The sequence below is a fragment of the Cydia fagiglandana genome, chromosome 4 (assembly GCF_963556715.1).
Source record: "Cydia fagiglandana chromosome 4, ilCydFagi1.1, whole genome shotgun sequence".
Taxonomy (NCBI): Eukaryota; Metazoa; Arthropoda; class Insecta; order Lepidoptera; family Tortricidae; genus Cydia; species Cydia fagiglandana.
In genome coordinates, this window is record NC_085935.1 from 431,424 (window position 1) to 503,512 (window position 72,089).

Genomic DNA, 72,089 nt, shown 5'->3' on the forward strand with positions numbered 1-72,089 from the left:
CAAAATGTACAATGTACATACACTGCAATAGATTAAAAATGTCCGAGATTGACCCGGGGCGCAGGTCTTAATGCAATCTCTTTTATTTACTGCACGAAATTACATTCACTGCACTCTGGCAGTGGCTGACTGCGTTGTGTAGGGCAGAGAACAGAAGAGTAACTTTTTATACCATAGCCCAGTATTTAGTATGAGCTATAGAGAGGAGCAATGGTGCTTTCACTAGGTACACACTACAGCCTAAGTAGTAGATAGTGTCTACATTTAAGAATTAATTGACTCAATACGAACGAAAAAAACGCGGACGCAAGTCGAAAATCGTGGGCGTAATAATGTTAGAGAGAACCCATTATATCCTTCTATCGTGGTTGATAAAGATTCTACGAAAGACGATATCCAACTTTACTGTCCACAGTCTTTACTGGACAAGACTTGTCAAATCATAGCACACGTCTCATTCTTGAAGCTGACCATATCGGGTTTCTTCTCACCTTATTATTTGTTCTCGATGTAATTCTTCTTCTGTCTTGGCAGCGCATCTCTATGACGTCATGGCGGCACTGCTTACGAACGCAACTCAGGTGTCGGTGTCACGGACTAGGTAACACCATTTGCTCTATTTGTCAAAGATAGCAAGATCAACGAATCACTTGACGTAATCATTAGCCTCTTAAGTGCGATAGATGGCATGGGTCAGCCGTTCTCAAAAATATACATAAGTACTTATACATATAATATATATGTTTAATAGTCTGCCGCCATTATAGACAGCCGCGTTGTCCGATTATCCTGCTTTCACTACTGTCTCAATGAAGTTGTGACAAAAATACTCCATTTTAAAAAGCAATTTGTTTACTTAAGATATTATGTTTATTTAAAGCCCTGCTCTAAATTCCTTGAGCTCGTAGTTTTTGCATGCATTTCTGGACCTCGCCTCTTGTTTAAACATAGTTCGATATAACGACTTCTTGACAAGATCCTTATTATTTTAATTACACAATATTTTGTTAAAGAGAAAACTATTTTTACGCATTGGTACCTAATATTTATTATGGACGCATTTAAATTCTGGTAATACTATGAGCTTTTGTTATAATTCAACGGCTATTTCAAAACGATCAAGATGCTAACTAAAAATACCTACTTAGTATAACATTTCAATTCAATTAAATACATATCTTCCATAAATCGACCTAGCCCCCCACAGTAAGTTCAAGTAAAATGTGGTTATACTGTGAAAAAAAAACTGACATTCATTCAATTAAATACATTCTCTGAGTAAAGGCATGTTCAAGTACCAAAAACTACAAAGAAAAAGGCAAATTAAACAAATTCAATTAATTTAGGTAATAATTGAAAATTGTTTCTTTTGGCTTTGATTTTCGTTTTCTGGGAAAGAAATGAAACTATTTCGATTTGTATTATAACTTAGGAATAAATTAAGTAAGAATGGTCAGTAAACTTAGCATGAAAGTTTTAAAGATATAAAACGTATAAACTTTAATTTAAGTTTATAAATAAAAAATCTGAATCTGAAACTAAGCGATTTTTCTCTATTCTCAACATCAACACTCCAATAACACAAATCTTATAAAACACTTAACAAAATTGGCACTGCCTTAACTAAAAATATAGTGTAACATTATGCCCCCGTGTTTTATTAATACCCCTCACATAGGGTTGCCAGATCGAAAGGCGATATTATCGGGAAACAATATAAATTTTTCGGGATTTTGGGACTTAAGTCGGGAAAAAAAAATACATTCAAATTAAAGTAATTGTATTAAAAACAACGATATTTTACATTATTGGCACTACATCAGCTCGCTCGCTAGACGACAGTTCGGAACTTGAGATTATTGTTTTATAACGTGAAGCTGTTTTTCGGGACCGTTTACACTTTGTCGGGAATCGGGAACATATGCTAAAAATCGGGAGAATCCCGCCAAATCCCGACCATCTGGCAACCCTACCCTCACATGTCGTCAATCTTTGTTACTCCCTCCCCCCTACTTTACCCACCCCCACTCCCCGCTGCGAACCTGAAAGCTCACCTAGTTGAAGGCTTTATTTGCCAGTTTTGCTACTGTAGTAAGATACAGTAGGTGAGTCAATTATTACGTTAAATAATATACATCTTTAATCTACTTACTAACTCGTATCAATAACTCAGGGCGTAACGCGAAAATTGAAAATCGAAATTTTGCTATCTGCTTCACAATCAGTCTTCCATACGTATTCCAGCGATAGAGAGAACGAAAATAAAAAACACAAAAAAATGTAAATATTTAGCTACACAAATTAACATTAGGCACCCAACACTCACCTCCAAAATGTTACCACATTGCAATTGGATCGATTTCGTTATGTTCCACTAAAATACTCTGGCAGTAAGAGCGTTAAGGTAACGTTCGGATTTCAACTGCAGTTGCACGTGACTGTTGCGACGTCGTTGTTGCCGCCGCTGTATCTGTGTAGTCTATGGGTTGTAGCTAAATTGGACATTCCATAATAGCACAAGTATTGAACAACCTAATTAACCAGGACCCTAAAGGGCATCAGGACAAACAATCGCGGAGCGTGTTGGTCTGGTACGTTATCTTTAGCGCTGCGCTGCCGTATAGGCGATGGCATAGATGCAATGAAATCTTATCATATCTAAATGTTTAAATGTCGGCCTACTGTGGCTGTGTCATATAGCGAAGTTGTTATGACAGGTGCGATAGATAGCTACCATTATACAGGACATTACGCAGTGATATGATAAGTGATCGCGGATTCATCACTTTTATCTACTACGGACGTTTTTCAATGACGCGTGGGTTCTAATGAATTCTTTGGGGAAGGTGTTGCTTTTTAGGGTTCCGTACCCAAAGGGTAAAACGGGACCCTATTACTAAGACTCCGCTGTCCGTCCGTCTGTCACCAGGCTGTATCTCACGAACAGTTGAAATTTTCACAGATGATGTATTTCTGTTGCCGCTATAACAACAAATACTAAAAAGTACGGAACCCTCGGTGGGCGAGTCCGACTCGCACTTGTCCGGTTTTTTTTGTAACCCATAACTTTATAACTTACGGCCCGATTCGAAGGTTAGCTGGAAGAGATCTTTTATAGGGATCTTCTCTCTTATTGGCTCTGTAAATCTATTTTAGTTTTTAGAAATGTTTACAGCTGTTGGTTTTCCATGAATGTAATAAAAATAAAATAAAAATAAATAAAATAAGTTCGCCTTTGTACCTCTATTTCTGTAAACCTGTGTTGTGTGCAATAGCTTGATTATTACTACTTCTCTTTTTTTCCCTGCCCTTATAATACTCGTAATTTATACTCGTAAAAAGTCACACCGGTACGATACCAGTGTGACAAGTGACATTTCTTCAACCAAAAACTTTGAATTTTTCGGTATAGTTGCTTTTAGTAAACTAATGGCCTTTACGAATATCCATGGATGGATTGTCGGGTGTAGATTAAAAATAATGGATAAACTCGTTTCGAGACTAATTTAGTTTACTGCATAAGTAAGCAATACATATTCCACTTCAAACACAAAAATAAAAAGAATTATTCTCGTGACGATTTCGCCATTTTGAATATCAACCAAAAATGCAATATACATATACACAGTGGTCTAAAATTTGTTATTTTAGCAATCGAGAACTTTAGTTGAAACAAGATCGTGGCATTTTTATAAGATACTTCAGTCCAGTCCCTAGACACTAGTCCTTTTGTTAAAATATAACTCGACCGCTGTCTTTAGAGCAAAATGTAAAAACTACGATAAAAACCAGTGTTCGCCGTGTAAAGTAATCGTATTCAAATTGGAAGACCTTCAACTTCTGTGCTATAGCGTGAAATATGCAGACCGAAGATCACGAGGCATCGCTTGATGCAGCATTTGAGACAAATTGTAGGTAATAAGCATTTCTGGGTGGCGATTCAGCTGCCATACTTTCTCTTTATTTGTATATTTTTACTAAAATACTTTAACTTTCTACTTTTGCGCGCTGACATTTCATCTCAAACAGCCCACAGGATAATATACAAATAATGTCAACTCAATTACAGATAAATTAATTCCACCAAAAACATTTTCATGTAAAATGTTGCCAAGACCATTATGGCTCGCACTATCAATAAGTTATCAGGTATCATATTTTATAGAGCCAATTAAGCTTCTAATTCTACATGCCTTAACTTTACATGAACTTCATCAAGTTTGTGCTGACATTGTATGGTGTGATGCAAGATCTAATCGAATTTAAACTGTCATGAAACACACTCGTAACACGTACTAATAATATTAAACTACTTTACTTTTTTGTAGTACCCGAGAAAGGAGACTAATAGGCTCTCCGAAACATGTCGCACAAGTGAATAAAAACACGTGAGTTTAATTGTAAAATTAGTTTAATTGATGCGAGATCTATTGTAACGCAATCTTTGGACAAGAAATATGCAGACTCAACCGCCGGGAGTGGGAAGATTGCATAATGAAATCTTAGCAAGCGAAGTGAGAGTGACAAACTACTACATTGTTTCTATACGGCAGACCTTTCTGCTAAAAGGGCCCACAGATAGGTTTAGGTTTAAGATGTTTATTTCTCAAAAGATTACAAGAATAATCACTTCCTGAGAAATACATGTTTACACTAACATAATACTAAGGAGAGTTAATAATTATACAAAAATTACAAAGCCAATTCTAAACAACTAAGATAACTAAGTATACAACTATCTAAAACTATTCTATTACTTGTTAAAAACAAAGCGAGTAGATATAAGCAACGAGACATGCATGCGCTTCTACTAAGTAGCCTGTTCGATTACCAGTTCGCCGCACGATATCAGCCTGATGGAACTATATATCACCTTTTGCGTGTAACTGACAGGCTGATATCGTCCGGCGAACTGGTAATCTGTGGGCTCCTTAACAAAGTAACCACTCACATCATTGATATTTTTCAGTGACCTCTATTAATATGTGAAAATAAGGTACTACAGCTGGCAACTACAGTTGCCAAAAGCATGTGAGTAAGAGCAAAAGTAACAATCTTGAAAAAGCTTAAAGTAGCAAATATACCTAAACAAAAAATCCACTTAATCTATTAGATATAAAAGCTCCAACGCTAAATGCTTAAGACCTATCTTCTTTCCAATTTAATACATCAATGGGCGAACACGAGACTTCGATCTAAGCCGCGCCTTCAGCCTTCAAGTCTTCAAGTCTTGAAGCCCTGATTACTCGCACAATAGTGCACAAATGAAACTCGGCTAGACCCATTGTGTTTGTTTTGTAGCTTTTATTTACTGTAGAAAATGGTCGTGATAAGATGGCTCGGGCAGTATTACCTACGGTGAACTATTTGTTGAATTTATGTATTGCAATATCAGAACCTCTAGTGTAAATTTCATTCGATAGCGTGACGGACGTTTACTTTGTTCAAATATAGTTGTTGGAGACCCCTATTCATTTTGAAAGACCTAATATCCACCTTACACTATATAGCAGCGGTCGGCAACCTTATAGCAGCCAAAGGCCACATAGTTAACGAAGATGACGCGGGCCGCACTTTGGTAATATTTGTGACTTTAGTAGACATTGTCGATCGTCAGTACTACATACAAAATAGCCAGGGAGGCTCGCGGGCCGCAAGCGAGAGGTTGCCGACCGCTGCTATATAGGGTTAAAGTGAAAAAAAAATCATTAGGTACCAATTTACATGAAGAGGGTAGGTAAAAGTATTTTTTTTTTTACTATTTTGTCCAATTACGATTACTTAATTCATGCATCCATGCCAAATTGCAGCTTTCTAACATTAACGATGACACAGCCGCGGACGGACAGGCAGACGGACATGCCGACTCCTAGTTGACTACGGAACTCTTAACTAGGTGTACTATTCGAAAACGTTAATAATAGTATTAACAAAATTGCCTTGTTGAAAACTGCGAGCTAAAATATAAACTCTTGGGAATAATGGAATTGCAAAATGGCTGCCTGTAGAAAACTGGGCTTTAAGCTGACGTCGCTCTCACTTTAAAACTTCACACGTACCACACTGTTAACTGACAGTTCGTAAACCTTATTAAAAAAGGCATAGGGTCCACCGATGGACAGTTAAGAGTGTTGCTGTCTGTACCGAGTGGGTACAGTCACCAGCAATAATATGTTACTCTTTGAAGGCCGCAAAAATATGTGACACGCTCTTATGGCTCTACAAATAAGATCGTGTCAGATGTTTTTGCGGCGTTCGTAGAGTAACATATTATTGCAGGTGACTGTACAGTGGCGAGAGTAAAATTATTCGTATACCTGTGGGTTCTTATAGAGTTGTAGAAGATATCTTCAAGTATCATATAAAGAACAAGCAATATTAATTTAATCTGTTGGTCATCCTAAATACCGTTGGGCAGATAGAGTGGAGGCAGATCTCCATGAGTCGGCGATAGCAGGCGGTATACCGCTCTGGACCGATCAAAGTGGCGTGTTCTTGTGTTGGAGGCCAAGACACATTTTGGGTCATCGCGTCAACCAAGTAAGAAGTAAGTAATATTAATTTTATACTTTCGTGGAACTCTTACCTGCTTCACCTTAAATCCTGGCAAAGGCCTCGGGTTTCGTGATTGTTTCTTCATTATTTAGTTGAAGTGAACTGTTGTCTCGTTATTCCGAGCATTCAAAGGATAATTGACATATTTACCTACAGGTGAATAAAAGGGACATTTAATTCAAAGTTGAAAACCTTTTTTTACGTTATTTTATTTGGAAATGTTTACGTTATTTCTACTTAGTACCTATCACGATATACCCAGTATCTAAAATTGTTTTTTTTTTTGCAAGACAACTTACTAAGGGAGAACTGCAAGTTTATCTTAGGCAAAATGTGAGTTTCTAGTTGTATAGTATTACTTCTACTGATCAGATGTCATCGTGGTGATATGGCAAAACAATATTATTGTTAGAGTTAAGACCAAGATAAGTCTGCGACGATTTTGATAGCACACGCAGTGCAAGTGTTAAGTATTTACACATCATAAGTTGATAGAAGTTTGACGTTTAAAATAATACTTCATTGCAGACTTTTCATGGCCTAACTCTAAGTATAGCTAAGGATATCAACATAATCTGAAAATTACATTAATTTGTCGTACACCTCACTCCTGTAACTGTCTCCAGAACTATCCGATACACCTTGCAAGTATATTGCATGCCTTTGCTGTATCGTATTACATGCCGAGCTATTTAATCAACATAGTTTCACGTCTGGGCGGGCTACTCAGTAATAAGATCTATAGGCTAATTCGAACGTACATAGGTAAGTATCTACACTAATTAATATTCTAACGTACAATACAATGACATCTAAATGATGTCATTCAGATATCGTGCATTTCGCTCGTACTTGTCCGTAAATTGGCGCGAGCGAGACGCAGGATAACTAAATGGCATCATTCAGATTATCATGTCAGTGTCCGTTCGAGCAAGGGAGAGTCGAGGGCAAAAGATCTCGTGGCCGCTCCCCAACACGATGGACAGACCTCATTAACCCTTATCTTGGCATCGTAACACCCGTGATACATGGAACTTTAAAAAATCTAGCAGGTTCACTTTATTACCTAACAAAATAATTCTGCCATCAATAAGTCGAGCTACCCTCCTTACTTATAGAAAAAAATAATGGACACGAGTGTCATTGTAAATTAATTAGTAATAATCAACATGGCGTTGCGGAAATAATAGATTTCAGTTCGTACTGGAAGTTTTGCATTTATTTCTTAGATTAGTATATATTTTTCCATAATCTAGATTTTGATGGATTTACTATCTCTTAGTATGTACATATTTACAATGCGTTCGATTTTAAAAACATTTAAGACACAGAACCTTACATGAAACTGTTATGTATTATATTTGATACATTGCCAAGAACTCAGAAATGTACATATCGAAAGGATTGTATTACATTTAATACATTGCCAAGATTTCGTCAAAATAGTTTTACATGATTTTTTAATTTACTTTATATTTGTGGGGTTACAAAATATGTTTCAATTATTTAATATTAGTTGTCGCATTATTTAGTTATTAAAGTTTGATTTTTTTTAAGTACTAGATGTTATTTAACTATATATTCGTACGCTGTAGCACTATTGCTACGCCGTAGCCCGTAGCACGGAAAAATATGTGTATTAGGGTGGACCGATTTTGTATGGAAGAAAATAAATATTCAAAACTCATATCGTAATAGGTATCAAAAGTTGCGTAATAATGCGTAGATTACAGTTCTAGCAAAAATAATCAAAATAGGTATTATTTTAATTCAGTAGTATTTAGCTCTTAATTTTCACTAAAATCATATAATATAACACCCCAACAGTTCATATAAAATACAATTATCACTTTATCGCATGAAATACGAGAAGGGTCGTTAATATATACAATACATTTTTAAGTTTATATTGAATATGAAAGTAGAACTGCTTAAATATGATAAAAACAGTTTTTGGCATTTTTATTATGCATTTTTACAATTATTCCTATTTTTGTAAACTTAGGTAAAAGTTGCGTTTTATGCCAATTCAGGCATATTACGATGTGCTTTTTCTCATTGGTTTGCTATGAACAGTATATATTTTTATGATCTATTTTATTTTATTGTTCACTAATGGGCCTAGAATAGGATTCAAATACAAATTTGGGCGTCTGCCATATATTAAAAAGTTTTTTTCCGAAAAACGCAATTTACGAGTACTTTTTCGACTTCAGAAAAAAATGTTTAGGAGTGTAATTGGCGAACGTTAAAATCATGTCGGATGCTTAAGGCATTGCTTTCTTCAAACAAAAAATAAAAATGAAAAAAATTATAATGAAATTTTATTTAAAAAAATATATTTAATTTTTACACTTAATCGTTGGTAGAGGGCTCAAAGTAAATAGCTAGATTTTTTAAATTATTTTTCTCGTTATCTACATAAAATTACGCATCTTTTAGGTGGTATTACATTGCTTATTTCCAATATTTACTCGAAGGGCCCACCCTAATGTGTATGGCAAAAAATGCCCCCAAAGTAAAAAAAAAATTTTTTTCACTTTTATTAGTTTGTTTACTTTTCATATTATACTCAACTTTTTGCTGACTACTTTTTTGAAACTTTACGGGATCAAATTTTCCGCCCATGTGATCAGGTATTTGTAGATACAATTTATTTTTGAAGGTTTTATAGTCATCTGATGCTTTAGATTGCGTTTAATTAGCAATCAATGATAATTTCTGTTGCATTACATGTTTTATTTTTATGAAAATCTACATTTTTCTTCTAAAAAGTAGGTAACTATTTTGTCGAGTTATTGGCAGTGTATCAAATATAATACATATGATTTTCCGAAACTGGAAAATCCTGGATTTTTTCTTATTTTTTAATAGTCTAGTATGCTCAATAGGTGACAAAAACCTAAAAAAATGTTTATATTTAAGATATTTTGAGCTTTGCCAAGATAAGGGTTAAGTCCATCACGGGAAATTTTGTCAACGATTGCGATTTTATATGCTTTACGTAGATATGCTCATTAAATTAAAACACCTTTCGTCTCCCACAATGTCAAAAAGAAATCTTCTCAAAGCATTTTGCGTGACTAAGAAATAATTACGTAATTTCTCAACATGTCCCATTGCTTAAAAGATATACAATTATACACATAACTTCAAAGAAATTCCTTTGCCAACGCGTTTTAGCCCGTATACACTTAGCGTAGGGTATAAATTAAGTTGTGTTAATGTTAACTGGAGTAAATTTAAATGTTTTATATTATAAGGAGTTGGAATGAGGGGAGGCGGGGCAAACAGAAAGTTGTGCGTGACGTGGATAGACATGTCGCGGCAGCCGCGAACGAGATAAGGGGAGAGTGGGGCACAGTGGAGTTCGAGCAGTATGCTAATAATATACCTACACATAGTTTATTGTAGAACTGATAACTATGGTCTCAAAGAAACATTCGTTGTTAGCGACATACCTAAAAAAATCCGCGAATTTTTAAAGCCTATCTCGAGGTCTACTGAGCAAAAAGCCACTGTTTATTATTAAATCTACTCGTAATGCATTTTGCGCACATCGTAACACCCAAATACCATACCTTTCACCCAGAAGCCAGCCATAGTGACCACGCACGAGGTGAATTGCACGTCATGGCGCGATATCAGATGGAGCACCCTCCCTAATAGCATTTTCTTGTAGGGATTTTGTTGGGCCTTTGTTTACGTATTAGTTGGGCAACCGTTATATTTGGCCGTACGATTTGCTGGAGGGCCCTCGACAAAGGCCCTTCCGAAGATTCCCAACAGAGGGCCATAAGAGTAATTTTTTCGTTGGGCCTATTTAAGACTGCATCGAGCAAAATCAGCGAAAAAGGCAGTCACCGTTTAGTGGCTAGCGTCCACATCTCTTGATAATTTTTTTTATAATAAATATCATTATTATCCCAAAGAGTGTGTTTACAACGAATCACCCTTGAAAATTTGAAATCATTTACAATATAATAAATACACTCATGCAAAGTTGTACCTAAAACGAGATGAACGAGTGTCAGCGTTTAGTAAAATTTGTATAAAAATTTCGATGCTCAAGCTATAAAATCGAGTGATTTCGAAAGCCAGATAACTGGACTACAACGAATCAGGCTTTTCCTATTTTTCCTCTTAAAGACAACAGAGAAACTCAATCGTAAACGTAAACTTTCGTAAAATTTCCATACATCCGCCATATCTGTCAAATTCTCCTTTGAATCAGATGCCCGCTGTGGGCCGTCCGGAGCGGACGCGTACTTAAAATCTCCCATTTTGACAGTTCATTTATGACATAAATTCATGTCCGTATACGAATGATGATACCAGTGAAAAACTGTGTTCAAAATAAATAGGGTAAATGAATAATGTCACACGGAGATCAAGAGTCATAAAAATTTTGATTTGTTTTTATTCATAAGTCATAATACTTTAAAAATATAACAAATTATATAAAAAATATACGAACACAACCAAATCAGTGTAATTAGTTTCTTCCTAATTCACTAAAAATGAAAAAAGTTTGAAGATTTGTTTTATCTTATTGGAATAAATTTTCATTGTGCTGGCATTCATATTACGTCATTTTAAAAACATATATGACATAATGTCAATATACTAGATAGACAATTTATCAACAAATTTCTTCACATTTTAACGTAAACAATATAAATTATTAAAATTTTATTTATGAAGACGAAGCAATGTTGTTCACATAATATCAGCAATAAAATTCTTAGTTTCAACCAGTTGTGTTGCTATTCTGAGAGCTATCACGTGCTTTGAAAGTTAATTCAATGATATATCATCAAGAAATTGAAATCAAGACTCGACCTGCAGTCTCAGCGAGTTTTTGTGGCTATATTATCAGTTGAAAGAACGATATTTAAAGCCAATACCGCAGTGGTCTGGTTTACGAGTACCTATATTGGTTCCATGTGACGATTTTTATATAAATGTATCTATCAAATTAACGTGCTTTTATTTCATTGATATTCGGTGCAAAACGATAACTCAGTAACGAAAAATAATTACTTATCAGAAATGCCTTAGGGTTTTTTTCAGTGAACGTTTATTTATAGGTATTTATGAGGTCTTATGTCTTATCAGTGTGGCTTTGGCCTTTGGACATTTTTGTAATGCTTTGTAATAAGGTAGGTGAGGTATCTATATCCCTAATTGTAGTAACCTTTTTTTGAATGAATTACAATTTTATTATTTAAATAAAAAAGTGGTCTACAAACATACATATCCGCTCGGTCCGCTAAAATAATTTAAGTGCCCTACATAATAGGTATATTTAAGATTAACAATCAGTAAACATCATTAATTACGCTCAAATGCTTGTTTCAAAGGTATAAAAGTACAATTTGCTAAGTAAACTGTCAATCTACATTAATTATAATAGATAGACTCCTAGAAGTCAGCTTACTGAAGATTATGAACAACATATATTATAAGTACTTTCTAAATAAAATACAATTTGTTTTTCCATGACTCATGTAGGCCGTATTTTACTATAGACCATTTTAAATTGAAGATGAAATTAATTCATGATAAAAGCTAATAAGGCCCGGTAATATTTTCTATTATTCTTGAACTTATGTTCAAGTCAGTGTTCAACTGTCAGTGCAAGTAACAAGGCCCGGTTCCGAACCAACATGGTATGGTTTTTTTATAAAACGTGTATTTTTCAAAAGCGCCGGAATATTTTTATAACTATTTTGGTATATATGAAGAAACATTGATTTGGTCATAATATCCTGATTATTAATATAACTATTTCAGTTAAAATAAAGGTGGGCCTTATATGCTTCACCTGACCTTATTCGTCCACATTTAGATCCTATAGCTATATTTGGTCACTTTGGCCGTCACTCTCCATTTGATGCCGATTGTACTAACCATTAAAAGTACAGTTCATATGTACTTTTACCTGTACTGAAACTTAAGCATTTGAGCGTAATTAAAGATGTTCACTGATTATTAACATTACGTGTTAAAGAACCGTGTCCCGATTTGGGCCATGGTGCGTCCATTAATGAATCGCATACTAACGGATAGAGGTTTACGAGTACATTCAAAGAAAAATAATTATAGGCAACCCAATACTAGTGGCTTAGTATACCAAAAATAAGGGAAGAGGGGAAATGGTCGGCTCCAATCTATGAAGTCCAATCTATGCTATATTTCATGCTTTCTTCATGCTTTTAGCAACTAGGGCAAGTTATATATCATTTTTGTATAATTTAGGGACGAGGAATTCAGTTTTTAAATAATCGTATATAGGTATAACGATTCATACAAATAAACTGATTTTTGCACAATAAATGATAATGATATGTAATTTTAGGACAATTTTGGCCTTTACAATCACAGTGTGGTGATTTGTACTAAATAAAAAATTGCAAAATCTAGGCCTAGCAACAAGCTCTTATGAATCGTAATTAATCTTAATCTAACTATCAGAACAATTTATTGATGTTAATATTATTCCATAATAAAATTGGATTATTATAAGGCCTGATTCGAATTCAATCTGCCAAATTGAAAACCCTATTAATGGTACTGAAGCTAGCTGAATCAAGATTTGTTTTTCCATAATTTATTGAAAATTTGTTTAAAAATTGTTATTTATAAGTAAATTCATCATTTTCCATTTCTTCCCGCTCCTGTCGTTAGTTTTGTTGTATGCCCTCCATCATACATCCGACAGTGTTTTTTGACAGTTTCTTAGTTTGAGTCCTATCAAGAACAATGTTTATTTTGAAATATTATATTGCATATAGTTTTTGTTGTTTTAACGAACTAATTCCTTGGACACTCCACTCCATACCGTTCAATAGGTCAATACTGTGGGACTTTGTTGAATCAAGTTTTTTGGTCCGATTTCGAGGGTACTGGCTTAAGCATGCTGATTGCCTCATAAACATCGTGGATCATCTCCAAATATTATCAAAGTAATATTGGAAATCCGCATTATTAAACTAAAGCTGCGAACCGTTTCTTTTAGTGATGTTGGTGTCGATTTCTCTGTCGAAAAGTAACCAATGCCCGGTAACTGACACCACATCGACGAAATTCCTGATACGCCAGATATTTGAAGATATGTCTAGATCCTCATTGTTTCATGGATATTGCAATGAAATTACCTTTCAGTATTGGTATAATATTAGGTAACAGGTTATGTTGGAAATTAGTTATGTGCAAGTTTCTTCCATACTTATCAAGTTTTTGACAGCAATTTGGCGCCTAATTAAAAAGACGGCGGCGTTTATTTGATTTTTTTGATCATCTTAGAATTGATAAAAAAAAATTTTTTTGGTATAATAATTTTGTGATTCTGATAATTATAATGTCGTAGTGTATATATAAAGTAAGCTAGAAAATATCCAAGAAAAATCACTCTGAATTTGTCAAATTTGTTTCGAATCAGGCCTTACATATCAAATTTAACACTAAGAATTTCACAGAAGGATCGTCAAACATTAAAAAGATTGTATAAAAAATACTAGTCTATAATTTCTAGAATAAAATCTAAATGTCAAAAAAATAAAAATAGGCACTCATATATTTTTTCTGAATATTAATTAGTAGCGCGTGGCGGTGATGATTTCTATTCAAATTGAATTATGGCCAAAGTCAAACATTAAAAAAAAAAAACTGAATCTGGCATTTGAAAAGTGTGAATACAATGTTTTAATATTTTACAGATAAATTACAGGTGATAATTTTGTAGATGTGGAAGGTAGAGTTGTGCTAGGCGTGGTAAGCGGGTGCAGATGCAGGAGCAAATAATAGGCACCAAGCGTTCGTTTTCGCACACCGATTTATTGTCCGTTACGACACACAATACACACATCTATCTATCTTTATACAAACAGAAGGAGAAAGAGCGAAAGCCAAATAATAATTACAAAACACAAATTTAACGGGAAAAAGCAACTTAGTATGACAGCCTCGATAACAACGTTCGTATCTAGCTCTCTGCGCCTGCGGGAAGCGGGCACAATACATCGCTGTCAGCGCTGCAGCCGAGGGCGGATCGTTAGACCGTCAAACACGGCGCGCAGCGCTTACAGCTGCTCTAGGATTACTTACACAGAACAGAGCTCATACATGTGAAAATTATCTAATAATAAAATCGGTCGCTCTGTCCGCGGGTAATTTAATATATTTGGGATTTACAATAAACTATACATTCATCCCTACAATTTTACAAATGAAATGGGTTTCTGCCACCATTGCCACCCTATTATAAAGCAGTAGGCTTTTTTACTAATAAGGGATGCCCACCAAATACGCTCATAAGAACGATTTATTCTATAGATATAGGCTATGAATTATCTAATGATATACAGGGTGTAATCGTTAAGTGTAGCCGGGCTATAAATCCGTAAATATAACAGATATCAGAAAATTTCAAATTGATATCGAAAGTGCGTTATCCAATGAGTAAAATTACATTAATATATTTTTTTAATAAAAGCAGAAATATCCCAAACATTAACTTCAAACCCACCCATACATTTAGTACGACGACTCACCCCTCAAAGAACGTTGGTGTTGTAAGAGATAAATCTGCTTGAGATTTATTATTTGCGATAATAAACTGTAATAAAATAATAAAACTACCGTTTATGAAATAATAAATCTAACATTTATTTTTTAATCACGCCGCAAAGTTAATTTAGAAATATTTAAGGGGGCCCGTCAATGTATCGCACAAGAAGGGCGTCATTTCGAGAAACTACTGTAAACAAAAAATGTACTTCCTTAAAAAATAAGTGTTAGATTTATTATTCCATAAACGGTAGTTTTATTATTTTATTACAGTTTATTATCGCAAATAATGAATCTCAAGCAGTTTTGTCTCTTACAACACCGACGTTCTTTGAGGGTTGAGTCGTCGTACTAAATGTATGGGAGGGTTTGATTGGAAGTTAATGTTTGGGATATTTCTGCATTTATTTAAAAAAAGTTATTAATGTAATTTCACTCATTAGGTAACGCACTTTCGATATCAATTTGAAGTTTTCTGATATCTGTTATATTTACGGAATTGTAGCCTGGCCACACTTAACAATTACACCCTGTATAAGTTAATTCAGGACGCGTCATGGACCAGAACCCATACTATCCGGGACACAGTTCTTTAATATTATGTAGGACTAAAAAGGCCCTCTGTCGGTGCGGGTGACAAGGCCCAGTCCCGGGCCTTATTGAACGTATGAGATGAATTAGTAAATTTAAATATTTTAATATAGGTAGTTATGAGTTATTTGATTTCCCGATAAGTTTTAAGTAAGCATCACTTACTGACTTACAAAAGTATAAGTGTAGTACCTGAATTTTATTAGATGTTTTTAAAGCCTTATTATCAGACCACGACAACGCGACCTATTGGCCGTGCCGCCGGCGCGCACCGTATCGCGCAGGAACTCGCCGCTGCCCCGCGCCCTCTCACTACTCAATGCGCTCCTTGCATCGACACCTGAGTGCGACCTATTTGCTTGGCGATGGACGGCAGTGTATAGAGAATGCTTGAGATTCTGTGAGGCGATGGATGCTAGGTGCTCAACTATTCCAATATAATTTGTCAAATGTAATGTGCTATTATTGTTGTTGTTAAAATAATTGTTGCTTTTATAAGTACTTATTGTTATTGTTTTTAGTCTAAGTTTCGTGACGCATTGGTTTAACTGTAATGTCATGTAAACATTTTTATCAATAAATAATAATAATAAATAATAATAAATCAACAGAGCTTTAAAAATTAAGTTATAAGTGAAATATAATAAGCGTCTATAGTTGTAAAAAATGTTACAAGACCTATAACTAATGAAGGGATAATTTTAGATAGAGTCCACTTTTTTCGAGTAGGTAAAGTAGACGATTTCTTATATCTTTAATAATAAAACTCCTAGGTTTAATTTGGTCTATGTCTACAAACCGCATACCTACCATCGCACACCACCACACTGTTAACTGACAGTCCATAAACCTTATTACAAAAGGCATAAGGTCTACCGATGGACAGTTAAGAGCGTCGCCGTTTTGTACCTATCTTAATACAAAAGTCAACAACGAAAATAATTAATTACCTAATACGTCACATACCTATGACATGACATGAACAAACAAGGAAAGCTATATATAAAAAGTGTTTTTTCTCTGTCTTCTCACAAAGGAAAGCTTTGACAGTTTAAATTCCTCAAAGAAGGTCAGTAGTTAACACTAAACTCGAAACAGCACCTTTAAAAAAACATTAGGGGTCACTGACCTGTCCCAGTAAATTGAGGTAGTGTGCGTGAGCTGCGTTTGTGTGTGAAATGGGGTAATTTGACAGAATCTGAAAATTTACCCTCCTCGACGCCCTCTTAAATAAATCATACAATTATTCAACGGTGGTGGTTTTGGTTGGGCCTATACACATTTGTTTGATGGTTGGTTAATTGTTACATTTGGCCGTACGATTTGCTGGAGGGCCCTCGACAAAGGCCCTCCCAAAGATTCCCAACAGAGGGCCATTAGAATAATTTTTTCGTTGGGCCTATTTAAATAAATCATACAATTATTCAACGGTGGTGGTTTTGGTTGGGCCGTGGTTGGGCCTATACACATTTGTTTGATGGTTGGTTAATTGTTACATTTGGCCGTATGGCTTGCTGTAGGGCCAACTGCAAAAAAATAAAAAAGGGCAATTTTTTCGTTGTGCTTCTGTTTGCAAATTCAACAATTACCCAACGGCAAGTCAGGTAGGTCGGTAGGTAGTCGTGCACCAGGTTGAAGGCCCAACACAGCTTGTCACACAAAGGGCCAACCTTGTAATTTTAACGTTGGGCCTTGTGTAGGATTCTTACAATACTACCGTAGGTAAATAGTTGTGTAATTTATAGTGTGCCTACAGTCTAATTATGTAATGGGCTTTTGTTTACGAGTCCTACAGTTACCCTACGTTAAGTAATTGGTTGTGTAATACGACGTTGGGCCTTTGCTGATGAATATTACAATTACACTACGGTAGGCATTGGTTGTATCCACATGAAGGCCCTAGGCAGCAGTTGTTGTTAATCTTCTCTGTATCGTTCCAATTTTAGTATATGTACTGCCGAAGCAAGTACACTTACTATACACTCTAATTTGTATATATACTAACCGCCCTTCGAAACTTCGTAAGCGAGATTTATGTTTTTTGGGATTTAAATTGAGAAAATGGTGGTAAAATACAATTTTTTAAATTTATGTATAAATTTTATAGTTATAGCTATTAGATTTATAAGTTACTTTAAAAAAATATTATGATTATATACGGAATAATCGAGAAAATAACTATAACTTCGATGTTTGGAGACAGTAACGCCATCTAGTGACGCCACAAGCAAACTCAACTGGTATTGTTGGGCATCAGTACCACAGCCAATGTTGGTAAACGCGATATTTGTGCTCACTGGGCCAACGAATGTTATCGTTGTTTAGCCACCGGTACCAAAATACACAAAGGCCCATTGTTAGGCGTCAGTGCCACAGCCAATGTTGGTAAATACGATATTTGTCATAATTGGGCCATCGGATGATATCTTTGACTAGCCAACGTTACCAAAATACACAAAGGCCCATTGTTGGGCATCCGTGCCACAGCCAATGTTGGTAAATGCGGTATTCGTCACCATTGGGCCAACGAATGTTATCGTTGCTTAGCGAACGGTAGCAAAATACACAAAGGCCCATTGTTGGGCCTCAATGCTACAGCCAATGTTGGTAAATGCGATATTTGTCGTCATTGGGCCATCGTATGATATCGTTGATTAGCCAACGTTACCAAAATAAACAAAGGCCCATTGTTGGGCATCAGTGCCGCAGCCAATGTTGGTAAATGCTATATTTGTCATCATTGGGCCATCGGATGATATCGTTGATTAGCCAACGTTACCAAAATACACAAAGGCCCATTGTTGGGCATCAATGCTACAGCCAATGTTGGTAAATGCAATATTTGTCGTCATTGGGCCATCGGATGATAACGTTGATTAGCCAACGTTACCAAAATAAAGAAAGGCCCATTGTTGGGCATCAGTGCCACAGCCAATGTTTGTAAATGCGATATTTGTCATCATTGGGCCATCGGATGATATCGTTGATTAGCCAACGTTACCAAAATACACAAAGGCCCATTGTTGGGAATCAATGCTACAGTCAATGTTGGTAAATGCGATATTTGTCGTCATTGGGCCATCGGTTGATATCGTTGATTAGCCAACGTTACCAAAATAAACAAAGGCCCATTGTTGGGCATCAGTGCCACAGCCAATGGTGGTAAATGCGATTTTTGTCATCATTGGGCCATCGGATGATATCGTTGATTAGCCAACGTTACCAAAATACACAAAGGCCCATTGTTGGGCATCAATGCTACAGCCAATGTTGGTAAATGCAATATTTGTCGTCATTGGGCCATCGGATGATATCGTTGATTAGCCAACGTTACCAAAATACACAAAGGCCCATTGTTGGGAATCAATGCTACAGTCAATGTTGGTAAATGCGATATTTGTCGTCATTGGGCCATCGGTTGATATCGTTGATTAGCCAACGTTACCAAAATAAACAAAGGCCCATTGTTGGGCATCAGTGCCGCAGCCAATGTTGGTAAATGCAATATTTGTCGTCATTGGGCCATCGGATGATAACGTTGATTAGCCAACGTTACCAAAATAAAGAAAGGCCCATTGTTGGGCATCAGTGCCACAGCCAATGTTGGTAAATGCGATATTTGTCATCATTGGGCCATCGGATGATATCGTTGATTAGCCAACGTTACCAAAATACACAAAGGCCCATTGTTGGGAATCAATGCTACAGTCAATGTTGGTAAATGCGATATTTGTCGTCATTGGGCCATCGGTTGATATCGTTGATTAGCCAACGTTACCAAAATAAACAAAGGCCCATTGTTGGGCATCAGTGCCACAGCCAATGGTGGTAAATGCGATTTTTGTCATCATTGGGCCATCGGATGATATCGTTGATTAGCCAACGTTACCAAAATACACAAAGGCCCATTGTTGGGTATCAGTGCCACAGCCAATGTTGGTAAATGCGATATTTGTCATCATTGGGCCATCGGATGATATGGTTGATTAGCCAACGTTACCAAAATACACAAAGGCCCATTGTTGGGCATCCGTGGCACAGCCAATGTTGGTAAATGCGGTATTCGTCACCATTGGGCCAACGAATGTTATCGTTGTTTAGCGAACGGTAGCAAAATACACAAAGGCCCATTGTTGGGCATCACTGCCACTGCCAATGTTGGTAAATGCGATATATGTCATCATTGGGCCAACGAATATTATCGTTGTTTAGCCAACGGTACCAAAATACACAAAGGCCCATTGTTGGGCATCTGTGCCACAGCGAATGTTGGTAAATGCGATGGTGGGCCAATACAAAATTAATGTTGGCTACGGAACGAACCTCATCCCAACGTTTTCCCTACCGTTGGCACCGTGGGCCCCAACGAAAATGCTACTAGGCTAGGCTAGGCTAATGCCCACTTTCCACTGCGAGCGGAACGAGCTCCGTACGGAGTCCGTTTAACTCGCAATGGCGAATTGCATATAAGTGCTTCCACTGAAATAAGTCGTGTTTTATAACATTTACAACTTTTATGTTTGAACACATCACATTTACAAGCGGGTCTTCCGCGAATTTATTTTATTACCTTTATTTAGCGACGTTTCGACACAGGTTTCACTGATCGTGATCGCGGCTAACTGATGACCCAGCAAAATGTCCAAACAGAGATTTGTGTAACTACCCGACGAAAAGTGTATGAAAAAGTTTGGTGTAGACATCACATTTTCAAACCACTCTTATGGTAACATTCCATTTCTAACCGCAGCTGCACTACCGGTACTGAACGCGTTTCTGTCTTTGTCAATTTCCATAGTAAAATGAACAGTAGTGCAGCTGTCGTTGGAAATAGACTGTCACTTTTACTTTCACTTTTCGTCGGGTAGTTGAACCATTTTTTCTTGTATTACTGTTCTGCTCTTACTGTGCTAAACAAACGAGGCTTGAATGCTAAGTTTTACAATTTACGCGCTCTCAATAGGCTCAGTAATTACTGGAAGGGCCTCAAAGATACCTATAATTAGGTCTAGCCACGTTTCTTAGCTTCTTTGGTTAACCTGATATTCGGGTCCTGAATGTATTTCGTTTGTAGGTGAGTGGTGATATTTAAATGAATTAGGAGAATCAATGTACAATTCAATTTGTATAATATTTTTTATAATGATACAGATGTTGATTAATGCTTTAAGTTCGACTATGTTGATTTTTCGAGTAGATAAACTTTTTAAGAATTGAGAGTTACACGAACCTTGCCGCCGCCATATATTATTATGGAATTTATAACCAATATACTTTTTAACCATCATCCATCATCATCATCATCCTGGCGTCAATCCCGGGGCCAAACCGGGACCCGGGGTCCGCCTTCCGACTCCTTCGTGACCACTTTGCCCGATTTCGGCATCCCTGGTGGTGAGTCCGTTGGCACGCATGTCCTCCTTAACGACATCAAGCCATCGCTTCTTGGGCCGGCCTCTTCTTACCATTTTTGCCAATTTGCTATTTTTCCAAGCGGACTCCAGGCTGTGGCAAAATGCCGGGAACAACGCGAGGAAGATGATAATACTTTTTAACCCATTCAGCGCTAATCACGACACGTTGTCGTTTTGTCTGTACGAAGCTTTTCCGATACATACCAGGAAATCCATGTTATAGGTTACGATGTAGCGCTACGACCGTAGCTCAGCGGTGAATGTGTCAAATTACATGAAACTTGTCATGATCACATTTAGGTCTGGTACTAGTTTTTCAGTATTTTAAAAAAAAAAGAGCGAATAGAAATTTTGTATGTAAAACTTTTGTATATAAAACTGTTGTATGTAAAATTAAAGCCAGTGTGTCGGCCACAGTAAGCGAATGCTCACGGAAAGCAGCTCTACGAGAGGAATGGCGACGTGTCGTTAAACAAGTCGCTCAAAAGTCTACATAATGGCCACGACCACTCTGTCATACTTTGTCAAGTCAAGAGTGTAATGAAGAAGAAGAAGATGTAAAACTTCCTCTGTATTTTCTATGTATTATAATTTCCTAGCAAGGAGAGAAAAATGAGAGCGTAACTTTTATTGTATGGCGGCGGCTAATAGATCGTGTGACTAAACGATAGGTAGTACGCTAGTAAGATATCACTAGAGTGGTTATAACCGTCCGGCCGGACCGCATCGATCAGCCGGACAGTTTAATTAAAACATCGACACTCGTTTAAACAATCCCGGACTATCCCGGCCCTTACGAGTAGGGACACCATTTGTTAGGGAAGCTGAGGATAATTTTATAGTATTTTTTTTAGTTTTTGTAGGTACTAATTGTTAATGCTGCGTATATGTAATGAAATTATTTCTTATATTTATATTTTCTGGATAATACAGCACAAATATTTTCCGATAATGGCTGGTTTAACAGTAACCAATCCAATGATATGAAAAACGCCATTTTATGCATCATATTGTATCACATGGTCAATGCGGTACATATGTATGCGGCGCATTGATCATGTTACAAAAAATATAAAAAAAGATAAAGAAATGTTTAGTTTTTTGCGCATAAAACAGATACAGTAGGTACCATACGAAATTGGTGTAGCATCGGTTGGTGCATAGCAACAGGGCAATTCGAACGTTCATTGACATCAGAATAATATCTACTTAAATGACATAATTCTGATATCTATGTATTTTTTATTTATTATTTTTTTATTGGGAAACAAATAGCTTTCAATCTTACACAATATGAATTAATATTGATAAAACACAAGTCATAACAGTTTCCACTGGTAAATTAAAACAGAAATGCTCAAAGGGAATTGCTTAATGAGTAGTGTAAGTTGGAATTAGCCTCATAGTAAAAGAATAAAATAATATCCGGATTTCCGGCTACAGGCAGGTCACCCTAGCGGCTGGACGAGGGTCGCTGATTACTTCGTCTTCCGCTTTTAATTCCATCCCGGAAACATTGCTGTGACGTCACGACGCGACCGGGAACGGAACCCGGGCCCGCCGGCTCACTGTAATCATTACACTGAGCCGGCGAGCTCAAACACAGGGTCATATCACATTACACAGTGTAATGTGATATGACCCTGTGTTTGAAGGTACCATTCGGGTTCAGACTGCATCATTGCTCCTGCTGCAGTATTGCGGCGAAGAGATCCCTTAAAGGGATAAGTCTGCTTTTGTACACATTTATTGTACGAGCCCCGATGCATATGTTTTCGTCAGGTGGCCCCATTTTTTGAGGTTCCCGCGTTTGTTCAAAAATAATGTTTTTGTTTAAAAATTACTAATATTTAATGCTTATACTAATGTAATTTAATTTTATATGGTAATACTCTGCAATAACTAAATCCAAATACAAGAAATACCGTTTGTACTGAAAGAAAAAAAATAATGTTTTTTTTTTTGACGGGTAGGATTACAACATACGTGAAAAGGGCTATTACCAGGGAAAGCAATAGGGCTCTGCCAATGTACTGAAAATTTTGTTTCGAGCCCATGCATGCAGCAGTGCTGTAAGAGAGGACAATATGATTTTGACAACGTTTTTGAAAACTCCTTTTTTTCAGCAATAAAAGTCTCATGCAATTTTATTATACGATCAAAATAAACTACATCAAACATTGCTATTATGGTTCCCATTACTGGGTCATTATATTATGTTCATGTGTAAAAATTATTAAAATAAACATAATTGTTGCGCGGAACTAGACGAAATCATTTGCATCGGGGCTCGTATTCTCTCTTTGTTATGCCACGAAAAGTCACGGTACTAGTTATTTAAGTTTTTATTGACGTTTTCTATCAGAGATGGTCACCTTGGCTAGGCCCCTTGATAGTTAAGAACTTGCTCCTATTCAAAACCCTGATTTGTAATTATCTTTACATATATGTATGTATATAATTGTTCTCATACTACACCAACTCTTCTTTTTCTAGTATTTTTCTACGATTTTTGTAAAGCCCAGTTCATGAACAATCCTGGCATCAAGCCAACTTGACGAGCCGGTGCGGAGCGAGTGAAAATGTTTCTGCCAACTAATACCGGTCGGGTTTGAATCCTAGGATTATACCCGATAACTTGGCTGGAGTACAATCGATACAAGTTTTATTGGTTTCTTTTCAATCCTGTAAATGATGTGATGTGATCAGGAAGAGAACCAAGATTGTTGACATTAGCTCAGAGAGTTGCCAGACGTGCCAAGTGGCATTGGACAAGACACATTGCTCGTAGGATCGGTGGCAGATGGGGCAGAATGGATCTTAAAAGGCGGTCGCGAGCCGGAAAAGAGCAGGAAAGACCCACAACAAGATAGTCCGACGATCTGGTTGGGATCACAGGGAGCTGATGGAAATGGGTGCGCACGACTGGTTGTTATGGAGATCCCTGGGGAGGCCTATGTCCAGCAGTGGGTGTCTTCTGCTGTTATGAACAGCTTGATAATACCCCGATCTCCTCTAAAGTAAAGACCTAAGTGACCTACTTAACTTTCGCATAGTTATTTGGCACTGTGACAAATTTCCAGACCTACAAGGTCATGTCACTAACGACCTGAAGTAACGACCGATCATAAGTCGATTTGATTAATTAAAATTGATAGCGATGAAGCGATTAGATGCGTTCCACGGCAGAGGAGATGGCGGCTTGCAACTGTCTCTTGGTAGAGTCTGTTCGGAAAGAGAAGAGTCGTGGAATATTTTTGGCCCCATATATTTCACGACTCTTCCTTCCGCTCACACTCTAATCTAAAGCAAAGTTACCGAAATGAGATAAATAATTCAAACAATCAATTAGTACATGTATCTTAATAGCTTGAGTAAAACTGGTTCATTTATATTCAGTTTTAAAAATAAAAATTTTGGCCTAACCAAAGTATATAGGTAGGTACAGAAATTTATTCAAAATCCCGAGGATTGATGAAACCGGGGTTCAGAGTCGCTATTTCTCATAGCTAGTTCCATTCCACCTCCAAGGGTGCTTAATTATAAAAACTCACGGTCCACCGCGTCCGATGGACTCACAAACTTTTGACAGCCGCCATTTCGACGACAACCTGGTGAGAACAGATGGTTCACTCTTGATTAGTAAATTGTATTCAATATCATCATAGAAGCCTAAAATAACCACTTTTTAATGGACACAGGCCTCTTCGACTCTAATAAGCTGATGTGATTATTTTAAACGGGTCACTCACGTATTATTAAGCGAGTCGATGCTCCGTGAAGAGGATCCTCGTAAATTGGATCGAAACATTAATGTCAATCTATTCGACAAAGTAATACGTGAATAATAATTAAAAAAAACATATGTTTGAGTCTCACGGGAATTTATAGTGAAAGCTCTGTCTTTGATTCGGACTGCTGCAGATTTACGATTTGCGGGAGATTTGCGGTAAATTGCGTTGCTGTTGGCGCATTGCTGCTGCGATGTGAAAGTTATATCCATCACTTATTTTATTGACAGTGACCCAGCCTGAGCCAACGATGATGTAGCGGCAATCCGACGGCTCGATTCGGAAAATAAATTAGAGATCCACTAGATATGGTGTTATAGTAAAGATATGTGACGTTCCACGGCAAAAGGTACCATATGGCGGCTAGCGCTTACGTCGCATAACGGCGCAATAATATTGGAGCGGCGTTATTAATAGCGTAAGCGCCATCCGCCATAAGGTACCTTTTGCCGTGGAACATCACATCTTTACTATATTGTATCTAGTTAATCTCTAATTCATTTCCCGAATCGCGCCGCGAATGTTACCTATTTATACCCGTACCATGAGTCACTGACAGTGTCAAAACTGACATTACGCGAATATCTTATATGTCATGTACTTGAATCTCGCTCGCACTAATATGCGGGTACGAGCGATAGTAGCCACACTAAACTGTGTAGGTACTTACGTTGTCTTGGAAAACTTTCAGACTAACATATCTGTGAAACCTCTACTCCTTTTCAATGTTCGTAGATTCGAAAACAATAAGCACTTTGGCATAACACCGTCCAAGGTCAACTAAAACCAAATTAATTTCATCCACAACTCTTTACAATAGAGCTCGAATTCCAGAGGCAATTACATTTGCTTGATCCCTAAGTTTAAAGTCTTGGAACGAGGTTATAAATTTTACTAATTCTTTTGATTTTAATTGAATTTAGTCGCGTTTTCGCGAACAATTTCTTAAATCTTTTTTCCCTATTTATGGCTTGTTACAGCGCAATCTTCTGTTTCTCGTTAAAAGTTGTGTTTCGCAACTTTGACAACTTTGACGAGATAAAAGATGGGTTTTATAACTTGATTGTTTATTTATTTTACAATCTTTGTGTCTTAGGTTAAATCATAATATAGAGAAAATGTATAATACAATATGTACTTGTTTTCGTACAAAAAAAGTGTCTTAACACTATATTTTTTATCTGAATATCATTCCAAGTCATTACCTACTTGTAAATAGTGTAGCATTGCACCGTATCCAACGTGCGCGAAGTATTCATAATTTAAGGAAGTTTTAGGACTTTTAGGCCAAATGAGCGCAAATCAAGTATATATTTCTGTTAAGAAATCAAGGCCATTTAAATATTATGCTCGACCAAATACGAGTACTTATGTATGAACGGCGTTCATTTTCCGTTGGCTCAGTTTTGATTGATTTGAGAAGATTTTGCTACTAGTATCGGAATACTTATTATTAAGAAAAACAATCTTAAACATGAAAATATTTTTAATATATTTCCATTTAATCATAGTCTTCCGGTCCAGGTCCAGGGCGCTGTGGTCCAGTAACCGGTGTACACACCTGCTCCACGTCCAGCTCGAGGTGTGTACACCCGGGCACCTCCCGGGGGCAGTCGAAGGTGACGGCGGTGTACGGCTCGCTGTCCTTCACCAGGCTGATGGTGGGCTTCTTGTTCGGGGTGTTGCAGACCCTAAGATACTGATGTACCAGCCTTCTTCCAGGCCTGGTGCATTTCTGTTCAAAAAAGGAACTGAATTAGAAAACAATCTAATATAAAGTGTCATTCTATGGAACTTGCTAACTATGTAAACAAACCGCCATACTGAAACTGTCTCTGAATGATGAATTTAAGTACTAGTGACTTTTGTTTATATAGTTAGCAAGTTCCGTAAAATTACACTTTAAGCCAGACTTTACCTATTTAGACATCTATAATTTCGTGTCAATAAATAATTATGACATTCCTTACGTATTACATCATTAAAAATATATTAGGTACAATATTCATATAGATCTCCGCTGTTAAGATTCTGGCATTAATTATGTTATTTACTTAATTAATCGTTACCAAAGAGCCTGGGAGCCTCTTTTGGCCACTTTATACCCATTTGGCACACGTATGAGCCAGTTTTAACCACTTTAAATTTTTCTAGTCTCTGAATACCTATAATATGTGACGTCCCACGGGTAATGGTACCTTATGGCAGTTGGCGCTTACGCTATTATTAACGCCGCTCCAATATTATTGCGGCGCTATGTGACGTAAGTCCCAGCCGCCACAAGGTACCTTTTACCATGGAATGTCACATATATTTATTACAATATATAAATTGTAAATACAGATGTCAATCACAACGAAAAATTCAAGAGTTGATCATCGTTGATTTTTTCATTGTGATTGACATCTGTATTTACCATTTAGAGAAGTCTCTCAATGAAATAAATTATTAAATTGAAATATCTTACATCAGGAATGATCGTGTAAAATTCACCAGAAACTGTTAGCTTGAAATTAATAGTATCATCTTGGTTGCCAATATATTCATTGCCTGAAAAAAATAAGTTAATTTTAACTAAATTTATTGCAAACATACGCCAATTTATTTACGAGTAAGCCTCTTACTATATGTGACGTCCCACGGGTAAAGGTACCTTATGGCGGTTGGCGCTTACGTTATTATTAACGCCGCTCCAATATTATTGCGGCGCTATGCGACGTAAGCGCCAGCCGCCATAAAGTACCTTTTGCCGTGGAACGTCACATATAGCGAGAAGACATTCCATTTAAGTACTATATTGAAAATAAGCTTGTTGATTTTTTAGTCAAATGTGTCTTAGGATCTGTTTATAAGATTATAATTATACAAAATAGTTCTGTTACCTATGCTCATTGAGTCACAAAACGGGTTTGGTTTCGCGTCGGCGGCGGCGAGCAGCGCGGCGAGCGCGAGCAGCGAGCGGGCGAGCGGCGACATGGCGGCGGTGGCGGGGACGGCGATGGCACGGTGGCGGCGCGGCGGATGGATTGGACTGTCGGCGATGCTGATGCTCAATATAATTCGCGTTACTGAGTGTAGCGAATAATGTCCATGTCATTTATAATTGTTACATAATATTAGAGTTCCGTTTAGGATGGGCAAACATTTTATCATGATTTTATACGATTTTTTTCAAAAACTGTATACTGATACAAGTTTTTATTTTATCACTGACTGTACTTTCCGAGCTTTTCTTTCGACAAGCAACTTATACTATCTCCCGTGGCCATCATCAGATCAACTCGACGGTATGTGAAGTAAAACTTCATTCAATCGAATAATGGGAATTTGATTTAGTTTACTTACAGGATTTAACCTGTAGGTACATACCTACATAGAAACATTTTAAGTTAACCAAAAGGCTGTAAAATGTGAATTGACTGTACTTACAGTGTCACTGGCATCCATACTTAATTACCTTACGTCGTACCTGCCTACGTATTACACGACTGTTTCGAATTTCAATTATCCGCTCAGAAGTTCAATGATGTTAACATATCCGAGTTAATTAATAATTAAATACTAGTAATTGTACTAGTAATTGCTTGCGTTTTTAAGGATGACTCACATGACAATGCGTCAGCTACACTTCAGTTTTATATAGAAAGAAAAAGAAGTGTCGGGAGCCCCGGCCCGGGCCCGGACCCGGATTTTTAATTTGCTGGCGTGTTTATTTGTTAGTTTTGAATAAAATATGGCCGGTATAAAGAGCTCTTCAATCTGGGCAGGATAAATACGATATCACAACTAGTCCTGAAAAAAGTATGTGGGTAATTTTCTGTTAGTGACCAAAATATTACTTATACGCTCTCTTATATTAGAGGATTTTTTTAATTACACTGAAATTACGCTTAGGTTTATTGTACAGAGTAAGGAACTCTTTCTAACCACCAAATTATATCGAAATCTGACGAAAACAATTGCTTATCGTAAAAGAAAAAGTACCTACTTGGAATGTAAAATGCTCTAGTAGGTAGGTATAACTTTCTGCTCACCTTTCAGAACAACAATAACCCATTTTTAGAGCATGAGAAATGAAAAGTTTTTAATCACTTCCATGCTCTCCAAGTCTACACCAAAACTACTAAGTAAACTCTTTGACGATGAAGTCTCATAAAAGTAATAAAAAATGTTCCCTGTGCCAATATTCCAGAAAATATTATAAAACAATTCCATCCAACAAAACAATTCGCCACTAATTCGGTCAACTTTGCCCGTAAAATTGGCCCCCGCGCAACTTACGGTACATTTTTCATTTAACTTTCACGCCATTTGCATTTTGACCGGCGCGGCTGTAACGATGTTAGCTGATGGCGGGGGCAGGCTGGGGGCTGGCTGGTAAATCGACAGGTTGTCGGGTTGTGGGGTTCATGGCTGAAAACAATACATATACATATAATCACGCCTATTTCCCGGAGGGATAAGCAGAGACCACGGATTACTACTTGCTACGATCCTGACATCCTATTTCGCTGAAAACATCAAGATACGATAAGCAATGGTAACAAGCAAGTTTGAACCTCGCACTTGGCAGTGATAATATCATGCTCCTAAGTAGTCATCTTTAAAGTATAAGAAAATTCAACGTCAATCAATGTAGACCCTAATATTTGTGGCTAAACAGCACAGCCGGCTGTTGCAGTGCGGGTACACAACTAAGATAGAGCTAAATTAAAGAACATCATGGTAAGATTTATCGTATTTTATTCATATAACGACGCGTAAATATGACGCTATTATTCACGCTACAACACTGCTAATTACGGCCGTAGTACATTTGTAGCCTCGGTTGCCAATTCCACATATCAATATTATAAAAAAAAAACCATTTATTTCGAGTAATGGTGAACGTATTTACTAGAGAATCCGCTTTATATTCTCTATTTATTGTTAGCTTCTTACAGGCTGTTTTTTAAAAGCGCATAACCAGCAAGCGTCGCGCTACACAGCATCACAAAACGTTTACCCAATAACTCCGAAACATTACGACCTAGTTAACCAGCTGTCGTCGCTCGGCCTACAATATTTCGGCGTGTAATTTTTGCCGCATTGGCGCCATATGTCGACGTATAAAACGTGACACTTGCCGCTTTTATGTGCTTGTTTATTGGTCAAGCTGTTGTTTTCTCGTATAAGTTAGGCTGGACCGTGTATTGTCTATTGGGCAACTGTTTTTACAAGCTTTTATTTAACTTGCAATGTTTGGATGATTCGGATGAAATCTTGCAAGCTAACGACCGGCTTTTGACGACCGGTCTGGCATAGTAGGTAGTGACCCTGCCTGCGAAGCCGATGGTCATCTGTTCGAATCCCGGTAAGGGCATTTATTTGTGTAATGAGCACAGATATTTGTTCCTGAGTCATGGATGTTTTCTATGTATTTAAGTTATAATATTTATTAGTATTTGTAATTACATCTAGTCAGTCAACTAGTAATTCTGTACATATACGTATCTTGTTCTAACAAAATAAATTACATCTAATGAATACGTTTCTAATTTCGATATTTAGATAAATAGAATTACACGAAAAAAGTACGCAATTTACGAATCAAAACGACAACCAATTCAATAATAAGTTTGCGGAGTTTGCGGAGGCGCGGACCGACGATTTTGCTGCCATAATGCGCAAGCGGTGCGCCTCCCTGCTAGCCCGAGTTCGCTGCAGCACCAACGGGATCCTGAGCGCGTTCGCGGACCGCTGGGATTCCGCGCTGATGCGGAGATGGACACAGCTCCATGTATCGCGCTCCACGTAGGTAGATTATTATTATAAATTATAGATTATAAATTTTATTTATGTTGTTTTGCACTAACACTAAATTTAAGTATGTACCAAACTTGTTACTAACATAATATGGGACTAGTCCTGAAATAAATATTATTCATTCATTCATTCATTCAATAACGAACATAACTGAGTAAAACAGTTGGAGTATTGGTAATAATTTTAAAATTTGAGTTTTAAAAGCAAAAGCTTTAATTTCCTCGATCAAATTTGCGTCCATTGGATGTAGTTGAGTGTATCGGTACACTCGACTCGATTGTTTAACTCCGAACTTACCCAAAAAGCCTGTTCGAATTTTAAAAATCTTATTTTGATTGTTTTAATTCATTATTCATATTAACTCCCATTTGTTTATAGACCGGGTTTATCGCAAATTGATGTTATTACCTTTATTTACCGACGTTTTGACACAGGTTTCACTGGTCCTGGTCGCGGCTATTTAACTGATGATTTTCATTATTCATATCGGGAGAAAGATTTAAATTTAAAAATTGCTCACAATTTCATCCGATTGTAAAATTATTTTCGCATATTTTGCTTCTTCAATCAAGGACTGAAAAACCGCAAAAGACCGGTAACCTAAAATAAAGGTATCAATTGAATAGGTACCCAACAGGAATGGTACCCGAATAAAACGGAAAAATACTAGTACCTAAAATAAAGGTATCAATTGAACAGGTACCCAACAGTAATGGTACCCGAATAAAACGGAAAAATACTAGTACCTAAAATAAAGGTATCAATTGAATAGGTACCCAACAGTAATGGTACCCGAATAAAACGGAAAAATACTAGTACCTAAAATAAAGGTATCAATTGAATAGATACCCAACAGTAATGGTACCCGAATAAAACGGAAAAATACCAGTACCTAAAATAAAGGTATCAATTGAATAGGTACCCAATAGTAACGGTACCCGAATAAATAGAATTTAACAGGTACCTTTTTGAAACGGTACCGTTAAGGCTAACTTTTTGAAGTAGGTAAGGGTACCCGACCGAAAAACAAACCGCACAATACGGCTGTCCCATATCAAAACTTAGTAAATGACAAATTTCTCAAAATTTGTTTTTATGTTATTTGGACTAGCGTTGAAAATGTCGGAAAAAATCAAATGAATTTTTCGAGATTTTATGAAATTTTCGTTAAACCAACCGACTGATAAGTATAATGACACAACTGTGACAACTGAACTGAATTGACACTGTCACCGATCCGATGTCAAATGTCGCCAGTATTGAGAAAAATAACCCCGAACTCCACCACCACTTCCACCACCACTTCGGGTTCAGTTAACCCGAAGGACGCTAACGGTTAACTCAGAAAAATAACCGATTGAAACCTGTTTAAATCGCTTTTTTCGTTTTATTCGGAAAAATTGAAGCGGTAAATCTCATGGTTTTTTTCTGTAAAAATCCGAAAAAAACGAGCCGTTTGGAAAGAAACGGGATTTTTTCCGGAAATTTTCAACGCTAATTTGGACCCACCAAGTAAGTCCTCATCCGATTACAAAGACACCTGCTCAAAAATCGGCATAAACAACGGAGATTTTGACACCTCCAAACCTAGTAAGTAGCATGTGTAGTGACGGTTTAACATTATAAAACTCAGCAAGTCACAAATCCCATATCAAAACCTAGGAAGGGACTGAGACATACTAGGTTTTAGCGTGGTTATCCAGCAGACTTACTAGGTTTTTGAACTGGGTTGACGTGCGGGGGCACTGCGCCTGCCCCATATTAAAACCTAGTAAGGGTTCAAACAGAATTTTAACACCCAATTACAAGAGCGTAATATGCTATAATTTAAACTTTAAAGTATGCTACTGATACAGATAAAAATAATTCCAAGTAGTTACCACCATCTCACCCACTAGGTATTTATCACCAAAGTTTGGTGGTAAATACCTAGTGGGATTTTTTTTTTCAGTTTTTGCAGTGGTAAAAAGTGAGAAAAACATCTCAGTTGTTACCACTGGTAATAACTTGGTGGTAACTAGTGGGAAAAACCCCGAAATGTCTTGAATATTGATAAGTGATACACCAGGTTCACACCTAAAACGAGCACTTACTAGGTAGGTATTGGAGTGGGAATATGTAACACAAAACATCGGTGTTCACGTTTTCAAAGTTACATAGTAAGGGGCATAAACGTGTATAAATACAATATTATTATATAATATTGATGTTGATATATGGAATAGTTCCTAAGTAGTTATTCATGTAGGTACGTTTTTTGTATTAAAATTTAAAACATTTTTTGAGGCTGACACATTTTATCTTGTTACGCCTTCTGTAAAATTTGGTCTGATGCACTTACTGGGTTTTGCTATGGGACAGCCGAATAATGGCTTGTCAGATTTACTTCCAAGTTCAAACATTTGACACATCACATCACAACGCCCATAGAATGTAAACGTGCATGGCTATTGAAATTATAAATAAAATTCCGTAATAATATAAGGGCTTGTCAAGTACTTAAATCAGTATTTCGCTTTTTTAAACATAATTTTGAATTTTTTTAGATCATATATATGGGCATGGCACACTGCGTCCGATTCGCACGTCGCTCCGAAGTTTGAGCGAGACAACGCTATGCGCGTATTATTATAGTGATATCCCGCGCGCACGTCGGGTCGTGCGAATTGGACGCAGTGTGCCATGCAAATAATATAAGTGCCATGCCCCATAATAGTAATAGAATATTTTACGATAATAATTTACCATGTATTACTAGTTACCTATTTTTTTTAAGCAGTGTTGTGACCGAGTCTGTAGTTTCGATTCATATGACATTTCCGTAAGTGGATAAAAATCGATTATAAATGTATAACAATAAACGATAGGTAGGTACATCAGGTTAACTACAATTAGTAATATAAATAAACGAAACCATGCTAACAAATAATACAAACATGCATAAATCCAAACACATTTCATGTGATTGTTGCCAAGGCCAAGCGCATTATGTATAAAGCTTTTACACTAGAAAGTTATCAGATCCCGTAGTAGGTACCAAGAATTTTACTTTGTAAAAGTCCTAACTTCTTACTCTATAAAGTCAACATCTTGGTCAAACAGTAGGGGCGGGCCTACCTTCAAATGTTGATTAAATGCAAAATAGCTAGTTTTTTCCACTTTTTGTTACTTGTATGAAATGCATAATCGGCTCACAAAACACATTTCCACAATTACATTCCATGTATATACCTACTACGGGCGTAACGGGCGGTCACTTTTGTTTTCATTTCGATTGATGTAATTTCAAAATGACGTTATCGGTCGGGAGCTCGCCTACTAAGGTACTTGAAACGGTGTCTCAAGTCTCAACCTCATCACTACAAACTTTAATACACAAATGTCAAACAGTATTCGGTTGACTGAATATTGACGACTCTAAACTCTGACTTGGGACTTTCGAATGATCCTTGGAACATGGCGGATCGTGCTGCAGACATTTTTTTATATTTTTAATGTATAATTTATTATTTATTTATTTATTTTAAACTTTATTGCACATACAAAAAGTACAACAGGCGGACTTAATGCCGGTATAGGCATTCTCTACCAGTCAACCATAGGGCGAAACAGAAAAGCGTCCATGTGGGTGCAGTGAGAAATAAACAGAAAAAAAAACGTAACTTTTGAGCGAAGTTAAATATCAACATTCTAAATACCAACTATATACATATATTAATTATGTTATACCATAAGACTAAGAGTACACTAAATACATAGATATATATACAAGGATATATACAAATACATATAATTGCACATGCGTTAAGGGTTACCTACCTACTAATTCCTACTGTGCCTGCCTTAGCAGGTGGTTATAAAGCAAACGTTTGAAAGTTAACTTGCTTGGAGCCTGTCTGATCGTCAGAGGGAGCGAATTCCAGAGGCGGATTGCTTGTACGGTGAAGGAAGAAGAGAGAAAACCACTATGGTGAGGAAATACCGAAAGTTTAAGAGAGCGGGAGGAACGTAGTTCACAACCCGGGCGAGGGGTTACAAAACTGAATCTACATTTTAGATAACTGGGAGATATTATGTTATGTGAGTGGGTATTATGTTAGTGCAAGTGTGACGGGAGCGGGGAAGTCAATGAATAATTCTTCTGGAAATACGAATAAGCAACCAATTCTTGGATATCATTCGGCGGTTCGTGGTCTCGGCCGCCATTACGCTTTGTACTGCTGCTCCAGCTATCCTCCAGTGCATCGTGAAGGCCTATCACCGTACATCATGCAATAATACTTTGTCATCATTTTTGAATTCTGCACTCCCTGAAACCTATAAAACGACACCCATGATGACTTTTATGTCAAAGTGCACGTCAGATTGGTTGATTGGTACTGGTGACCACCTTCCAGCTCGATCATCAGACCCTGGGTATCACCTAGTGTCAAAGATCTTGTCGAGACGAATCAAACGAGCCTAAACACGAAGTGGTTTAGTTGCATGGTTGATTGGTACTGGTGACCACCTTCCAGCTCGATCATCAGACCCTGGGTATCACCTAGTGTCAAAGATCTTGTCGAGACGAATCAAACGAGCCTAAACACGAAGTGGTTTAGTTGCATGGTTGATTGGTACTGTTGACCACCTTTCAGCTCCATCATCAGACCCTGAGTATGACCTAGTGTCAAAGATCTTGTTGAGATGAATCAAACGAGCCTAAACACGAAGTGGTTTAGTTGCATGGTTGATTGGTACTGTTGACCACCTTCCAGCTCGATCATCAGACCCTGAGTATCACCTAGTGTCAAAGATCTTGTCGAGACGAATCAAACGAGCCTAAACACGAAGTGGTTTAGTTGCATGGTTGATTGGTACTGTTGACCACCTTCCAGCTCCATCATCAGACCCTGAGTATGACCTAGTGTCAAAGATCTTGTTGAGATGAATCAAACGAGCCTAAACCTAGGGTGTTTCATTTTTCCAATTTTTTTATTTTTCTTTGACTTCGCTTTTCTTCTTGGTTCTACATCTATACAGAGCCCATATACCAAAAATCAGGGAAATCGGACAATATTTAGAGGTTGCGCTCTGTGGCAACTTTTGTCTATAGAAGTTAATATAGGTGCAGTAGAGGGTAGAAACAAAACTTATGTAACTTTTTGTAGTAGGTGGTGTAAAAGTGATTTGAATAAGTAGTTTTTATATTGAAGCAAGTTTTTAATTTAAAAATGAGTAATAGACGTGGAATTTGGTTACTTGACAAGGTTCCTTGTGATAATTTTTTGGGCGCTCGACTTCCTTCTAAGGAACAAGTAGGATTTTTTGTCTGTCTCATATATGTCCGATTTTGGCATGAAGCAGTGGTAAGTCGATGGGCTCCCAAGATTGATTAAGATATGCTACAGCTTTTAAACAGTTATCCCGATAAAAATGTAAAAAAAGTGCTCTTGCGGCGGCCAAGAGACATCTTTGGTATTTGTCAGAAATAAACAAAGGACTAGCTTTTCTGGATGAACGTATCACAGAAGATGAAAAACAGAAGATGTTCAAGAATTTAAATAAACCAGCAAATAAAAAGAAATGAAAAGGTTGGATGGTAAGTGTCTGAAATTGGAAGAAAAATCTCTTGGTGATTTTGTTACTACCAAAACAAGGTCGTTCTTCGAATTATTTGGTGTTCAAGATGTAATTGTAGCCCTAACACCTGAGACTTGGTCGATAGTCTGGACGTAGTCAACGATACTGCAGAGAGGGGTATAGCTTTAATAAAAAAGTTTAATGACTCTGTCAAAGATGAAGGGCAAAAACAGTTCTTGCTGAAAGTCGTCGAGCATCACACAAAATGCGTTACTAAGCAAACAAAAGAAGAGGTTTCAGCTTATGTAGCTAAATGATTACTTATTTTGTTATGGATGCATGTAAACACTGTTGTATTTTAAGTTTAGTTTTACTTTCAAATAAGTTTCAACTACTGTATTGTTCTATTTCGTAATAATATTGAGTTACATTACTTTTTTGTGACTTTTTTTGTATCTGTTCATCCAGCGCAACCTCTAAACAATGTCCGATTCACTTAAAATTTGGTATATATGCTTTTAAGATAAGCTGGACCCGGAAACCGAGCGAAGTCAGAAAAAATGTCACAATATTTTTTTTCCCATACAAATGTGAAACACCCTACTAAACACGAAGTGGTTTAGTTGCATGGTTGATTGGTACTGGTGACGACCTTCCAGCTCGATCATCAGACCCTGAGTATGACCTAGTGTCAAAGATCTAGTTGAGATGAATCAAACGAGCCTAAACACGAAGGTTTAGTTGCATGGTTGATTGGTACTGGTGACCACCTTCCAGCTCGATCATCAGACTCTGAGTATCACCTAGTGTCAAAGATCTTGTCGAGACGAATCAAACGAGCCTAAACACGAAGTGGTTTAGTTGCATGGTTGATTGGTACTGGTGACCACCTTCCAGCTCGATCATCAGACCCTGAGTATCACCTAGTGTCAAAGATCTTGTCGAGACGAATCAAACGAGCCTAAACACGAAGTGGTTTAGTTGCATGGTTGATTGGTGCTGGTGACCACCTTCCAGCTCGATCATCAGACCCTGAGTATCACCTAGTGTCAAAGATCTTGTCGAGACGAATCAAAAGAGCCTAAACACGAAGTGGTTTAGTTACATGATTGACGACACCCATGACGACTTTTGCGACAAAGTGCACGGCATACATCTTGGATTCCAAAATGATCGGGTTAGCAGGTCCAGGTCCAGGTCTGCTTCGAAGTCCTTAGGCAACTGTATTTTTTTGATTCCATACAATATAATTGAGACACGCGTACCCTCCCCGCTCTCGCGAGTGACCGGTTAGAATTAGGGTATCAGATCAAACGCGATAAGGTTTTTTTATTTAAAGGTACCGTTTGGAGGTAAGCTTTTATTTAACGGTACCGTTTGGACTAAAGCTTGTTTGGATACCTAAACTATTGATACCATTACCTGAATGCTATTTAAACGGTCGGATACCTTTAAACATATCCGTATAGGTACTTTTATTTAACGGTACCGTTTGGACTAACACTTATTTGGATACCTAAAGTATTGATATCAATATGGAATGCCAGTTTAACGGTCGGATACCTATAAACAAAACACGTAAAGGTACTTTTATTTAACGGTACCGTTTGAACGGAAGCTTGTTTAGATACGGGTACCGATTGATATTGGTACCGAAATGCTACTTTTAACGGTCGGGTACCTTTTCAAAAGACCGGTCAAAACCGTTTTTATAGGTACCTTTTCAGTCCCTGTCTTCAATATAGAAGCGGTAGACTGATTTAAAATTTCACGTTTTTTACACATTATTTGCGAAAAAATATTATCTATGCCATTTCAAAAGTTACAAGAAAAAGATGTTAGGCCTAAAAAACACGTGCTTTCAATGTTTTCTTTATTTTTACCTACATATTTTATTTTAGTTTTGACGCACTGGAGAACGAACTATTTAAAGACTTAATTATTAATTGAAATTAACAAGCGCCATACAATCCATACATGGCACAATACATGAATTCCCAGAGTTTCGTCATCGCGTTGCCAACCGAACTGAAATTGTGTCAGGTTTCAATCAGAGTATTTGTAACGAGATGAGATATTTCCATTCGGGATGCACGGTGGGTGGATGTAAAATTAATCTAAGATTTTTAAAGTCTGAATCGGCATATCGGAAGTTTTATTGAGTGCAAAATATTTTTAAACCAAATAACGGTTGGGTGGGCTGAGCCCGGCGGCGAATTAATGTTAATACAGACGGCTTTGTTTGTAAATTAACTTTAAAATACATGGGAGTGAATTATTGTTTGTGGAATTTATTTAAATGTTCATTGGTGAAATAAACGGTTGACTGTTATTTGAGATATTTTTAACTTTAGTGGATGACTCGTATTAATTATCTTATAACAGAGTATGGTTTTTATTGCTAAGGAAATTTCTATAAGCAAATTTTTTACTAAATTACTTTATAGGTTACGTAAACTGAACATCTAAAAAAATCATCTAAAAAAATTGACAACCAATCCTATTTAAATACATACTTATATGGAGTATGAATCGCTTCTTAAAAAATAATAAAGCTTAAGGTAAAAAAAACCTCCAAATCGAAACAATGTGTTTCTATAAAATTAGTAAAAATTCAAATTTCTGTTAGTCATATTCTTATTAGCCTTATTAATGATCACATCATTTTACGGAGACATCACAATCAGATCAGTAAAAGTGAATAAAACTGAAGTAGCTTCCTATCTGTCACGATTCTTCTCATTAGATGGCCTCATCGGAAGATCAGCGCTGGAACTCCCCAGCAGCATGCTAAGGTGAGGTCATTTCGTGACATTTTTTTTTTTGTACCTACTCGCACTACGTTTTTTTACATGTAGGTGTTTTTTTGTTTGTCTTTGTTTACGAATAAAAAGTTTTCTTTTTATATTTATTATTTCTGCTAAATTCTTATACATACATTAACAATACGTGTGACAAATCGGTGCAAAATATATTTCGCCAACTATAACGTTGCGGTACTAACCACAGATTTTACCCATCCCAATAAGTGTCTGAAGAGCATCACATTTTGATGACCTACGAGGCTATGATAGCATATGCCATAAAAATCCACAGCCGTTAACACATTCAAAACCCTGCAAGTGCCGTAGCTTCACTATTACGGCACTTTTCAACCGCTACCCAATAAAACGTGGCGAGGGATGGGACACGTCGGGGTAGCGACAAAGTTTATTAAAACTCTCATCCCTTAACACCTTTAAAACCCGTAAGCGCCTTAGCTTCACTATTACGGCACTTTTTAACCGGTACTTAGATTTTTTTAAACTAAGGCACTTTTTATCAGTGCTTTGCTTGTAATTCTGACTGCAAATAATCCATTCGTTATTTTATTGTGAAAATAAGCAAATTCTGAAAACCGTGAATTAATGAAAACTTGTATGCCGTCTTGATACGCGTTGCATTTCAAACATTATATGAAATAAACTGAAGATGGAACTGGCGGAACTCACGATGCCCACGATGCCAGAAATTCAATACGATTAAACAATAAACATCATAGGTATATTAATCTAGTAATCTAGAGTATGTAGTAGTAGTAGTAATATGTTTTTAAATTTGTTTTATTTTTGGGGTGCAATAAATAATAGAGCAAGATCAAAAAAAGTCTGCAACGATTATGATAGCAAACGCAGTGCAAGTGTTATTTATAAGTCATAATTTTATAGAAGTTTTACGTTTAAAATAACACTTACACTGCGTGCGCTATCAACCAGACTTATCTTAGTCTAACTCTATTCTACATTACTTTAGGTACTTTATATTTTTAAAGGGTTGGCTCATCCCTAGCCGTTAGATGGAATCACTACGAGCGAGGCTTACAATGGACGTTTATAGGCCAAGATGGCGTTTGCACCTCACGACACGACACACTGATACGTCACGATATGTGAACAATCACTTTAATACTAGCGGCTCAGTGAGCAGGTGGACCTTACGAACCAGTAAAAGTGTTGTTTATACGTCGTAATAATTTCATAGAAGTTTGATGTTTAAAATAACACTTGCACTGCGAGTGCTATCAGACTTTTCTTGGTCTAACTCTGATTACCTATCGAACTCACCCAACACTGACTTTGGATAGTTAACTTCAAAAATCTTGTATTAAAAATCTAAAAAAGTTGTTACAGCTTGGCAAAAAAGAGTAGAAATTAAAAAGTGGCAACACTGTAGTGCCATCCTTTTCAAACCAATATATATAAGATAATTTTTAAGAAAAAAAAACCGACTTCTATGGGGCCCGGTGAAAGATTATGGTAGATGGTGCACTATGTAGAAAAGGAGGTAAAACCAGTACTTTCTAGTAGCATTTCGTTTCCGTAAGGGTCGTAGTTCTAGCCTAACCTAACCCACTTCTCTGATAGCAGTTCGGTTCTGTGAGGATCGCAGTTCGAACCTAATCAAACCCACTTTTCTAGTAGAATTTCGTTTCTGTAAGACTCGCAGTTCTAACCAAACCTAACCCACTTTTGTTCGGTTCTGTGAGGATCGCAGTTCAAACCTAACCTAACCCACTTAACGGCACATGCGGTGCGGTGTACGGGAGTTTGAGCGGGAGGGGTTTGGCATCATCATACCCACATTTTATGGTAGGTAATCATAGTGGTTTATTTAGTTTAGGTATCATAGTGGTTTTCCGCCGGGTCAAGGTCCGGGTCTCTGAGTCAGAGTCCGGGTCCGAGTCCCGGTCCGAGTCCGGGTCCGGGTCCGGGTCCGAGTCTGGGTCCGAGTCCGGGTCCGAATCCGGATCCGAGTCTGGGTCCGAGTCCGGTTCCGAGTCCGAGTCCGAGTCTGGGTCCGAACCGGATCCGGGTATGAGTCCGGGTCCCAGTCCAAGTCAAAATCGAAATTCGAAATCACCAAACATGTACTATGCGTCGTTGAAGAGTTCTGTTCTGATCATCATCAGCAGTTCCACTTCATCAAATGCGACAGTTTTTAATGTAAATGCTTGATTTTATGATGAAAATACAAAAAAATCTATACGTATGCCTTTAAGATTTGAGGAGTTCCCTCGATTCCTTATGGATCCCATCATCAGAACTCGAGCTTGACAGAAATGTGGCTTAAAAACTAAACTTGCTTAACAAACATAACGAAGAGGACAAATCGCCAAACGTGAACTATGCGTCGTTGAAGAGTTCCGTTCTGATCATCATCAGCAGTTCCACTTCATCAAATGCGACAGTTTTTAACGAAAATGCTTGATTTTCTGATGAAAATACAAAAATGTCTATACGCATGCCTTTAAAATTTGAGGAGTTCCCTCGATTTCTCATGGATCCCATCATCAGAACTCAAGCTTGACAGAAATGTGGCTTAAAAACTAAACTTGCTTAACAAACATAACGAAGAGGACAAATCGCCAAAGGTGAACTATGCGTCGTTGAAGAGTTCCGTTCTGATCATCATCAGCAGTTCCACTTCATCAAATGTCACGTGGTGCTGGAGTGCAGCGGATTGGCCCCATACAGGGCAAAACATCTCGGATCCCCGAGAGACCTCCCCGAGGTCCTACTCAACATCAAAGGTCTGATAGGATTCCTCGAGGAGCTGGGCTGGCAAGACTAGCCCACCCCATATCACGCAAAATAGGCGCAAGACGTCGAGTTGCGGAAAATCGCCCGTACTACAATACAATACAAATGTCACGTTTTTGAATGTATATGCTTGATTTGTTGATAAAAACACAAAAATCACCATATGTATGCCTTTAAGATTTGAGGAGTTCCGTCGATTCCTCATGGATTCCATCATCAGAACTTGATTTTGACAAAAACGGGACCAATCTGTATGCATATACATACAATCAAAAAAATAATTTTCAAAATCGGTCCAGTAATGACGGAGATATGGAGTAACAAACATAAAAAATAAAAAAAATAAAAAAAAATAAAAAACATACAACCGAATTGATAACCTCCTCCTTTGGGATTTGGAAGTCGGTTACAAACGGGATGACACTACAGTGTTGCCACTTTTTAATTTCTACTCTTTTTTGCCAAGCTGTATTTTGTCGTATCGTGGACATTAAAGAGTATTTTAACGCGCGGCTAATGCAAGAGGCATTGATAAAGTGTATTAAAGCGGTAGAATTGCTCTCATTAGATTTCTATCGCCGCAGGATGAATTTATATCGACTGGCGAATACATGTCGTGAAAGTGTTTAGGATCGTTTTTGGGTTTAACAAAGTCGAATCTCCTCCTCTCGAATTTAGTGGTTACTCGTGATCCTAAGAATCGACACAGTTTCAAAGGCGGTTAGATAGATAGATATAAAGATAAATAATTAATTACAAGGATTTACAAACGAGTGTTAATTGAAGCCCGAAGCCAAAGGCGAGGGCTTAATTATCATGAGTTCGTAATTCCTGTACAGCCCGTAACAGACACAATGTAAGTATCTCATCATACACACACTTGTGAGGAAAATAAATTAAAATTAGTAAAAAGTCTGTCTAATTTCGGACGAACATTGTAATGTTTGAAATTTAGGATTTACGCTCTGCGCACCTTTGACGAGATATTAACAAGCTAATTTTATGGTTGAATTCACATCCATGTCACGTTAGTTCAAATGCAACCTTCGACAAGTGTGGTGAAATAGTTATTTACGATACAAGAGCGGAAAAGAGGAAATTCGAAACGAGTGGCCATAAATTAAAACAGGGCCGAAGGGAGTGTTTTATGTCGACACCAGTTTCGAATTACATATTCGCACGTGAATCGTACAACGTTTTACAGTAGGTACATATGACCCTTTAAACTTTTGACATCGCACTAAAAGTGCTATTTTACACACTAGTGCGGGAAAATAACACCATAAATATATTTGCAACACGCTTCATACAGCAAATACCCGTGAAGGGAAAATGTTGAAAAGTACGATTGTTTAGATTGTCGGCGTCGGCGTAAAAATTTTACGAGCGCATAAATTACGGTGCGATAATAACGCCGCATCCCCAAATGCTTGCTGTTATTACTGCAGCTTATGATATATAACGGCGAGCTATCGTCTCATCCAAACATAGTGCGGCGTCACGGCAGACCTCGAAGGAGACGGCGGCACGATCTTGACGTCTTTCGGAAAGATTGGCCTGATATTGCCATAATATATAATGGGTCCTCTACACGATGGACCAATGCCGGCCACTCCAAGGAACGCATTTATGCGTTAAAGGGAGCAAGTGATATTGCTATCTCATTCTACCTCATGACTGCGTCCCTTGGAGTGGCCGGCGTTGGCCCATCGTGTAGAGGAGCCATAACGAGACGCGTGGAAGAAAGAGAGGGAGGCATTTGCCCACCAGTGGGACACAACTGGCTAACAAATAAAATAAATAAATAAATATCGTCTCGGCTAAAACATGATGTAATGACGGCTACGCGTTCCGAGAGTAGCCGATAACTTGGTTTTCCCGTTTGTAGCGAAAACCACCTATTAACAAGAAACCGCCTGACGGATCGCTAGTAGTGAATGTATTAAATACCAAATTCTGTTAACTTTATATGTGCAGTAGAAAAACAAATAAGATATGTAGGTTCAGTCAAGAGCAAAAATATGCGTGCATAAAACTTACATAGCTCTTTTATTTTTGAGGTAGGTAAGTACATAGGGGTGCAAATATTTTAACACTTAGGGCCCCCCCACATCTGGCGTCTTTCGAGCGTCGGCGTCTAGAATTCTATGGTCGCTGCTCGACGCAACGTCGACGCAACTGTGCAGCGACATCATTTTCCATAGCGCTGACCAGATGCCGACAGACGCCGACGCTCGAAAGACGCTAGATGTGGCGGGCCCTTAACTGTATTTAGCTACCTAGTTAGTTCCTAAAGACATATTTGTTTGTTTTGTTTGCTCGGTATGCAGTAAGAATATCATCGAAAAATTATAATTATTATTGCCCTAGGTATTCACTGACAATCGAGAAAATAAAATTTAAATAGCATTAAGTGAAATATTGGGGAAAACAGCACCATTTGGGGAGAAATTAAGAAGTTTGCGATCTTTATGGCAAGTTGGGGACATTATTTGCATGTTTTTTCACTTCGTCCACTTATTTTCAATTAATTTGGTAAAAAATACGCCGGCTATCCAAGTAGGTACTTAATTATGTTATACGCAATCACATTGAAAATTTATAAAGCACAACACGGGAGGCATAAAATTATGAATTACGAGTATCTAACAATGATATCGCCCACACTGTTAACAGACCATCGGTATCTAAACCGTATTACAAAAGACATAAGGTCCATTATTGATGGACAGTTAAGAGTGTTGCTGCTTGTACGTAAATATGTAAGTGAGTAAACATCTTTTCGAGACAATGGTTTGATATTTTTCCGCGATAACTTATTTGTTTCAAAGACAGTAACGTCAGTAAATAGTGTATGGCATTATTTTCACCACCCCAGCCGTAAAAGTTGCATTTTATCCATCCATAAAAGTGGTAATTTGATGCTAATTTTGAATTGTTCCCTTGTGTTGGCCGGTAGAATAAATTTTTAAATGATGATTATGAATGATATTAATATTATTATTTCTAAACTAACCGGCTCTGCTTATTACAAAAATTAATAATGTTTCTAAAGATCTGAAGTTACAAAACTCGTAGCAAGGGAAACTTATCGTCCAAAAGAAATTACCCCCAGCTCAACTAAGCAATAAAGTTATCAATAAGTGCAATAAGTATGTTCAATATTTAATCTGCCGTGTACGTTGGTTCAATTTGCGAAGAATTTCACAAGTTGGAGTCTAGAACAAATATTACTTTAAGCGAAGTAGTGCGAAGTTCCAGGGAAATAACTGGTGGCCACAGGGAAGGTTATGACAGTATGTACACATTTTAGGAAGACATATAAAACCATGGAGGATGGGCAGATTTAGATGGACACCGGCCTATGAACAAATAAAAATAACCGATTCCAATGGTAATTGGAAAGGTATTTTTATATACTCCATTTTTTGTATGGTGAGACTTGTCAAATATCTGTTTAAAAAATTATGACACAAATAAATATAAAAAAACGAATAAAAAACTTTAGTTTCTTCTAGTATGATTTAGTATTTGATCGACTACAACAAAACCTTAGAGGACATCATTAAAGTTCTGAAGGAAAATGAAGATTGGATACCGGAAATATATCTATCTTAATAATTATCTTATCGCATACTATAATAAAACAAGTCTACCTCCCCTTCTGCGTAAAGTTCTACTGTGGCATACAGCGGCCGCACGGTGCGCTTATAAACTGATTACGGACCGCAACTCCATACGAGTATTACGAGGAAGTCCGTGTACGTACACGTACGTAAACGTGTACACGTAGGTCCCTAGCTACTTGAGATGGATGTAATAGCGGAGATTCTGTGGGAAATCTGGGGCAACACGGAATGGGGCAAAACCGATCTGGCCAAAGGATGTCGTGTTTCGGGGTAAACTAACGAATTTGACACAAATACAGAGGGTGCAACAGAGCCACGCCATTTTGTCACCTAAATTAAATAGTCTCTCTTCTTCTTCTCTTCTTAATCGCTCCCCCATTGCTGAGGATCGTGACTCCACTTGCGATTTATAAATTGCCTCCAACTGTTGCGGTCTGATGCTTGATGGAAGGCGGTGGTAACAGGTAGCTCCAGCTGTTCGGAGATCTGGTCCGACCATCTCTTTAATAAATTAAATAGTGTTTAGTGTTAAATGTATGTATGTTAGACATGTTAGTCTATAACCTTATAGACAGCAGTTTACACAGTAGGTACAGTAGGTACCTACCTAGCAGGTCTAAAACTGCCTAAGTGAAATTTTAAAAATAACAATAATAATTATAAAAATTACGAACAGTCTTTTTCTGTTTGTATTGTATTATACTGAACATTTGTTGTTGTTGTGTTGTGTCTTTTCCAATATTAACTTCACCTGGAAAGTGTAATGAAAACTTTGTATGTAACATAAGCAAGTAACAAGGGATATTTCACCTGGAAAGTGTAATTAAAACTTTGTATGTAACATAAGCAAGTAACAAGGGATATAGAAATCAAAACCCCCACTATCAATATCGAGTTTCTTTTTGACTTTTTTGAGCAGTTTTGGACGTATCTTCCTTACCTTTGCAATGTTATGTGATGTTACCAACAGTATAATCTTTGTTATATTTTACGTATCACGTAACTGAACAGGTATAAGTATTTTTTCTTCAAGGGCAATTCCCAGAAATTGACTTGAATTTATTTCTTCGACGTCCCACATATTCCCATTTCAATAGAACGAACGCAGATTGAGAGACAAGAAATATCTCGTGTCGTTCCCAAAAGTTATGGATATTGGAGGTTTTTTGTCGTGAAACTATTATTTGTGTATAGTTGGGATTAAGAATTCACCAGCATTACTGATGCGGTAATGCTGCGCAGCATTGCTGCCGACTGTATTGCTGTCGCAAATGTCAAAAATCTAACCAGCAACATCGATAAATCTACTAGTATGTTGTCAAAGAGTCTCGTCTATTTGTATATAAAATAAATTGAAGGTAAGGTGGGGTGAGATGAATATATAGTCTCTTTTGCTCGAGGCAAGACAAAAAGTATGAGGATTCCATACAACTGTTTCTCTTGCACCGGTGATAGTCTTACCCCACCTCACCTTAGTATTATATTTACCTCCATAGACTAGGAATCCTCTAGACCGAGTTTAGAGCAATTATTTCATGCAACCGATGATGCCTAAAATGCGGGGGTGCGCGGGACGAGGTGAGCGAATTACCGTGCCGCGATTGGTCCGTTCAAAGACACGGACGTCACACAAAGACACTTTCGATTCGAACATGGAGTAAAATTACCGTATGCGTGGCAGAGGGGGTAGCGCGACTATGCTCAGTCTGGAGGATGTTTTGTCTGTGTTTACCTCTGAAAATCCGCAATATGGCGAAGGCGACATAAATTCTTGTGAGGGTAGAACAACTTGCTGTCGAAGATTAAAAAAAAAACTTTAAAAAATTCAATCTTCTTTATTCGCGCTCCCATTATCCCAAACGACTGGTAAGATAAAGCATCCCATCCAAACGACTGGTACGTTAAACAAATTCACTTTTACACCCCTGTCAGACGCCGTAAACAAAATACAAGCCGCCCACATTTTACATTTTTACAACGTAACTTGTGAGATTCGTGTATGAGCGATGGGGGGAGGGGGAGGGATTTACACATTAAGGGGGCTATTTATGATGTTTATGGTCTTAGAAGATTTGACTGTATTTTGTCTTGATATTTATTTTGGGATTACGAGAAAGTTGAAGCGATATGTATCACTGAAGTTTAAAGTAATACCTATTTCTTGAAATATGAATTCAGTAGTAGGTAGTAATAGTAGTAGGTACTTAGTTGTGTAAACGACTGTGAAAAATAAGCACACTGCCCGCCTGATAGTAAACAGTCGCTGTAGAGTATTGATGCCTGCAAATTCAAGGGTGTTACAATATGCTTGTGTCGTTGCCTGAATACTCCTTTTTTTAAAGAACCTTATATTGCATTTAAATAAAAGAACATCGTTCGTCAATTTATAATAGTTCTGTCACAAAATTTATATCAAAATTATCATACAAAACTCTCGAACCTCCTAACATATACAATTCCTTTAAGCCGTCTTTTAAATGAACTCATACAATAAGAAGCTATCTCACGATATATATACAAGTGGCAATTATTTAACCACTACATGTATTCCACAGTTAGGTGGCATAAATTATAGCCCATAGTAATTATACCAACGTTATACCGGGTGAGGCCTGTAATACGAGCAAATAATTAAAACATAGATTGTACTCCTCAAACGGTGACACTTCTGTTCAACAACTTTTAAAAATTATGAAGTAATTAGACTCCCTATTTTTCATACAAAATAAATATTATCTTCAATGGACGCCATCGGCACGCCATATCATTGTGATTGACGTTGCATGTCACGCCTTAAACATAACAAAATTCGCAATACATTGCGGCTTAGAATAAACTTTAAAGTGTATTAAAAATCAAACCTCAAGTTATTTTTAAAAGTCGCTGAACAAATGTTGGTCAGTATGAGGACTACAGCCTACAGTTTAATTTTTTGCTCATTTTACAGGCCACACCCGGTATATGGACGGCAAATTGAATTGAACGTGTGCTATTCGCATGCGTACTATTAAATTAATATGTGGTTAGGATCTGGCCGATTCTGTTTTCAAAATCTGTTACAGATAAACTAAGGATGCTAAGCAAGAAGAATTCCGTACATTGATCCTCCATTTCCTTTCTCTATCTCACGCGCGTAATTCTAATGCTGTCCTGCCCATGTTACCCGCTCAATGCCACTGTGCGAATGGGACAGAAAATACAGCAATATAATTATGCGCGTGGCGCGTGCATTAGAGATAGGAAATCGAAATATATGATTTTTTTCCCAGGTAGCAACCACCAGTTTGGCACTGGCATAAACGCTATCGAGAACGTAACTTACTTTCTATGCATCTCGCTCGTACTCGCATATTAGGGCGAGCGAGATGCATAGAAAGTAAATTACGTAGTCGTTAGCGTTTATGTCAGTTTCGACTCTGTCATTGACTCATGGTACGGCTACTGGTGTCCTTTGTTTCTTTTATCATTAGGTATTTCACGAGCATCAATAATTACGAGCGCAATGCCTTTTACGGTAGATGTCGCTAGAGCCTCCCTAAGGCTCATATGTTAGAAATATTCAGTTCTCGGGCGGGTAGTCTCAGTAGCTTATGGCTCCTCTACACGATGAGCCAACGCCGGCCACTCCAAGGGACGCATTTATGCGTTAGAGGGAGCAAGTGATATTGCTATCTCATTCTACCGCATGGCTGCGTCCCTTGGAGTGGCCGGCGTTGGCCCATCGTGTAGAGGAGCCATTACTCGTAGTTGGCAGGGCATGAGCTAGTGATCCAGTGTCGCGGGTTTGAGCCTCGCCTGAGACAGTAAAATTTTCCACTTTTATTTCTAAGACTCAAGGTCGTATCAAATGAAAATTTAAACTATCTAATTGTGAAAACAGAATCAGCCTCCAGTATGCATGTGAGCTTAAGACATTCGAATGGATATTATACAACACTAACGTACTGGATAGGCCTGCGGGCATTATTGGTACATTGTCTTAATATTGGTACACGGAATGTTTACTCTGTTGTACCATGAATGTACAAAATGATTCATGATATCTTATTCTTGAAAGACTAGAATTAAGAGCCCTTCAACGTGCACACTAGCGCCACAGCTAAATAATCGTGATTATTTAAATTTAACGAAAGATATTGAAAAAAGGGGGCCGCTACGTACTGTATTGTGTATTTAAGTACCTTTTGAATACATCAGACTAGTTTTTATGTTGCTGGATTCGTCAATCTATGCGTCCAAAGTTAAAACGGTCGTTTTTGTTTTGAGTTCCTAGATCGACGAAACCAGCAACACAAAAACTAGTGTGATGTATTCAAAAGCTACTTAAATACACAATACAGTACGTAGCGCCCCCCTTTTTTCAATATCTTTCGTTAAATTTAAATAATCACGATTATTTAGCTGTGGCGCTAGTGTGCACGTTGAAGGGCTCTTAAAGATAAACCTGTAATATCGCCATAGCTCCAACAAGTTTTCATTCTTAACATAAAATATCTGCAATATTTTTCCCCAGCTCCCTCACTCGATTAAAAAGCAATACAAAGTTAGGTGATACATCCAGACCTAGATCTAGACCTAATCCACTTATCCAGAGTAGTCAGCGATTCTAAATCTCCGTTATACACTCACAGTATTTCCCCAAAGAGCGGGCCTTATAAACGCGCAAGCGAGCCAATCCTCGTAACAAATAAATTATTGTAGAAATACATATAATATTTATGTTTTGTTGTGTTATTAAAGCTGTTTTAGGGTCAGCAACAGGCATGTAACACCTCTGTAGTATCAGGCGTCCATTACGTCCATAGGCTACAATGACTGCTTACCATCAGGCGGACCGTAAGCTTGTTTGCTTCCGACGTGATATAAAAAAAATCATAACTGAACTTGCTTGACTACTCAGATATTAGAAACCCTCTAATTCTATGATGCGTCTAAAAACCGCACATTACGGCCAGCATAAAGACTATAGGTACCTGATTTTATTCTTAGTTATTCTCAATAAATATATTCTTATTCTTTTTATCGCTATTGTCATTATAATATATACTATATATTCCTTAAATTAGGTTTAAGTTTGAGTAGGCATTAAAGAAAACATTTTTAAACATTATCCTATAGTCAGACCGTAAAAAGTCTGCAGCGATTTTGATAGTCCACGCAGTGCAAGTGTCATTAATTTTAAACGTCAAACTTCTATGAAATTGTGACGTATACATAACACTTACACTGCGTGGGCTATCAAATCCGCTGCAGACTTTGTTTGATGCAACTCTATCAAGGACACTGTTATTGTCGTGTTTTCTTATATATTACACGAACTTTAGTATAAGTAAATAGTTTAAAATCAGTCTTAGAGGGATCAAATTTCGTAACTCAAATATTTCTTCGACTTTCGTACAAAAACACTCGAGTATCGCCAGTACCTACACTCCTGTTTGTCCCCCTAATAGCGTGCAAATATTGTGAAAGGAAAAGGCACAACCTCCGTCCCAAACATTGGGTATAGCTGCCATATTCGAACTTCAAGATATTCACAAGAGACGACACGTACTAGATCCATTCTAGATACGTTATACTTCAGATATCAACTAGTTCTCTTTTGCAGTGCAATTCGGGCAACTAATGTCACTTTTACGTTAGATAGAGCAAGATATCTATTAGATGTGAATTGGATCTCCAAGTCATATCCTGTGGAAATCGTTCAAGAGTATCTCCAGAATCGCGCAAATGTCAAATTTGACAGGTTAGATCTTAAACATATCGTTATCGTATCTTGGTGATGTCTAAAACATGTCTAATAGATGTCTATTTCAAAATCCGAATCGGGCCCTAGGATGTCCGCAGTTTAGAAGTTTTAAGATTGCTCATTGGATCATCCCATGATACCCTTGGCAAACTTACACAAATTACGTAGTAATTAGTGTCCGACCGGAACCGGATCTTTCGTCGAAACCGAAACCAAAGAATAGTTTTCACTCGGCCGAAACCGAAACATTTATTTATAGGATTAGGTACGCATATAAAAATCTTTGGAAAATAGTCGGTGGCCTTTCTTTTTTGACATACCTATATGTACCATCACGCTCCGGCATTGTTGAGCATTTAGGGTACTAGCTAACTAAATTGGTTGTTTAATACCCTATGAAATGTCCAATTTAGCTAGAACCCTAAATAACTACTCAACAATCACGGAGCGTGACTGTACAATAACACACCTATAAGTTGTAACAAGTGGTATGAAAACCGCGCATATTCTAATGAATAAAGACGAATTAGATATAGTTAACTAGCCGAACGATATCTGAAATCACAATATAGTAAGTATATAAGTTGCGACACGACCGAAGTTCGGCAGTTTTATAGCTAAAACCGAACATTCAGCCAGAACATGATGTTATGCCGAAACCGAAGCCGAAACTTCGTTCAGAAACTAGTAATTAGCAAGATGGTATAGTATTTCAATTCCCGCCCCGCCGGGAATGACCGTTTTGTGAGCCGGGACAGAAATGAGGACGTTTGAAGTTGGGGTCGGATTCAATTTTCACTTCATTAATAATTATGTCCTTTAAGTGGGCAGGTTTGGTTTGTTCTGGGTTTCTTTGACCCATCGTCCACACTGTTAACTGCCCATCGATGGACCTTATTACAAAAGGCATAAGGTGTCCACCGATGAACATTTAAGAGTGTTGCTAATTTGTACCTACGTTTTTGTATACGCGAAGGAAGATCTTTGTGTTAAGTAAGCAACGTAGGAAATATTTTTAGATAAAATAAAAGTAGGTAATGGTAGAATAATTATACCGATTTTAAAAGTTATTCCAAGAATGTTTATATTTAAATATTCCATAATGAGTAAAAAATTGACACAATTTTCGCTTTTGATCTCATTTTTAATTATTTAATGTTTAATAAGCGTATATTAAAAGAGCAATAGAAAAATATTATCACCACGAAATCACGACATCGTTTGATCCTACTTCCTTTCAGCTACAAATAAAATTAATAGCGAGTATCAAACATCGTGTTTCTAACTTGGTCAGGTAAAATAGGTCAAGCCAAGGAAGTAACAAATTGGGGATACCTCCGCAAAAACAAAACAATAAATTTTCGAAAGAATTAACCAGGGATTTATCTTCCCTTCTATTTAATAAAGTTAACCTTATAAATAGGACAGAGATTTCATAACCTGGGAGTTATATGGGTGAATTTATGAAATATACGGTAGATAGGGGAACAGGGGAGAGTTGTGAGGTGTGCTGGGAATTTCATAAGGGCTGATATATGGGTGCTGAGATTTGGGACGAGTGGAATACCTGCCTAGCTTCTTTACCTATATTGGAATGTTGATTTAGGGGCACAGTTGTCTTATCGTTTAACTGCAGAGTACAGACGTTGAATGGATAAATTTGTTTTCCAAAATCGAATTTCCTTATATCATCATCATCATCATCAATGATGAGCAATGAGCATAGGCCTCTCTCCTAGTACGCCATTTGTTGCAGAGTCACTACCGACAAGGCTTGGAGGCCGTTAAAGAAGATAAGCCGTTTAAGAAATGAATATTCAAACAACACAACATTCCCAAGAAACTGCGAAACCACAACAGCACCGTAAAGATAATTCACTTTGCCAACAAACGCGCGAGCAAAGTCGCTGGTGCGCGGCGTGCTGTACTTTCAGATTTGATAGTTCAGGTAATAAGGCCGCGCTTACACTGAGCTGCTAAAGCGCTGCGTTTTTCAAAAAAACTAAGCGCTCTATGAGTGGGGACGTGTACTTTTAAATTTTCACTTTTATGTTTTCACTATGTTGGCAAAAGGATTGGCTTTCGCATAAGCATCGCTGATGCATCTCGCGGTGTACCTATCTTCTTCTTAGCTAAATTATTAGGCCTTACACTAAAGTTAGGAAAAGGTAAGTATTTCTGACAAATTTAACCTTAATTATCCAACCTAAACTAACTTTACTGTACTTAGTACCTACGTACTCTTAAAAGTTGAATGGGTAGGTACTGTATATGATGAATTGACGACCAATATAATTGTTTTTTATAAGTTTATTTTAACTAGATTAACCAAAACGGAAAACCAAACTACAACTCATTTGTCAAAATTTTACCTTCGAAGGTTTTCCATAATACAATTAAGTATATCACGTCTAAATGCGCTCCGAATAAAATCCACCATTTCTGACAATCCGTGATACATGCTGATGATTTATCCCACATTTATCACGCGATAAACGCTGTCATGATACAACATGATAGAATGCCCTCGCAAATATTTATGTACTAGCACCGCGAGTATATCATCTCCGGAAGGGACGGCGTTGTTTTATTCAATAGGGGTTGACCGATCGGTTGGCTTAGCGCCCGATATGTCAGAGGTCAGAAAGAGGTCTTGTGTCTCGTAAATACTAGCTTGACATATGCCACATATGGTCATTTGTTTTTAATTAGAATAAATATGTTGATGGTGGCAATTTTCTGCAACTTTTCAATCACACAATCTTTAAGAAAGATTTTATTTTTCATATAAGGTCGATTTACGTTTGACCTTTTATTGGCATTTTTAAATGAAACCATTTAGGGTTGAATTTTTCTAACTATATTAATTAGAGTGGGTTAGAGAGTGTATATCGCAGGCGAGATACGTCGCGCTGCTCCCGTGCTAGAACTACTGTAACAAATGTGTTTCAATAGTAAAGCTGTTAATTGCGGTCACAATCCGGATGTCACCTTAACGCTACAATTAACGCCGCTGCAGTCACCATCTTAGTGTCAAACAAGTGTCAAAATTGACGTTTCTTCAAACATAAACGTCACTTTTGACACTTGTTTGACACTGACATTTCCAATCCATAGGTATCGGTTCAATATCTAGTATTTGACGTATCTCATTGTTCGAATGCGGCTGTTAATGTAAACGTTAAACAGCCCAGCGTTAGTAAACAGTAGTGTGAACATAGCTTTAGTGTGTTTGCGACGGTTTACGGCGGTTACCTCTAACTTTCCTAGTGTCCCCTCTGCCCGCTCGCTCATATTTGTTCCACAATTGTTTGGACATCGTCTCGGGAAGCCTTACCATTTTAGATATCTATTCATAAAACATAAAATGGTTCGAAATATGTTTAGATTACAACATGAAGTCGAACCAAGCTAACTCTCATGACATTTGCAATGACAATATCAATTTCCTATAAAAAAACGTTTACGATGACACTCCCTCACTTTGTTTTGTTCAAGTCGGTGCTAAGTTAACTTAGACGGAGTCTACACATTCGTCAAAGTGCCTAAATGGAAATGTCATGAGTAACTTATCAAATACAAGGGCTGTACAATAAATAACAAACATAACACTTGGTCTAATAGCTCACGTCCAGTATTGGGTTACTGAATCTGTCGGCACGCACGGCTAGCCTTCTTGGACATGGTATATCCACAGTATAATTCAGATCAGTAAATCAACAAATCAAGAACCACTAAATACCTAATTATTTCAGACGATTCGCGAGCTTATAGTAAGTGATTAGGTTTAAACTCTTTAAACGATATCCCCCTACTGTAGTTAAATTTCATTCGATAGCGCGACGCGATGTAGTTTTGTCCTACCAATACTTAAAAAAAACCTGGAAACTGACATACTCGCTAGCGACTGCGTACCTAAAGTAAACTAATTCACAATGCGTCTGTTTCGAACATTGGTACATAGCAAGCAATGCACTGCGTTAATTAAATTGATGCAGTCGCTAGCGTTTAAGGCCGCGTACAACTCGTGGTGAGGATACTAATATTTCCTAGTTGAGCTACTGCGATAAATACATGACTGTGTCTACGGTCGCAGACGTGTGGATTGCATATCGATATCACATCGATACGACGGACAGACAGAGCGGTCTCCGTGGACTTAACCCATCTTAGGGGCGGGGCGTGATGACTTACGACGAAAATTATTATTTGATATTGGACTGTAAAGGTCGGAATAGTAGGTACATTACTACAGAGCACGGTGGTCGGCGCGCCTTGTAAAGGCGGCCATAATTAAAAAAAATGTTAATTATCGTAGTTTTTTTTCGGGAATGAGTATATGATGTAACGAATATTGTTTTTAATAAAATAAAACACTTGTTTCAGTATATAACATGATAAGTATATTAAACTTTTCTCCATTAAAAATCACATCATAAAAAACCTGAAGTCTTTGTTAGTTTTAACTATTAATACATACTAAAAATGCATAAGAAACACTAAAACAAAATAACTAAACTAATACAAATAAATACCTAACCTAAAAATTGCCCCGATTAGCTGTCCGCGGGCAAAAAAAATTAAATACTAAATGGAAAAATCAATCATAAAGATCGAGTATACTTCTATAGAAAAGATAACAGTAAAGCAAACGAAAACAATAAGTGAAGCATTAAATTCTATTCAGTACTAGTTAATAAGCTTAATACGTTACAAGAAAGTGTAGTTTTTTTTTTACGCGGCAATTTCCTCTTGGAGGTTATTAATGGATCCGAGTTTAAAAGAAGCCTGTGAATAAGGTCTTCGTTGGTGTGGGTTCGTGACATTTTTCTGGTATGGTCTCGCCTGAACATCTTTATATTTTTATTTGTTGACTCAGCTGCCTCTTCGGACAGCTCTCCAATAGGAACGAGCGTTTTCTATAATGATGGCACCATGTATAAGCACTTTGTGTACTGATGAAGGCAAAGGATACCAGCCATATGCATCCATGAGTTGGCCAGCCGTTTTTGTGGCATATTCTTCAAATTTTCTTACATTGATTGTATAACCAGACGATATGCACTCCAAAATAGTTCCACACTGTTCAATAAGGCTTTGCTGGATACCTGTGATTTCAGCAGACACATCAGAGTGCTTAAAAAATTTCCTCGCAGTATTTCCATCGTTGGATGTGCCACTCCCTCCACTTCGTGGTTTGTCTACAATTAGACCCAACTTCTGCCGAAACTCATCCTGGATTTTTTTCTTTCTCAAAGCTATGTGCTTTTTATCCTCCTCTGATGTAGCGTACCATCTTTTTGTTTCAAGTTTGTACGATAAATGAATAAAATATTCATAAAACCGAATCCACGCATGCAACGGCGAGAGTCCAAATTCCAATTTACTAAAATCAATAGGCCTTTCTATGCTAGAAGGAACGTCTCTCATTTGAGTTGGCACAGCTTTACAAAGGGTGCACGTTGCATTGGAAGTGCCACTGAGTGCGGCACATATTTTCCCATCAAGCATGGTGAGTTGCAAACAGTGATTTATGTTTATTTCTTTGCCGTCTCCGTACTTCACTATCGTAGGCACAAGCTGCTCAATTTTTTCTTGAAAGTATGTTTGTTCGTTAACAGTCGAATCTTTAGTTTCTTTAATAAACTGAAATCGAATTGGCCGGCAGTATCTAGTCGACGATGGGCGCGGGTTTTTCCAAAGCAGCACGGCGTCATCCGATGATGAAGTGGTTGAAATCAATCGAAGAGGTACATACGATGTTACGAATAGGCTTCCGTCTCCGGTCACATCTGAACTGGCGAAGTTTTGCTTATATTCACTATGGCCAGTGCTTCCATCAAAACCCCACTTTCCTATTAACGTAACATCACCCATCGATTCCTCTGGTATAGTACTTAAAACTTCGTTTTGTAGTTCTACTATGCGAGATGCAGTATGATTCAATAAACTCTGCAATTCCACTTCGCCTGCTGATTCCGTAACTCTGATGATTTCTGGATAACATTTCTTCTTTGCTTTAAGAACTTTTTCATATGAAGGTAAAACAGGATTTTTTCGCGAGTTGATAAACTCACGCAATAACAAATATTGATGCTTGGTGAGCTTAGCGCCTGTCAGAAGGGAAAGCACGTCGTCAGGGTTTATTTCTTTGGTCTCGTTGTCTGATGCCTTCGTTAAATCGCTGACCGCTGATCCATCAAGATCAGCTAGTGCTGCTAATCTTCTGCGTTTTGACCGCTTGCTACAAGCAGTAAACTCTTTTTTAGGTCGTCCAACTGCAGATGAGGTTCCCGGCGATGATGATTCTTGAACGAATTGAACAGTTGAGGACTTATCGGCCCCCGATTTTATTTTTGGCATATTAACACTTTGCTTTTTATTAAGCCACTCAGAATGTTTCTTGAGAACCGCAGACTTATTTCGCGAAGCGGATTTCCAAATAACTGTAATTCGTTCACAAATATACTTTATGATGTTATCCAAATTGTTGGTGTCCACGTTTTCAGCATCTGGTATCATTTCTATCACATGTTGCATAATTTGAAGACGTTTATCTTTGTCCGAACCACTGAAAGATAGCCAGAGTTCAAATATGAAGCCTCTTGTAAAGGATCCCACGTACTTATCATCTGAAAATAAAAAAATAATAGTGAATTTCGTTACGTATTATTTTTGTAGCACTGCTACGAAGCCGGCTACGCAGGCGTAGCAGGCTTTTAAAAACTAAATACGCAAGTTTACGCAGCAAGACTTTCATGATTATAAATCTAAAAAAAATAAGCTTTAAACTGGTATAAATCTTGTCATTACGTTGGATTAATAAAATAACTAAAACTCCAAGTAAAGAAATAACATTTAAAACAAATCTCATTACAATTTGTCATGGCGTAGACCCTTTATTATTATTATGTTTTTCTAAAAAGAGTGAAAGTTAGGGTGATAAACAAAACTACATACCTGATTCTTGAAGCTCCATATTCATAATAATCAGTAAATACACAAATTCAGCAGAAATTCACCACTAATGACCGATCACTTAATTAGTTGCCGATAAGAGAGCGCGTACAACCGGGAGTTCAGTTCACTTTCGACGTTAATTAGAGAATGAAAATAATGAGTTATCCAGGATCTATTTATACCTCCTTAAAGTACATTTATTAGTGAATAATACTAATGCATTTGACACTTAAAAATAACACATAACATATTTTGAATTATGGCCTAGGGCCAGACCACCGTGCAGAGGCCGGGACGAAAGGGGTTGCCAGCCGAAGACATATAGACGGCCGAGCGAAGCGAGGCCGGATAGGTCTGAGCGCGGGCAACCCCATTTCCCGCCGAGGTATGTATAGTGCTTTTCTCAAACATGCAATGAAATAAATAAAATAAAAAATCCACGAAACCCAAGTTTTACTTATAGATAAAACTAAAAGTAAACTACACCCAAAATATAACCAACACGTACCTATATCATTATCACGCGTATGTTTTACACGAGTCGTGTATTTTTACTACCCGTATATTTTCATGTATCTTTGACTTTTTCGCCTTGTATCCGTTTGACTGCCGTTTTCGTCACATAAGTTTACATAGTCTTTCATGTTGATATCATGTTTCACATACATCGTTGCTTTATGCATGGAGTAAATAAGTATAATTTCCACAGTGTTGACGAATTTGTAGTTACATTCATTTAAAATATGCCACAAAACTGTTTCTAATAAACTGTAAACCATTTTTCTTAGTTTCTCAAATAATAAAATTGCCATAAGCAACCATATACATACTTCGTCTTTGACATGGCGGCAGAGGCAGCAAGTTATTTAAAATCAATTCTGCTTACGCTGCCAATTCCAACACCTACGATTACAATTCATATTAATTTCATTATTTCGTCGGAACTCATATTAAAGTCAAAAAATCAACAACGCACAACCAATCCAATGAAACAGAATGAATATTTTTCAACTTTACCTCCATAACAATTTAAAAAATACTACGCGTGTTTGAGTAGACCTTATTACCGCTAACGTTTAGATGAAATATTTTAAATGTTTTTATTTGTATAGTTAAATTTATAATTTAAAATTATAAAATTATAGAATGTATTATTTATTAAAGGCATGTTGATTTTATACAAATAAAACTGCAAATTATAGCAAACATTGTTTTTTGTTTTTTTTTATAGGCGTAGTGGCAGAGTGTCATTACGAACCATAAAGCAAATACTGCCTCTAGTTTTTTTTAATGGATGAATGCCACGATGCTGTGTCACAAATATCTGTGAAATGAAAATTAAAAAAGAGGACTTTGCCGGCCTAGGCCTGCAAGATGTGTATGAAATTCCATTAACGACCTTTTGTCCTAGCCGCACCTGAAACCTCATACTTCGCAGCCTATTTTAAGGAACATAACATCAATATTTCATTGCATGTTTGAGAAAAGATTATTTAAGTACAGTCGACGTCAAATATCTGTTTAAAATATCGGTCCCTCGGCTATACCTTTTGAGGTTCTGATTGAAGTCTGTCCTTGCGAAATATAGTCTAGTTTACGTGTGAACTTTTGCATGGCAACTTCCTTTGATTTAAACGTGTTAAAATTCAATATAAAAAATACAAAATTGCTTTACAGATGTAGTAAATAATTGTTTCGCGTTTCTTCGGAAACGTTCGTATTTGTCATGCTACTTCAGTCAACTGCAGTACTCTTTGTACCGAGACTGATTGAAATAGCAGGGCACGTTCGTGTGACCATAGATCAAAAATCAAAAGACCAAAAATCGGTCAACACATAGCCATGTATCGTACTTGGGTCAATTTTTGAAGAGGGTGTTTTTTCGACATTTGTATGGTAATTTTTTATTTTTGAAATATCTGATTTATAATCATCGTTTTAGGAAGGGTTCTTAACAACAAAAAATATACTGTAGGAGGCACCTCTGTACTTTTTATAGTTAGCTATATATGGACGTTTAAAGATCGACATTTGTATGACACTATTTAGCCATTTTTAAGGCGCTTTTGACATGTATACGGCATTTTTTCGACATTATTTCGACAGTATCAACATGTATATGCCACTATTTATTATTTTTGTTGCATTTATAAGACCCTGACGACATATGTATAACACCTTCTCGACATCTGTGTGGCACTATGTCGACATTTGTATGCCACAATCGACATTTATACGGTCAAAATAGCCGTATAAATGTCGCCATACAAATGTCGCGACATGTCGCCAATAATATTTTTTAGCGATATTTCCTACACAATACAACAGATTCACTTATTTATTTTACTATATATTTTAACACTATATTTGCAACTATTATTATAAAAGAAATATTTTTATTCCAACTATGTACCAACGTATTCAGCGTCCATACAAATGTCGTTGTAGTCGTACCAAAATATATCGGAAGAGATTTTTATCTGTTTTTAAATAAATTAAACTGTTTCCGGGTTTACATTTGATGTCAATCGATGCCCAACTAACCGCACTATTGCGTTGTAAATTTAATCTAACCGTTATTTAATAGACAAAGAAGATTATAGGGGGTATATTTAAGACATAACAAATCAGGTGCCGCGCGAGACAGCGATAAAAAGGCTTCCCTTGTTTTATTAAATAACGCATTAATTTATCAATATGATTAAATCAATTCTCTAAAAAATGCTCTTTATAGAAATACAAAGTTATTTATAATACGTTGCCTACATCCAAAGTTATGATTTTTTTTATTGCGCGATGCCGCCACTGGGACACGCGAAAAACGGCAAATTTCGCCGTTTTTGGAACTTCAAATGCGATTTTGTCAGGACCAAATAATATTTTTGGTACAGTTGTGCATGATTTTTAAAGCTTATAATACACTGAATGAAAATATATACATACCCAGTCTTTTAGTCCTATGGACTTCGAGTTTTAGCCGTGGGACAGCAAAAAATGCCTATTTGAAAATTGACCCACTTACAACAGAACCAGCCCTTAAGAACAGAACACCCCTTTTCTATCATTGTCGGCCTAGGCCGCCAAAGTAACCTTGAGCCACACATTACGTAGAATAATAATCTTGAGTATAAACACGTGCTTGTCATTAATTACATTATAATATGATTAGATGTCAAGTGGTTGCTTTACTCAAGTTGAATAATTACATTGTATACGGGGTATCCCGAAAACCAACGATAAAATATTGAAACCGGTTGCGTTAAGAAGGTTTTATCTTTTGTCATTTGTCACATTCCAACAGGTAAGATTAAATATTGCACACTTAAATCAAAATTAACTATTCATAATTTCATTAACTTTTTTGCTGCAACGTATCGAAAATTTCACGAGAATCGGTTAAGAAATGCGATCTGTAGAGGAGAACATTCGGATATACGAAAGAATTTTTGCTGAAACGGAGACTTTTGCTAACGCTCGGTCAATTATATCACATCCATTATAAATGTATAGTCTTTACAAAAACATTCATACAAATCCCCTAGATACTCGTATACAGCACCTGAGCACCACGGCAATCTTTAGTGTATTGTTGGATTTTGGGACACCCCTGTATTTAAGCGTGACTATATGTAGGTACCTATAAACTAGAGACATCATAAATACGTACCTAATGTACCTATCCAAGTGCGTACACAAATAAGGTAATTACACTAATTTAGCATTAATATATTGCTAATCTCCAATTAATAATGCATAAGCTGTAATTGAGGTACATCCATTGATTCAGCTTGTCTATAGTAGGTATCTCAATGAGAAACTGGTCCAATACGAATATTCGGCCGAATGTTCGGTTCAAATCTTACTGAACCGAATATTCCAGCAAACTATTCGGTTCATCTAAAACATAACACATCTATTTTTGTTCCGTATCCTTTAAAACATGTTTACAAAAACACTTTACCCTGAAACATGTATTGTCATTCATAGTAAAAGCGACAAAATTGTTAAAACATCTACGTATAAATAACTCAAAACGTAGCTTGTATCTCGAAAATCACTTTCCATAACAAGGAGCGGAGTTCAAAAACTACAGCCAAGGAGATAATCGCTATCGTTAAGGGGCTCCCCCACGCCAATGACCTTCGATCTGAATCCCTTAGTTTTCTAATGTTTTTTGTAGCTTATCTTATCATATTAACAGCAACGGCTTTAAGCAATATAGTATCCCATATTTACTTTCAAGTTCATTGTCTTCGAGATATTTGGCATCAAAGTTGAACAATTTTAGGCTAAAAAACTGGTTTTCTGGCCATAACTTTTGTGTTAATTAGTTTAAAATTAAAACCTTGGACACGATTTTTGAGACTTCAAAGACGAACCCAAATATGTAGTTTTCGTACATGTAAGATCCTTCACTGGAAACTACGAGTAGATACGAAAAAAGTGATTTTTTAGACAATGTTTAAAAAATTAATAAAAAATAAGTATTCATTTTTTTCAAAATCCGGTGGACAAAACCGGAAAGATTGAAGAACCGATAACCGTTTGTCTTATCTATTGTTCTATCTGTAGTGCAAAAAAGGGAGATACGATTCAAAACTTGTCAAAAATCGATGAAACAACAACACAACGAAACGCTAACGCTTCGCTTCGCTTTGTGTCTCTCTATCAGTCTTTCATATTAGTGCGACAGTGACAGCTGCGTTGCGTTTCGATCGCTACGGAACATAAGCGAGTGTCATGTTGGCTACGCGGCCTGTGACATCCGAATGCCTCCCAACTCCCAAGTCCTTTTTATATACAATACATATTAGATTGTAGGTTGCACGTACGCGGGCGAATTTATGCGTACGCGGATATTTACGCCGACGCCGATTTACGCGCGCGCCGACCGTTAACGGCGCGTGAAGATACGCTACTCGCAAATTTAAATGTTTTTGTTTCTAAACTTTGAGAGTTACACCCTTTGTATTATACGATTATGCCTTCGTTCGATGTTTTACGGGGTCTCTATTGTTTCCCAAATAGTTTTAAGTCATAATGTATTGTTTGTCCGAATTTTCGTTAGTCATAATTGGTTTTTCTCAGAAACACGTAACTTTTCAGGATTGCCATAAAACAAACCTAACCTAACCTAATCTATCTATAGAATAACCTAAGGAAAATCCTGAAAAGTTAACCGTTTCAGTTTTATGACTAACGATTATATGACAAACAATACATTATGACTTAAAACTTTATGGGAAACAAAGGGACCCCTGTTTTACGATATCGGGTAAACCTAAAATCGACTGTGAAGATTTAGAACAGAATTTTGCGATGTAGGCTGCCTCTCCACTGAGGCGGAGATGAGAGGAGACGTCCGAAAATCAAACAATGGCATTCCATATCCATATCCAGCGGAACCTAATAGGGTACTTGCTTGCTAGTCAAATTAGAGTCTTTTTAGGGTTCCGTACCCAAAGGGTAAAACGGGACCCTATTACTAAGACTTCGCTGTCCGTCCGTCCGTCCGTCCGTCCGTCCGTCCGTCCGTCCGTCCGTCCGTCCGTCCGTCCCTCCCTCCGTCCGTCCGTCCGTCTGTCTGTCACCAGGCTGTATCTCACGAACCGTGATAGCTAGACAGTTGAAATTTTCACAGATGATGTATTTCTGTTGCCGCTATAACAACAAATACCTACTAAAAACAGAATAAAATAAAGATTTAAGTGGGGCATACAACAAACGTGATTTTTGACCAAAGTTAAGCAACGTCGGGCGTGGTCAGTACTTGGATGGGTGACCGTTTTTTATTTTATTTGCATTATGGTACGGAACCCGTCGTGCGCGAGTCCGACTTGCACTTGCCCGGTTTTTTCGAACTGTCAAAACTATTAGCCACTATAGAATTTAATGAAAACAAAACTAGTGACGTCACGGTCAAGACACCTATTTGTGTAGTTCTATCCGATTTATTCAATGAAATTGTGTCAAAAGATAGCTGCTGTAATCGAATTTAAATTGTTGTGAGACATATATACTAAGACGTACGCGATACACGGCCGTCGTGAACGCTGCTCGCACCTGTTAGTTCTTGAGTAAGGAGACGCTCTCCGAAACATGTCGCGCGAGTGACTCAAAACAAGTGAGTCTAAACCGTAAAATTATTCAATGATAGCTGCTGTTTACGTTTTTCTAATAATTTTCTGGTGCTTTATTTCGTACATGATGTGAAAGAATTTATTATACATAAATACAAGCAACATCCCTAATGTAATAATATGTGGTGGCGTGACCAATTAAAGGTTTCAGATGGACCATATTAATGTGTATGGGCAGTCATGAATGTGATCCAGCCTTATGCCCGGGTCCGGACACCTGTGTCCGGGTAAATGGGGACCTCACTAAAATATCCGCGTCTGTAATTAACACCCTCTTTAGTGGCGATTCATATGAATTGCCTAAATCTGCGGACGTGCACCAGTGCAGGGTACACCCTATAGTAATTTTATTTTATGTTTAATGTTTTATAGTTGGAGTGTCTTATTAAATTTTATTTATTAAGGTGCAGAGGATTCAGCCAGCAGAGTTTTTGTAAAATCGTAGCGCTTTTTTAGATCATTTTACGTTTATCAAAAAAAATTTATCGTTTTAAAACCTGATTAAGACGTAGGCTCTATTCTTAAATTAAGACATTAATTAAGTTGTTTAAAAATTAGACCCCAAAATTAAACCTCGTTTATATGGGAGCGGCTTTTTGGCAGCGTGTTTGCGTGGCTCTTAGCACAAACAAACGCGCAAACCCAAAATAAGCACACGCTTAACCCACGCATACCTCTATTTATACCCGCCATACCCGTATTGCCCAATCACCCCAAACGGGCACCAACACTTACCTAAATTAGGTGTCGTCAAACATGCCCGGTTTTATCCAGCTATACCCGGGCATAGCCGGGTATCGACCCGGGTGAAGGTAGGCCTTTTGGCCATTAATAAATTGTTTAATTAGTTCATGTTCGATGTGTAACTTGTGTACGTGATACAATTTGTGCGGGGTTTGATTTTGGGAGATTGTGTTTACTTACTTACTTACTTGGTTGGCGCGATGACCCAAAATGAGTCTTGGCCTCCAACACAAGAGCACGCCACTTTGATCGGTCAGGAGCGGTATCCCGCCAGCTTTCGCCGACTCCGAGATTGTGTTTAGATTTTAATTATTAAATATGTATCGATTTATTTAAGTTTTGTTTACCTTTTTAAAACTAAGTAATAACACTTTATTAAAAAATTACCAAAGTCGTAGTCGCTCGGTAGGGTGCCCAGAAAGCTGGTCGCATTGCCCCGCTGGATGGCAATGCTGATCCGCTGTGCAAAATATTGGCCAGCCCTCTGGTCACCTGTTCGCCTGTCAAATAACAAACAGTTTAAACGTTTTAAACTGTCAGTTGTTAAATTTCACCACCGAAATTTGAACCATATTCTTCGAAATGTTGAAGAGCTCGAATGACAAAGAATTAGAAACTTAAGCCCTAAGTGACTAATTCAGGTAAACACAAAATTTTCAACCCTATACATACATACTACTACGAATACAACACGCTTTGAATTTCTATGCCACTATATTTTAGCATAATAGTAGCTCGAACCGCCTCCTACAAAATTACCTAATAAATAATGCACTAGACCGAACGACGAACGTATCAATTGGGAAGTCTTCAAATTGCATATAAAGTTGCTAAGCAAATTACCTACTAAGTACGATGCGCTTTCGGCATGCCAGGGGTCCGATTCGAACTCAGATATTGACTTAATTTGATATCATTTTGATATCGCCCGTATGTCTAAAATTAAATTTTGAATGTTTTGTCTTCAATTTAGGTGTGTTTTACTTACTGCACATAAATTTAATCTCAAAAACTACCATCGGTTTTAACCAAGAAACCATTTCGTACATATACGTGCGAAATGGTTTCTTGTGCGTGCGTCCAAATATACATTTGGACATCAAAATAACATTTTTATAATTATAATAACACAAGGAAAAAAATACAGAAATGATAATTTATCGCCACTCCTTGCGAATTTCCTATTTTTCCCACTTGTACCTATCGTAATATACCTAGTTTGAATACAGCCTCTGGTTCCACACCGCTTTCTGGAATGGAGGCAGAATATATTAATGAGTCTCCTGCCTTTAGTTTACACAAACTTTAATTATAGCTTGATTTAATACTTTAGCCGGGGTTAAAAAAGGACAATGGAATCATTGTCACCAAGCCAGATCCATGGACAAATAGGATTGAGTAAACATCCGGTCAATAACATGACAGTAGATTGATTTATTCAACACTAGCTTTTACTCGCGACTTCGTCTGTGTATAACCCTCTTATGGCTCTTATTCATAAAACCAAAAATAATAGATAGTATAGAGGGGTCCTGTCATTGTCAATTTTGTAGTCACGGTACATTTACTGCCATCTATCGACACACGATTAAAACTTAAAATAAAATTGAAAATGTATAAAATAATCGAAATATGTTTACGGATAAATGATTCTTAATTTTTATTGTTTCCTACTGACCCATGTTCTTTCACTGATATGTGTTAAAATTGTTAAATACCAAACGGTGTCGTTAACGCCATCTAGCCGAGAATAGTAAAAAGGTAATGGCGCCATCTATTCGAGAACGACTTTTCCTTGGCCGTCCGAGGCACGTTTTTTTCTTAGACTTTATTTATCTTATACGGAGTTATATATATCTCTGATAAAACTAAGCAAACCTTTGCTAAATGACATTACGATGACACACGTTATACGATCATCCGACCTCCGTTGCACCGCCTCAGATGATGAATTTCGGAATAATGGTTCCATCTTAGAGCAACACTGGGAAGGGAGTTGAAATTCGCATTATTACACCTCTGCCGAAGCACATGCCCAACTGGGCATAGCGCGGTGCGTGTTGTGATTTGTCCATACACATAAAGAAATCGAGGTGTGCAAGATTTGTCTTGGACGTGAATCATTTTCTATGTATTTGTGTCGTGATTACAGATTGGATTTTGTATGTTGTGAGTAGTAAGTGCGACTGTGTGCAAGTTTCCCCCCGCAAAAAATGGCGGAACGATTTATACGATATTAAGATATCGATTGGGCTCCTCCCTTCTAACGTGTCGGAAGCCGGTGATGCTCGTAGGTTCCTATATATTCCTAAATATTAACTATAAACTAGAGAGTGTCTCAGATAACTCTTTACAAATATTGAAATGACATGTGCAAACGCCCCTATATAAACCCCATAATTTTCTAGAAATTAAGACGTTAATTTATTCTACAATCTGTCTCTAACTCTCTGTGACAAATTTGATTAAAGTCCGTAAATTAGTTTTTGCGTGACGAAGGAACAAACATCCAAACTCTTACATGTTTATTTGTAGGATTTTATTTCAAAGCCTCTATTTCTGTAGCTAATTTAATTCCTCCAGGGAAATCACTGTCACGCGTACATTTCTAACTGATTTACTTTGATTAAGGTACTTGAGACCTATGGGACCTATTCTGGTTTAATAACTAGTTATGGTTATTAAATATGTAGGAAAGCGAATCACGGTCTTATAGATTCGGATTTTGGCGCGTCTACTTAGGAGCTAAATACTAAATACTTAATACCTAGACTTAAGATATATTGAATGCCCTTACAGCAGCAGGGTGTCATGTACCTACTATCCTCAAATTGTAACACCTAATGTAATTATGAACATGACTGCAATACAATAAAGAATAAAGAATAAAGTTTGGACACTAACACCTTATGAAAAACGCTTACCTGAATCGTGAAAAGAGCTTACCTGGGCCGTCCAGCAGGAAGATGGTGGAGGCAGATCTGCGCGAACTTCGAGTCAGCAATAGGCGAGAGGTCGCACACGACCGAGAAAAGTGGCGCTGTCTTGTGTCGGAGGCCAAGTCTCATTTTGGGTCGCTGAGCCAACGGAGATAGATAGATAGATAGATATGGTTATGAACTGGTTTTAATGGGATGTTGACGAATATCTCGGTGATTAGGACGACTGACGACTTTCACTTCATTTTGCATGCAACAATCAGCGTCAGCGATCTCCAAGGTCGTATCAAAATAAAATTTAACTTGTAACAAATTGTTAAATCATAGCATCTTACTCGCTCCAAAAGGCATATCACCCGCTCTAATAAGTGCGTGAAAAATGTCTTGAAGCGATAGGCAAGATGACAATCGGTTTCCCAAAGTTGTATAGAAAAGTGGATATTATGTTAGGGAACCGACTGTACATTGACAAACCTCAAACGAAATGAAAAAGATTATCGGGATGACAAATAATACATTACATTACGTTGGAGCGAGACACAGCGATCGGACTTTTTGTTCTCACCGTCTGTCTGTCTGTCTGCCTCTGTGTGTGTTTGTGTGTTGTGTGTGTTTTTGTTATCGCTGTCGCCGGTGGCGCAAAGTCTTAGCCGAGCCGTTAAGGGGCCCACTGATTAAAAGTCCGCCGGACGGTATCGGCCTGTCAGTTAGAACAAAATTTTGACAGTTCCGAACAACTGACAGGCCGATGCCGTCCGGTGGTCTGTTAATTAGTGGGCCCCTTTACAGTCAAGGTCGTATCAAAATCATATCGAGTTGTTAAAACAAAATCGGCCACTATATCTAATTTTGTTTATTGGTAGGGAATTTCGCCGATTGACTGGTTTGAGGCTCAATCATTTATGACCTGTGGAGTTGGGTTCATCAAATCCAGCCACTTGACAACGTTGGAATTAACTAGTTACGAGTAGGTACACATGGCGTGTTGCTACACGTGTAACTAGTTCATTTCAACTAACTGCCGTATTCGAACTTCAAGATATTCACAAGAGACGACATGTACTAGATCCATTCTACATAGATACGTTATAGTTTAGATACCAACTAGTTCTCATTTGCAGCGCAATTCAGGCAACCAATGTCACTTTTACGTTAGATAGAGTAAGATATCTATTAGATGTGAATTGGATCTCTAAGTCATATCCTGTGGAAATCGTTCAAGAGTATCTCCAGAATCGCGCAAATGTCAAACTTGACAGGTTAGATCTTAAACATAATTATAGTTATCGTATCTTGGTGATGTCTAAAAGATATCTAATAAATGTCTATTTCAAAATCAGAATCGGGCCCTAAGTCCCTCTTTAAGCGTTTTCACACTGTCCGATCCGATATCGGATGTCGGTAATCTTTGAAGTTTAAAGTTTCTTTGGAACGATGAATAGGTATTTATTTAATCAATGAATTCAGTCTAAGGCCTCGAAAATATCTGACACGATCTTATTTATAGAACCATAAGAGCATGTCACATATTTCGAAGAGTCATATATACACTAAATACATTATTGCAGGCGACTGTACTATGCCATTATAATATAAGCTTACACTAGGTTTTCGAATAATATTCGTATTTCGTTCAAGAAATGGAATCCGGGATGTAAATTGAATGCCGAAGTTCTTGACTTGCATCTTCCATAAAGTATGTCCCGGCGGTCACGTGACCCTTCTCACTCGCAGACCCGCATATTTTGCACAGTCCAAAACCTATTGTGTAGAGTTGTAGACCATAATTATGTAAGTACATAACTCTTTTGTGGTGCCGCCGCTGCTGCAAGGGTGTTGTGTTCCGGAGGTTCCAGGTCCAGGACACACACACATCAACTGGCAACTCTCGCCATGTAAACATGGACCTGAGGAGCTCTAGGCAAATTTAACCTGGATAAAACAAAATACGTACGTATTGAATTAGTGACAGTGCAGTGTACATCCATCGGCATACCACAACTGGACTTAGAACGTCAAAACTGCTGATTGAAATGGGAAAACGCACATATACAAAACGGTGAGAACATAATTATAAGCCGTTTAAATTCAAAACCCGGTGTAAATCAAATGCGAACGGAATTATGGACTGAGATTCACCAATGGCATCAATACACGAGGTAGTCGCGTCACAATTGTCACAAACTGACGGCCGCAGAACCTAATTGACAGCTCCACTCCAATGTTGCCAGTCATAAATTTATAGTACTAATAATATTTGCACAAAAGCAGCGTAGTAAATATAGACTCAAATAACACAAACGAACTCCTGCTTGCAATCTGCATGCACTACAAAGCGCCTACGGACCCGTAGCATCGTGCTACGCGCTACCCAACAAAATAAAAGGTGATCGACTACGGCGGGTGTAGCGAGCATTAGCGTATACTGTACCTTATTAGTATTAACATGAGCTCCAAAATGAATAAAAGCATCGCAAGGAAACACAAACCATATCATTGCAAGCACTGCAAAAGTAATATAGGAGAGAAACATTTCCTTACTTGCTCGCTGTGTACATCATCTTTCCACATTAAGTGCACATCAGTAAGCGACAAGTTATATGATTTAATGTCCGTTGAAAGCCGAAGAGCGTGGAAATGCAAACAGTGCATAAAAATACCTCTTAACCATAAGACTACAAATATAACTAACCAACCCAGCTCGTCGAACCTGGCCTTAAAAAAAATACCTAACTCTCGAGGTATTTTAAATGCAAAACCAGCTTTGAATGTAAGGACCCGAAGAGGTCTACGAAATGCAATTCTAAGCAAGGCAAAGGAAACTTATGAAAATGAGATAACTGAAACAACTTCTGTACAAAACTCTCACTCTACAGAAAGTACTATCGCTGCTACGTCAGACTGCCTACAAAATCAGAACATACCAACCAGTGCACAGAAATACATCGACAATAATGACATTAATAGTGAAACAGAAAGTATCAAAAGTACACCCAGGTCGCCATCACCGATAGCATTGGAACATGTCATAAGCCCATCAAATGAAAATGAGAAACAGCCCATAGAGTTGCCGACGCAAAGTCCACTTAACTTGTCATTGTCATTATTACTAGATAATGACACAAGTACACCAAAAGGAAATGATAAACAATCCATTGATTTGTCCCTGCAAAGTCCATGCGACTCGTCACTTTCATCGTCCTTTTCATCATCATTTTCGCAGGATGACACTCTCAGGGAATCGGAATCCTCGACAGATATGATAAATCCAGCTACTCTAGCTTCCAATATTCATCCGAACAGAAGTCTCCCGGATTTGAGTACAAGTATCCATATGCAAGTATATGATGAGCTCGAAAGGGCAAAAGAACGTATTACAGTTCTTCAAGAAAAGTTGGATATAGCTGAAAATGAAATCGCAATCCAAGTATCAGAAAACTTTCAGCTTAAACGGAAAATAGACAAATACAAGAATAAAATCAACACTCTATTAAAAGTATGCACTTCTGCACCCGGTAGCAATAACTCTAGAAGGTACTCTACAAAGAACCACAGTATATCCAAAACAGTGCCACAATTAAAAATCACACAAATTACGCAAAACGAAAGCCTCGACGAAACAAATTCCTTGCCAGATATCCTAGATCCGGATTATGCCACCTTGCTTCTATATGAAGAAAAGATAGACGCCCTAAAGGAGGAAATAAACTTACTCCAATCGAATTTAATTGAAGCGCAAAATAAAATAGAGACCCTAACAACGGAAATTAAAGTCTGGGAATCCTCGGCAGCTCAGGGGAATGTCATAAAGAAAGCATACGAAGCCCCTAAAAAACTACTTCCGTCATCTGATACGCACCGTCCAAAAATGTGTCTTATCAGTGGTTCTTCGAACGGTATTCTAGAAATTGCAAAGCGACATCTCGGGAATGCAAATTTTTGCCACTACAAGGTACCAAATGGCGGCACAACCCAACTGATGGAAAATATAGATACAAAATTACAGAACTTCACCTTATCGGACTTCTGCATAATATTTATAGGAAATACGGACTTTGAATCA

At 37.5% G+C, this 72,089-nt stretch overlaps 1 protein-coding gene across 1 annotated transcript; it reads right to left on the minus strand.

Annotated features, from left to right (window-relative positions):
• Positions 1–26,423: 26,423 nt before the first annotated feature.
• On the minus strand, positions 26,424–58,222 carry LOC134663376 (uncharacterized). Its single transcript, XM_063519738.1, has 6 exons — positions 58,204–58,222; positions 57,713–57,875; positions 57,321–57,487; positions 27,805–27,990; positions 27,390–27,472; positions 26,424–26,657 (listed from the first exon to the last, which is right to left on the minus strand). Exons 1-6 carry the CDS (start codon positions 58,220–58,222, stop codon positions 26,424–26,426), a joined length of 852 nt encoding a protein of 283 aa, XP_063375808.1.
• Positions 58,223–72,089: the final 13,867 nt, after the last annotated feature.

What these genes read in the sequence shown, in the direction of transcription:
- LOC134663376 (XM_063519738.1), bottom strand. An exon ending in AATTTGGATAACATCATAAA is followed by an intron (nt 57,488 to 57,712) that starts GTATATTTGTGA and finishes TACTGCTTGTAG; the next exon opens with CAAGCGGTCAAAACGCAGAA. An exon ending in GCATCAATATTTGTTATTGC is followed by an intron (nt 27,991 to 57,320) that starts GTGAGTTTATCA and finishes CGCTACACTCAG; the next exon opens with TAACGCGAATTATATTGAGC.